Source organism: Macrotis lagotis, chromosome 2 (assembly GCF_037893015.1).
Source record: "Macrotis lagotis isolate mMagLag1 chromosome 2, bilby.v1.9.chrom.fasta, whole genome shotgun sequence".
NCBI classification, from domain to species: Eukaryota; Metazoa; Chordata; class Mammalia; order Peramelemorphia; family Peramelidae; genus Macrotis; species Macrotis lagotis.
In genome coordinates this window covers 255581614-255653702 of record NC_133659.1, presented here as the reverse complement: position 1 = coordinate 255653702, position 72089 = coordinate 255581614, and the positions used below count along the sequence as shown (strand labels likewise).

The following is a 72089-nucleotide window of genomic DNA, read 5'->3' as shown; positions in this document are numbered from 1 at the left end:
TACTTTCCCCCTTTATAGATGAATAAACTGAGGCTCAGGCCCTTTCCCATGGGTTCATATCCAGCAAATGTCTAAAACTGGATTGGATCCCAGGCTTTCCAGGACCTAAGTCTAGCATACCATCCATGAGGCTAATGGATTAATTCAGTTTCTATTCTGTGGGTATAAACTAGTGGTGGGTGATGAGGGAAGACATGAGGGAAGACACAGGTAACTCTGTCTGATTGGGAAGATAAAATACACACCCAGGACACGGACAATCACTAAGACACAGATGAGAGAGAGAGAGAGAGAGAGAGAGAGAGAGAGAGAGAGAGAGAGAGAGAGAGAGAGAGAGAAGCTGAGCTAGTGGGAACAATGTCTCTAAATGCTGAAGCAGCATGAATGGGTGGGGTGGATCAGGTAAAGGTGCTGGAGATGCTGAGTTCCCAAAAGGAATCTAAAAGCAGGACAGGACAGATATTATGCAGGGGGAAAAGGGCAGGGATTTTGAGGTTTTTTTTTTTTTTGAGGGGACAGAGAGAAAGGAAGTCTGTGATTTCATCAGTGTAGGATTCTTCCATGGCAGAAATTACTACCTCCACTGATGCAGATGGGCAGTCATTCTGCCTTGAACAAGCAGAAATGAAGTGAGTTGCCCAAGTGTTTAGTTAGTTAATATATGTCTGAGGCAGGATTTTAGCCCAGGCCTTGTATGAGCAATTCTTACTCTATGCAGGTAAGACTAGTTTTTCCATAAAAGACATTGAAACCATACTTGAAATTTAGGTGGACAGGGGACAAAAGACAATAATTGGGTTGCTTTCCTGCTGACTAAAAGCTTTCTGGGGGTGTCAATAACTCCTGCCTCAGGTTTGTTTGACTCAAGCTCCTGATCTGGGCCATTATGACCAATATGGAGAGAAGGAAACCACCCCCAATTTGGGGCAATGCCCAGGCCTTGCTTAGGGTCCTTTTCATGCTAAGGGAAATTGAGATTCCTTTTGTTAACTGTTGGATGGTCTCCAAGGTTCTAGGGTCAAATGTGAGTTATGTGATCAACCTGGTCTGGAATTCCAGGCCATGTCATTGAGTATCCCCTCCATGTTGGATATTCTCCAGGAAGTAACATGTCTGACTATCTGCCTGAGATGATGAACCTTGGGGAAGGAATAGACAATATCTGCATCATTTTGTGGTTGCAGTTTTCTAGTGATATAGAACCAGCTAGGTGGCATAACTGTCTCCCAGTAACCTCTTAGACTTGGAGTTGGGAAGACCAGAGTTTGAAAACTGCCTCAGACTAGCTATGTGACTCTAGGCAATTCACTTAACTTAGCCTCAGTTTCCTCACCTATAAATGGAAATAATAATATCACTTACTTATAGGGTTGTTGTGAGGATCAAATGAGAGAACACATAAAATGCTTTACAAACATTAAAGCTAGTGATTATTACTAGGTATTATGGGAAGTGTCTGGCTTGGACCAGTCAAACATACAACCAATGAAAGTTTAGGGAAGACAGATTTGAAGGTGAATTCCTGGTAACTTATTCACCCTCTCCCCTTACAGACCTTCACCCACTTTCTCTGACTCTTGACTATGTTGGGAAAGGGAATAAGCATTTATATAGTTACTATAATACTATCTAGTACCTAGATATCATGCTAAGTAAGTGCTGTCAAAATATCGTCTTATTTGTTCCTTACAATAATCCTGAGAAGTAGGTGCTATAATAATATCCTGATCTTGCAGTTGATGAAAACTGAAGCAAGTAGAAGTTAAAGGACTTGCTCAGGGTGACAAAGCTAGTTAGTATCCAAAGCTGCACTTGAACTTTCCTGACTCCAGACTCTCTATTCAATGCTACTTAAACTGGCTTATAGAGGACAAAGAATGTTGGGAGCAAGCAGTTAAGAGTAGGACTCAGAAGAAAGAGAAAGAGAAAAGAAAGGCTAATGTCAGCTAATGACATTATTCCTTTCATTCACCCTTTCATTTAAAAAAATTATTGCAGGGGTGGCTAGGTGGCGCAGTGGATAGAGCACTGGCCCTGGAGTCAGGAGTACCTGAGTTCAAAAAAATTATTGCAGTATTTAGTTCTCTGACAGATAAAGGGTTAGGTTGGGAGGTTAGGTTAACTCAAATGAGAGGATTGGAGTCTTTGACCTCTAAAATCCCCTGCTAACTGTATGAATGAGTCTTTTTTTTTTTTTTTTTTTTTTTTTTTTTTAGGTTTTTGCAAGGCAAATGGGGTTAAGTGGCCACACAGTTAGGTAATTATTAAGTGTTTGAGATTAGATTTGAACCCAGGTACTCCTGACTCTAAGGCTGGTGCTTTATCCACTACGCCACCTAGCTGCGCCCCATGAAAATGAGTCTTTGAGATTTTGTATCTATGAATATCTTACTATGCATGTGCCTATATGAATGCTGATTTATGTGTATTTCTGTGTAACTAAAGACTTTATTCAATAAACATTGAGTACTTACAACATACTATGTCCTAGGAATAGTGTGACAAAACTTAACATCCTTGACCTCAAGTACAAAGAGAAATAAATAAAATGGCTAAAAAGTGATACAAAGTGTCTATAAAATGATACAAAGTAACTTTAAAAGCCCCCCCCCCCCCATGCTGATAACTGAGTAGGGGAAGGGGAGGGAGGACAGGAAAGCCAAAGTAGAGTAAAGGTGGCACCAACTTATATTTAGAAGGAAGTTAGGGATTTTTCAATGAACAAGATGACAAGAAATACTCTTCCTAGAAAGTATTATTTTTTGAGTTCATTTGGAGTATAGGATAAAGAATATATCCAGTTCCTGCCATCAAGAGGCTCTATTTTTTTTTTTTTTTTTGCAAGGCAGTGGGGTTAAGTGGCTTGCCCAAGGCCACACAGCTAGGTAATTATCAGGTGTCTGAAGCTGGCTTTGAACTCAAGTACTCCTGACTCCAAGTGCTCTATCCATTGTGCCACCTAGCCACCACTTAAGTTATATTCTAAGACAGGTAGACATGAAATTAGTTGAAGTACTTTTGCAATAATATAGAAGTGATTGGGGTGCAGTGATGGACAATACAGGGTCATGTGTGTTTCTGTAGATGAGGTGGGGGCTTGCTAGGACTGGTCCTGGAATGAGAAATGATATCTCACTGGATGAGGTATCTCTCTTTAGGATGTTAAGTAAAAGATGGGCAGTGGGGGAGGCTTTTCCTATAAAGGGAAGAGAGATTCAAATGAGGTAAGATTAAAAGGAGATTAGAAAATTGAGGGGAATGGGGGTGGGGATGAAATGAGGACAGACCAGATTGGGAGGTTGAGAGAGCAATACTTCAAAGTGCCAAGTGCCAAAGAGGTGAGGGATCTATTAGTTTGACAGGGCTTTGAGGAAGGTGTGATCTTCACGGCTAAAGGCCAAGTGTGTGTATATTGGAGATTAATATGGCACTGGGTTGAGAGTGGGCAAGAATCTAAAGAAAAAGAAATGATCATAAATTTAGTCATATCTTATCCAAACTCCTAGATTTTACAGATAAAAAACCAAACCCAAAACAAAACTGCTGAAGTTTAGAAAGTTAAAGGTACTTCTAAAGGTAGTAAGCATCAGAAATAAGATTTAGGGGCAGCTAAGTGGCACAGTGGATAGAGCACCAGTCCTAGAGTCAGGAATACCTGAGTTCAAATTCGACCTCAGACACTTAATAATTACCTAGCTGTGTGGCCTTGGGCAAGCCACTTAACTCCATTTGCCTTGCAAAAAACCTAAAAAACAAACAAACAAAAAAAGAAATAAGATTTAAATCTCTGACTCCAGGGCCAATGGTCTTTCCAGGACACCATATTGGCAGTTAGGCCAAATTGGAGTAGTGTTAGACCAGTTTGAATTCTGCCTCAGATAAGTTGTATGACCCTGGGTAAGTCACTTAACCATTGTCAGCCTCAGTTTTCTCATCTCTGAAATGGGGTCAATACTGACACCTATTTCACAAAGTTATTGTAAAAAAGCAAATAAAATGGCTTTGCAAAACTTAATGCATAGATGTTCTGAGCGTAAGAATGGTGACTTTTGTTATTCTATAGTGATTGACTGGACAATAATTGGTCACTTAATGCAAACTAATTAATTGACTTCTTTGGTTGAGGGAGGGAGGGGATGACTCAGAAAAAGTAAGCAAAGGAAATCCACAGATTGTCCAAGGTTTTATTTCTGGAGTCTGAGCAGATGGGACTACAATGGTCACTCCCAACCACTAGAGGGAGATGGACACCAGCTTTTGGACTGCTCCCTAAGGCTGTGGAGGGTGGGGGCAGGGAGGGTTGCCCAAAGAATGCTGCCTTGTTTCAGAAGTAATTGCATCCCGCCCTACCCTGAATCCCCAAAGCTAAGAACAGCTCTCTTGCCCAGGCATGTCCTTTGTCCCTTGGGCACAGGACACCAGATATTTGTGTTTGCAGAAGTAGAAGCTTCCACAAGGGGTGGGGCTTGGGCATTTTTGAGCCCTGTCCCATTGGGACCCAATCCTTGTTCCATGGTACAGATGATGGTGTGCCCATGCGGCCTACACAGCCATCAAGGATTTAGAACCATGGTCCTGTAGCCACACAGACCATACACTTAGCTGAATTCTACATAGGAGGGGCTACTGGATGATTTCAGGTGTCTCGGGTTCAGATCTTGGGAGTGAGCTAACTTCCTTTCCCTCTTTTAGCTCCTCTTGTTATCGACTATTAAAGATTTAGAGATTGAAGACAGAAGATTTAAGGCCACTGAAAAGGTGAAGGAATTCATAGCTCTCTGCTGTGTTAAAACTTGACAAAGTACAGGTCAAAATTAGTAAGAAAGCAGTAAGCACCTTGAGGAACAAGCCAGGTGAAATCTGAGAGAGAGAAGAGAGAGAGAGAGAGGAGAGAGAGAGAGAGAGAGAGAGAGAGAAAGAGAGAGAGAGAGAGCGAGAGAGAGAGAGAGCGAGAGAGAGAGAGAGAAGGGCAGGCAGCCATGAGGCTTGGCTTAACCAGGCCGCATGGTGAGAGGTCCACAGTGCTCCATGTGGGTTAGGGAAGAGCATGAGAAAGCCCCATCCTTCTGGATGGGAGTCTGGAAGAAAGAAGAGACCCTGAAGGGGTGGTGCTTCCTATTATGGCAGTTTGGACAAAGGGTAGCACTTGGGGGGTGGTCTTATACCTTGGGCCAGGTATCTTCCAATGGCAAGCTACATTCTGGTCCTTCCTGTCCCAAGGTGCTCAATCCCCAAGTTAAACATGTCATTTCCTGTCATGCCAGCATCTAGGCCAAGGTTAAGTGAAAGGAAAAATGGGGGACAAGATACAAACAACAGTATCAAGGGGAGCAGGATAGTTAATGGGTCAGTTTACATCTCAAGAGAAGGGAATCTCCACCCATTTAACAAGATTTAATAGCATTTAAGATTAGTTTTCGTTTCTACCACATTCATAATTCTCTATATTATTTCCCTGTATCACTGTGACTTCATCATCATCACCAAAATCACCACTGGCAGTACATTCATCTTCCCTTCAATGTGTTCAGAGGGCAGAAGCTCTGTTTTCCTGCTCTTTGTTTAGTCTTTAGATTACTTTCATTGAGTCCCTATGTCCCTGTTTCAGATTGGAAGTTTAAGGAGGGTAGATTCCTTGTCCTCCCAGCTCATAGGACAAAGGAGTACCCAGACTCCAGTTTCAGCCTTCCTCATTTATTAGCTGCTTGTCAGACCTGGATAATACAGGGCAGGCCAACTCACCCAGGAAGGTGCCAGGGAATACTTTTTAAAAAAAATCTGTTCATGTGTATTCTGCTGAACACATCAAGATAACTGGGCAAAGAAAATAAACTTTTTCTTTTTTCAGAAAAAAAGGTAAGTTACATTGACATCCTATATGTAGCTGTGTGACCCAGGAAATCCCTGAACCTCTCTATGACTCAGTTATCTATAAAATGAGAGAGACTCTAATGCCTCTACTGTGTTCTCCTCCCCCCTCCCCATTCAGTTTTATGATCCTATGCTCTGATTGGAGTGTGGCCTAGGAGAGGGAGGGCAGACTATGGTATTCATTAGATTAAGAAAAAAACACAATTTTCTTTTTTTCAATCAACACAAATCTGATTTCTCTTCTTCCTTTTTCCTCTTCTTTCAATTGTAATTTCCTTGAGGTTAGGGACTACTTTTCTTGATCATCTTCACAATTAGAGAGGCAGTGAACTGCTCATCTTTGGAGGTCCTTACAAAGGGAGTCATAGAGGAGATTTCTTTTCAGATGATCTTGGAAGTACTATTCAACTCGGAAGTTCTGAAGTTGAACACATGTATGAATTGCTTAACATTTGTGAATTTACATGCTTTCTCCCCTGGTGAATTTGAAGAGATGCACTAGGTTTTGATGTATAGAAAAGAAGGTGAAGAAAATGTGAGATCTGTTGTAGGAGACCCTTGGGGGGGGGCGGGGTAACAGTAGCAGGGAGAGGCCAGATGATCAGTGATATCTGAAACCTATGCTGGCTCAGGCGCTGGGGGCTCCAGACTTGAGACAATTCAGAGATGAGTGAGATTGAGTTTTCAGTGAGAAGCATACTAGTAGTAGTACTAGAAGCAGCAGCAACAACAACAGCAATAGTAGTAGTAGTAGTAGTGGTAGTAATGGGTGAATGACTTGTTGAGGGTCCCTTGAACACCAAGTGTAAGGCATAGAATTTGAACTTCGGCCTTTCTGACTGCAAATCCTGTGCACTGCTACCAATTCACCCTTCCTCTTGGAAGTGTGATATGAGAAGAGAATTGGATTTAGAGACAGTAGACTTTGAGGAATGGGGACCGATCCTAAATCCTGCCAGAGGGCCAAGGATGTTTTTTCTGGAATGCTTTTAAAAATTTGAGATTGTTTCCCAATTCTTATAAAAAATAATCAGAATGGGGGCAACTAGATGGTGCAGTGGATAGAGCACTGGTCCTGGAGTCAGGAGGACCTCAGTTCAAGTCTGGCCTCAGATGATGCTTATTACTTACTTAGCTGTGTGACTTTGGGCAAGTCACTTAACCTCATTGCCTTTCAAAAAAAATAATCAAAATGATATCTGTTATTTTTACATTGCCTAAATTGCTTCTTGTATTCTTCCCCTCCTTCAATTACTTTTAAACAGTATCTATACCTGATGAGTTATAGACTTTGCTAGCAAGTTATTTGACTTTGTTTTATTTGAAAGATGAGAAGATTGGATTAACTGATCCAGATAGTCTCAAGTCCCATTTCTTTTTTTCCCCCTTTTTTCTTTCTTTGTTTCTTTCTTTCTTTCTTTGTTTCTTTCTTTCTGTCTGTCTGTCTGTCTTTCTGTCTTTCTTTCTGGAAATTGGGGTTATATGACTTGCCTAGGCTCCCACAGCTACTAAGTGTCTGCATTCAGATCCTCCTCTGCTTCAATATTCTGTGTCTCCCTCCCATCCATGGGGGAGGTTTGGGGGTGGTAGGGGTAGTGGGGGAGTGTCAGGATCAGAAATAAAGGAAGATGGAAATAATTGGTAAAGAGTTTTTGCCAATTATCAAGCCACATATTAGATCTGAAAGGGTCCTTGAAGGGACCTTAATCCAACTTGCTCATTTTTTCAGATGAGGACACTCAGGTCCAGAAATGAATAGAAATGTAGGGATGGGACTGTGGCTTCTTTTCTAACCTCCCTTTCAGGGCTCAAAAGTGGAGAACAAAGCAGGAAAAAGGGAGAATGGGGTGTGAATGTAACCCTGGTTCAGTTTCTAGTGACTCAATTCACTCTCCCCCAGTGCATTGAGGAAATATGTGTGAGTTCACTTTCAAATAGGCTAAGAGGTGGGGGCACATTCCTGGCAGATCAAGGGAGAAGCTCAATGGGGTCCTATAGGGCCAGGCTCAATACAGTAATGACTCTTCCAAAGCAGGGACCCTATTTCTTACCTCTTCCTTCATTCTCTCCTCTTTTTGGTTTCTCTCACTCCCAACTCTGGGATCTTCCCTCCCCATTTCCAGGACAAAAATCACCAAGTTGGAAAGAATTTGACAGTTCATCCTATCTGGTCCTCCCATTTTATAGATAAGGAAATTCATTAGTAACAGAAGTGTTAGGACTAATACAAGTCTCTTGAGTTGTCCCACACCCCAGGGCTAAGTGTGAAAATTATTTGACAAGAGGGATCAGAATGAATTCTGGCTTTCCCTCCCCAAACTCCTTCCAAAGCTCCTCTCTTAGTATGGTCTAGTCCTTGAGTTATCCTGACCTTGTCAAAAGAATGGTATTTATAATTTTGTGACACATCAACCCATAATGTTCAGCAAAGGAAAACAAGAGGGGGTGATTTCTTCTTCCAAAGTTTGACTCTGTTTGAGGGGTTACCTTCTTTCTTCAAAGAGAGGAATGTTTAGATTTGTGTCATAAGGACTGAGTATTCCTGGAAAAGTGAACTTCATCTGTATACCCAGAACTTTGATCTCTCTGGGCCTTGGATTCCTCATTTTATTTTATTTTTTTTAGGTTTTTGCAAGGCAAATGGGGTTAAGTGATTTGCCCAAGGCCACACATCTAGGTAATTATTAAGTGTCTGAGACTGGATTTGAACCCAGGTACTCCTGACTCCAGGGTGGGTGCTTTATCCACTGTGCCACCTAGCCACCCCTAGAATCCTCATTTTAAAAAAGAGAGGTGATAGAATTGGATTAGATGCTCTCCAGACCCTTATAATTCTATGAAGTGGAGATAGGTCAGGATTAGTTTCATGATCCATATCCATAGTACTGGAATAAAGAAGTAGGTGAGTGACCATGTAGGGGAGGACAGGATAATAATAATAAAAACTAGTATCTATGTGATTATTAATAATTAATATTCAATGACAAGTAATTGTAAATCAAGGGGATTTCCATTAATTGGAGAATGATAAACAAATTGGGGTATATGGGACATTATTATGGAACACTATTGTTCTATTAGAAACCAGGAGGGAAGGGATTTCAGAGAAGTCTGGAAAGAATTTCATGAATTGATGCTGAGTGAGATGAGCAGAATCAGAAGAACATTGTACACCCTAACAGCAACATAGAGATGATGATCAACCTTAATGGACTTGCTCACTCCAGTGCAACAATCAGGCACAATTTTAGGGTATCTGTGATGGAGAATACCATCTGTATGCAGAGAAAAAACTGTGGAATTTAAGCAAAGACCAAAGATTATTACCTTCAATTTTTAAAAAAGTTCTCTTATGTACCACATAACTTTACTTTCTTTAATATTTTATTTCTTCCTCAAGGATATGTTTTTTTCTCTCAACACATTCAATTTTGATCAATGCATAGCATGAAACAATGTAAAGATTATCAAACTACCTTCTGTTGGAAAGGGAGGGGAGGGGGAAAATTGTAAAGTTCAAAACCTTGTAAAAAAGATAGGTAGAAAATAATATTCAATATCTACACCATTAACATTAATTATATGAATGTAATAATAGAGTTAAATTAATCAATAATATTATCATGGTAATATTAATAATAAATATGATTATTAATAGCTTTAAGGTTTATAAACTATTTTACAAGTATAAAGTCATTTGATAAAATAATGCTGCAAAAGAGTTATTATTCTCTCCTACAGATAAGGAAGTTCAGGAAGATAAAGGTATTTGCTCAGAAACACAAAGCTTTTAACTATCTGAGGCAGAATTTGAACTTGGATCTGACTTTTGATCCAACAATTTCTCTCTTATTTACTTCCTGACTTCTCCGACTCTAGTGAGAATAACTGAAGTAAGAAGAAGCCTCTTGGGAGAAGACTCCAGATACCCTGGTATAGTTATAGACTTGGGATTTAGAGTCAGGAGATTTGGGTTCAAATTCCAGTTTTATCGTTTGTCTTTGTGATATTGGGTAAACCACAGCACCTCACTGAATCTAAGTTTCCTCATCTTTAAGCTAATATCTTGATGATTATTAGTACCCTTACTATCTGTTTCATGCAACAAATATAAAACTGTATAGGTAATGTAGGCAACTTGTAGTGGTAGAGAGTTGTCTTAAACTTCAAGAGATTTTTGACTTACCCAGGGTCACAGGGCCAGGATATATGTCAGTGACAAGGACTTGAACCATGTCTTCCTGGACTCCAAGTTCCAGAAAGGTATCTACTATATCACAACTAGGGGGAATGGAACATGCATTTGTTGTCTACTATGTGCTTTTTGGTTGTATTTTGTTTTTGTTTTTGCAAGGCAGTGGAGTTAAGTAACTTGCCCAAAGTCACACAGGTATGCAATTATTAAGTGTCTGAGGTCACATTTGAACTCAGGTCCTCCTGACTCCAGGGCTGGTACTCTATCCACTGTGCCACCTAGCTGACCCTCTACTGTGTGCTTTTACAAATATCATCTCATTTGGTTCAAGTGACTAGCTAAAAGAAAAAGGAACAAGGGTTTATAGGAGTATGTGAGCTCATGATCATAGTTGAGAAACCAAGTCAATGAAGGAGAAAATTGGAAATGAGCACCCTTATTATTCTGTTACCCATTTTTCCCCTTTGGGAACCCTGAGTGAGTCTGCTTCTTGGCAGAGCCTGCTGATGGTTCTGGGGTCTGGGGAGTGCTAAATTCTTGACACTTGAAGGAGTGGCACTTGGGGCAAAGTAGATTAGACTGGGAAGGGAAGAAAGGAAGATAAGGTGAAGGGAGAACAAGTCTGGGCCTTTTTTCCTTCCTTCCTTCCTTCTTTCCTTCCCTCCTTCCTTCTTTCCCTCCCTCCTTCTTTCCCTTTCTCCTCCCTCCCTCCCTCCCTCCCTCCCTCCCTCCCTTCCTTCCTTCCTTCCTTCTTTTCCACTTAGTGCCCCAACTACTAAACCATTTGGTATAATTTGAAAAAGCTTATTTCCAGTGAACTAATATCTATTTTTGTAAATCTCCTGCCCCTGAATTTGGGGAGGGAATAGGTGAATTTGGGAACAAATTTCCTGCTATCTTCCATTTGCTTAGTGTCCCTAAGTGGGCACTCTCCATCTCCTGAATTTAAAATCCCTTTCAGGAAAAAAGAGGGAAGAAATGAGAACAGAAAGTAGTTTAACTTTAAAAAGGGCATTCCCACATTTTACCTGGATGCCTCATCCCTTTTTTTCACCTTAGGACTAGGGAGAGATCTAAGAACAAAAAGACTCTTGGTTTGAGTCCTTGAATCAGGCCTAAAAAAAAGGAAACAGAATCACAAGGCCAACCAACCCCCCCTCACCAAATTCTGGGTCATATGGATTTCCTACTTAATCCTAGCCATGGCTGGAGGCTTCCAGACTTCCCTCTGAGCTTTTAGTCCATCAACTTTGTAGTCCAGGGTGTGCGAGAGTGTGGAGCAGTATCACCAGTAGGGAGTGCTCTCTTCTCAAGAATGGCTCTGATCTGGTGCTCAAGAGAAGTGGCTGCTGGAAAAGGAATGGGTCTAAAGGAGAGGAGGTATATAGATTAAATATTCCTTCCCTTCTCACTCTTTGGAACTTAGATACATATACCCAAAAAGTAGGGGATTTTTTTCCCTTGAGGTTCAAGGAACCTGGGGATAGATTTCAAGGTCTGTAACTTGACTGGGGAAAAATGCATCTTTATTTTACTGCTTCTTTCCCGAAATATGTTATTTCTTTCAGTCATTTAAAAACATTTTGAAAAACATAAGTTTCATCAAAAGGGGTCCATAAAACAGAAAACCAGGTAAGACCCCTCTGCCTTAGGGGGAGAAGAGTTGGAGGCTAGAGAAAGACTGATGCTGAATCATTGACCTGAGAGCTTCTGGTCCCAGAGACATCACAGGGCCCTTGAACTGTCATGAGTGAAGGCTCTTGGAGCATCCTTTAAAGCCCAGTTACCCTGCATAGAAGTCAGGAAGATTCATCTTCATGAGTTTAAATCTGACCTTAGACATTAGCTGTGTGATACTAGGCAAGTCACTTAACCCTATTTGTCTCAGATTCCTGATCTGAAAAATGAGTTGGAGAAGGAAATGATAGAGCTGTCAATGGCCTTTAAAGACCTTAGAAAACTGAAGGAGAGGGCAGGGACATGGGTCATGGATGCCAATGAATTTACTATAATGCAGAAACTTTTTTTTTATGTTTTTGCAAGGCAAATGGGGTTAAGTGTCTTGCCCAAGGCCACACAGGTAATTATTAAGTATCTGAGACTGGATTTAAACCCAGGTACTCCTGACTCCAAGGCTGGTGCTTTATCCACTATGCCACTTAGTCACCCCAATGCAGAAACTTTTACAACATTTTACCTTGGAAAGAAATACTAAATACTAGCTGCAAAATTCTTTGGTTCCCAATTTTCTCATCTGTAAAATTAAATTGTTGGACAAAGGAGGGATTCTTAAGGGTGTGTGTGTGTGTGTGTGTGTGTGTGTGTGTGTGTGTGTGTGAGAGAGAGAGAGAGAGAGAGAGAGAGAGAGAGAGAGAGAGAGAGAGAGATGACTTTGGCAGTTGGGTGAAACCTTTGGATGGATTCTTCAGAATAATGCTTTGTCTCCTATCATACATAACTGAAGGAAAATGCCAAGATTTAATTAAAGGTTAGTGAAAATAAAGATGTTTGTTTTATTATTTTTTGTGCTCATCCAAGATCAAAGACCCTCTAAAATCTTTCCATATCCCCTTACCTGAGATGAAGAATCCTTGGATTAGAGTCTCTTATTTGGTTTTCTTCCAACATTAAAACCTGTTAGCCTGCGTTATGACCTGGAGTTATATACTAGAGCCAGCTCAAACCTGCTTGAGGACTGATTGTTAAATTTTCAATGTGAGCATATACACGTTGATGAATGCTATAAATCAGGATTTGATTTATTGTTTTGTTAATTGTTAGAGACTGGAAAAGGTGATGCAGAATATGTTTAATAATGCATTTTAGGGTTAAAAGCATATCATACTTCCTTTGTTTTCTTTTTCTTTCATTAGACATTTACCAGAATACCACTAATCCTAACTTTTATCTTCTGCAAAGTGAGGGAACTGATCTAAGTGATTCCTAAATTTCCTTTCATCTTTAAATGTTTACTCCTATAATCCTACCTGTATGCCGATAGGTTCTTTGGTTTTGCAGTGAGAAGACTTGGGTGTGAATTCCTCATTCTGTTCCTTATTACTTCCTGTCTCAATTTGGGAATGTCTTTTATTTTCTTTGGGTCTTTCATCTTTTTCCTCTTTAAAACAAGGTATATGTCAAATCTTTCCCAGCTACAAATCCTCTGAAATTATGATAAGGTTGACTCCCCCCACCTCTCTTTTTCTTCATGCTGTCCTTTTCCATCAATCTAAACTCCCATCCTGGTAAAAGCCAGTGCTTTTCAGAGATCCTAGTGATGCAACTGGTATTGCAGTCTGAAGAAAGTGTGAGAGGCAGTAGGGCAGAGAGGCAGGTAGAGTCACAGGGAGCCTGGCTGCTCAATCTCTGGCAGAGAATGACCTTCTCCCAATGGAATGTGAGCCTGTTGGTCTGCCTGGGGCAGAAGGGAGAAGGCTGGAGCTCTCCTTGCCTAGTCTCTCCTGTTTTGTCTTGACAATCTTTGCTCCTTACCACTCCTCAAATCCTACAAGCCCAGAAGTTTGGGAGAGGTGAGCACATAGAGTTGAGGAACATATAGGTATCCAACCTGATACCTCTTGTCTTTGTTGTTCCCTTCAGAGAGCTACTGTGGGATTGAAGTTAGGGAAGTTAGGTAGATTGAAGTTAGTTCACTATGAGGAGGACTACTATGTAATTCTATCTTCCTGAGATTCTAGAGGTAGTTGCTAGAGAACTGACCTCAGAGTTAGGAAGACCCGAGAGTCAGATAGGTGGTGCAGGGGACAGAGCACTGAGTCTAGCTGGGGTCTGGAAGACCTGAGTTCAAATTCAGCATTATGTACTTAGTGACTGTGTGACCCTAGGCAAGTCACTTAACCGTATTTGTCCCCATTCCCTATTTGTAAAATGAGTTGGAGAAAGAAATGTCAAATCACTCCAGTATCTTTGCTGATAAAATCTGCAAATGTAGTCACAAAGAGTTGGATTTGATTGAACAATAACAAAAAGGGGTGGATGCCATGGTGATGTATGTTTGTGATTCCTGATACTTACTAAGGAAAATTGAGGAGGCTGCTGAATCATTTGAATTTGGGAATTTTGAGCTACAGTGGGCTGTTAAGTACCAATACAATGAAGTCATCAGAGTGAAACAGGGTGGAAAGGGAGGCCACCCAGGCTGCTCCAGAAATGTAGTGGATCAAAGCTGACCAATAGCTGAAGTCAGGGTTGTGAATGATTGCTGCATTTCCAGTTAGAGTTAGATAGGATAACTTAGTTTCAAAATGGATGGGGGGGGAGGAAAGGAGAGGAGAGGGAGAGGAGGGAGGAGGAGGGAGAAGAGGAAGGGGAGGGAGAAGGGGAGGGGGGAGACTGAGACAGACACAGAGAGAAGGAGAGGGAGAGGGAGGGAGGGAGGGAGAGAGAGAGAGAGAGAGAGAGAGAGAGAGAGAGAGAGAGAGAGAGAGAGAGAGCTGAGTTCAAGTCTTTCTCTGACACATCCTGGTTGTGTGACGCTGAGCAAGTGACCTTGTCTTTACTTCTTCAGTACTCTAGTTAAATTTCTAAGACCATAAGTTGCAGAGAAGATACTGACATACTCCATTGGTAGAGGGAGTTTTCTTACTTGGTGTTCTCTGAAATCAGAGGTTTAGACTCTTTCCCCATCTGAAAGTAATAAGTATGTACTTTATCAATAAATCAAAAAGTATTTCAAAACCTATGATATACCCAGGGCAATATTCTGGGGATGCAAATACAGTATGTGAAAATCACCCTTATCTTTCTCCATTTTAAAGAGTGATTCTCCTATCACTGAATGTATGCAAGCAGAGGCTAAATGACCACTGGTTGGGGACATTGTAAAGCATCTTCCTTGTGCTATGGTGAAAAGGAGGAGAGGAGAGGAGAGGGGGAAAAAGGCTGATGATAGGACAGGGGGTGAGGAGGCGGGGGGGGGGGGCTGTGATTTAAAGACAGGAGAGGATCCTTACCTTCTTTGTGCTGGATTGCCAGTTCCTTCAGGGCTGGTACTCCTATTGCATTCCTTCCACAGTGCTTACTTACTTAGCACAGTAGATAATACTTGCAGGGGGGTCCATGAACTCTTGGGCAAAAATGTTTTTGGGTTTTTTTTTAGACATTATTTTGTTTCCTTTGTAATCCTGTGTGTTCTATTTTATATGTATAAAAAGAATTATGAGATGGGGTCCATAGGCTTTTTCAGACTGACAAAGTGGGCCATGAAACAAGGGGAAAGGCAATCATTAAGTATCTACTATGTGGCAAGCACTCTGCTTAACTCTTTGCACATATTACATTTGGTCCTTGCACCAACCAGGTTGATGCTATTGTGAACCTCATTTTACAGTTGAGGAAACTGAGGCAGACTGAAGTTAAGTGTCTTGCCAGGTTCACACAGCCTTTTCTTCTTCAGCAGTAAGAAGCTACTTTTTTTTTCATCATTTGCTGCTTCTCTCCTTTCTCTTCCCATCCCCTACTTTTTCAGAGGTGTTAGTTACCTCTTCTATTATTTTCACACTCTTAAGTCTGGACTTCAAAAACCCTAATTCATAATTATCTGAAATATGGATCCCTTCTATTGAACAACATAATGCTCACCAGCAATATTGGTTTTTTTTTTTTAGGTTTTTGCAAAGCAAATGGGGTTAGGTGGCTTGCCCAAGGCCACACAGCTAGGTCATTATTAAGTGTCTGAGACCAGATTTGAACCCAGGTACTCCTGACTTCAGGGCTAGTGCTTTATCCACTATGCTACCTAGCCGCCCCCCACCCCCCAGCAATATTGGTTTGCCAAAGATGATTGTTAAATTTTTCAGTATGAACATTTTTATACCTTGAGAATGGGCAAATCCTATAAATCATGGCTTAATTTATTGTTTAGTCAATTATCTGGATTTAAGAAAATGATAGAGAAAAGTGTTAATAATGCAAATGAAATGCAAAAAAGTTGTCATTCAACCTCCACTTAAAGATATCCAGAGATAGGTTACTTTCTATGTGCCAGTACATAGTACTCCAATCAAAACTATGGACAGATTTGTGAGCCAGGGAGGATGTTTAGGTTAATTGACAGCTACTGCAAACAAATGACACTTGGACATTTTCTGAGTCCTGAAATTTTGGCCAGCTATTTGAGGGCTTTTTGTATAAGATAGGAATCCTCAGCCAGGTGCCACTGTAGATGTAGCATTGGATCTGGCATCAGGAATACCTGAGTTCAAAGTCAGCTTCAAAGAATTATTAGTTGTGTGACCCTGGGTAAGCCACTTAACATCTTCTCTACAATAAGGATAATAATAGCACTGAACTCCCAGGGTTGTTGTGAGGATAAAATGAGATAATAAACTCTAATAAACTTATCTCAGAACCTGGCAAATAATAAATACTAGATTGTTGTTGTTGTTATTAATGTGAGGCACAGTGGATAGAATGAGCCTGGAGTCAGGAAGACCTGAGTTCAAATGTGACCTCAGACATTTACTAACTATGTGAGCCCAGGCAAATGACTTAATCCCTTTTGCCTTAGTTTCCTCAACTGTAAAATGAGGGTCATATTAGCATCTACCTCCCAGGGTTGTTGTGAAGAGCAAATGTAATCTGTGCAAAGCACTTGGTACATGATAGACACTTAATAAATACCTTTTGCTTTGTGTCAGAGTCCCCTTTGAAGCCTATGGACCCTTTCTCATAATTATTTTTCAATCTATAAAACACATAGGATTACAAAGGAAGTCAAAAATTAGTGAAGATAAGGATGTAAATTTTTACCCAAGAGTTCACAGACCCCTACCATCTAGCCATAGACCCCCTTTCATTCCAGGTTAAGAACTCTTTGTGAAGGGTTATGTGAGTGGCTCCCTCCTTGTGGCCTGATGAAGTATGAGATGGGCAATTCTAAAGGAAATGTCTTCTGATTTCTAAGTTTCCAAGAGAATTACTCTGGGGTTCAGTACTTTGCACAGTGTAAAAATAAGAGATGCACAAATTTAGAGAATTCATCCCAAATGTTCACACAGACTATTTATTAGGTAATTAGGAAATAATTATTAAATATCTATTATGGGCCAAACATTGTGTTGTATTCTGGGGATCCAAAGTTAAACAAAAAGATAGTCCTTGTTTTCTAGGAGCTCAGACTGCAATGGGAGAGATAACACACAAGCTATTCTGGACAAACAAGTTAGAGAGTCTCAAAGGGACAGTGCTAAAATTAAGGGGTATGGGGTAAGGCTTCTCATAGAAAATGGGACTCTAGCTGGAATGAAGAGAGAGAAGACAGGAGAAAGAGATGAGGAGGCAAGGAATTCCAACTGTGTCTGGAATAATACCAATGGAAATACCTGGGGTTGAGGCAGGAAATGGGAGGGTCTTGTTTGAGCACTAGCAAGGAGGCCAATGTCACTGGACAGCAGAATATTGAGAAAGGTATAGGAGGGAACCAGGTTATGAAAGGCATTGAAAGACAAACACAGGATTTTATTATTGAATCTTGGAGGTGATAGGGAATGTCTGTAATTTATTGAGTAGACATGGTCAGACTTAAGCACAACATTGGGGAGAGACTCAAGCCAAAGGAGACCAAGCAGCAAATGAGGAAAAGGAGTAACACTGGGGTTATGTGAGACACTGTAGGTCCCACAGACAGAAGCTTGTTTTGAACCCAGCTATTTCTGACTTCAGACCTATCACCTTTCTAATTGTTCTATGTACTATACTTCTCTCAGCTGTGTTTTTTAGTCTCTGAGGATGCACCAGAGCTTACCCTCCACTGGCATAGACCCTCCATAGGTCACCTCCATACCAGGACAGGAGGTTATTAGACTAGGAAGAGCATTATCCTTCTCATTTTGTCTAGAAAACTCAGGCTCAGAGATCTTGCTCAGGGACACAAAGTTGCATTGCAGTGCATTGCAGTGAAATCTATTACTCAAAGCTCATAAAACTCAGGCTCAGTGATTCTTCAGCTTCACAAAGTTGCAATGCAGTGCATTGCCAGTGAAATCTAGTAATCTTTTCATTAAACCTCACTGTTCAAAAATGTCTTTGTATGAATGAATGAATGAAAATTTGTAGAACAGGAGTCAGCAACCTTTCTGAAAATCTTTATTCATTCACAAGGAATGGGCCTACAGAAGGAGGATCTTTTTCTCAAGTGAAGGTACTTTGCATAGGTCTTCTGCTAAAATTCAAAAGTTCCTGGGGAGGCTTTAGTGTTAGGCTGCTAGAATGGAAAACAAAACAAAACAAACAAAACACTGATTGAAGTCAAGAGATGAGATTCCAATACTTAATAGCTATGGGATAATAGTCACTTAGATTCCCTGAGCCTCAATCAATATTAATATACTCACAGATATCTGGGGAAAGCAATTTATAAAATTTAAAATGCTTTAGGAATTGGAGCTATTATTATTGTTTTAAATTAATTAACTAATTAGCATTCACTTTTAAAAAACTGAGTTCCAGTTTCTTTCCCTCTCTTCAGTCTTCCCCCTACTCATTGAGGTTAGTAATGATACCAATTATACTTGAGAAGTCATACAAAATATATTTCCATATTAGCTATGCTGAAGAAAAAAGGCAAATAAGCAAATATAGACAATGAAAAAATATCCTTCAATATGTATACAGAGCTCATTAATTTTTTCTCTGGAATTGAGCATTTTTTATCATAAGTTTGGAATTGACTTGGATTATTATATTGATCAGAGTAGCCAAATTTTTCATAGTTGGTCATTGCTAAAATATTGCTGTTATTGTGTACAATATTCTGGTTCTGTTCATTTCACTTTGCATCAATTACTCTGAAACCCTCCCCGTCATCATTTCTTTATTCCATTCCCATAATTTTTTTTTTTTTTTTTTAGTTTTTGCAAGGCAATGGGGTTAAGTGGCTTGCCCAAGGCCACATGGCTCAGTAATTATTTAAGTATCTGAGGCCGGATTTGAACTCAGGTACTCCTGACTCCAAGGCCAGTGCTCTATCCACTGCGCCACCTAGCTGCCCCCATTCCCATAATTTCTTAGAGCACAACAGGACTCCAAAATCATATGTCACTACTTGTTTCACAATTCCCCAATAATAGGCATCCTCAGTTATGGGCATACAATTCTTTGCCACCACAAAAAAGAGCTGCTATAAACATTTTTGTACATATAGGTCCTTTTCCTTTTCCTTTTATCTCTTTGAGATACAGACCTCATAATGGTATTGCTTGGGCAAAGGGTATGAACAATTTTATAGTCCTTTGGGCATAGTTCCAAATTGTTCTCCAGAAGAGTTGAACCAGTTCACAACTCCACCAGTGGAGTTATTATTATTATTATTATTATTATTATTATTATTATTTAATCCTTTGGTTATCCCTTAGAAGCCAACATCATCAGGATCAGTATTATTAACAGAGTAAATAGGGTGATGGACTTTGGCCCCTTTCCCTAAACTGAAGGTGGGAGCCAGTGGACAGAAACAATAAGAGTATCTGGGAATCCATTATTAGTACTGAAGAAGGAATTATACCAATGATTAGTTTCTTTATCAGTCCATCTGACTTTCTTACTCTGGACTGATACATTCTTTTTTTTTTTTTTAGGTTTTTTTTTGCAAGGCAAATGAGGTTAAGTGGCTTGCCCAAGGCCACACAGCTAGGTAATTATTAAGTGTCTGAGTTTGGATTTGAACCCAGGTACTCCTGACTCCAAGGCTGGTGCTTTATCCACTACGCCACCTAGCTGCCCCTGGACTGATACATTCTTAAGTGCTTCTGTGTGCTTTGTTTGTGCTCTTTTAAATTTTTTTATTTAATTTTTCTTTTCAATTACATACAAAGGTTTTCAACATCCACCCATTTGCAGGTTTATGAGTTCCACATTTTTCTACCACTCCCCCTTTCCTCTCCACCTCCTCATAGCAGCAGACAATTGTAAAAGCTGTACAGTTGTGTTAAATACATTTCTATATTATTCATGTTGTGAAAGAGGAAATAGAACTAAGGGAGGGAAAAAACTATGATAAAGAAAGAAAAAACATAAAAGAAATCTTAAAAAGTGAACACAGCGTGATCTGCTCTGCATTCAGACTCCATTTTTTTTTTTTCTGAATATGGATGTCAGTTTCTATAAATTGGTCCCTCGGGTTATTTTTGGTCATTGGGCTGTGGAAAGTAGCTGGGTCCGTCATAGTCAATCCATGTCACAATATTGCTGTTGATGTGTACAATGTTTCCCTGGTTCTGTGTGTGTGTGTGTGTGTGTGTGTGTGTGTGTGTTGGAGTGGGAGATGGAGGGGAGCTTGATTGGGGCTGCTCATAGCCTGTCTGAAGTCCTAGGCTGAGCTGGCCAGCTCCTGTGCTGGGTCATATCTGGGTTTGAGATGAGAGACTCAGGGTGACTGTGTTAATAAATTGCACACATCCTATGGTTTTCATATACCATAAATTTTACTTAGATACATTTTCTGAGCCTGAAAAGCATCTCTCCCTTGAATCCTCAAATCATAGAGGAAGAAAGGCATAGAGGGCTGCATTTGGAATTGATAATATCAGTATTGAAATTTCTCCTAAGACACTTATTTTGCTTGTGTGACCCTGAAAAAATAATTTTGCTTCTTTAATCCTCAGTTTCCTCATCTGTAAAATGGGCATAAGAATGGCCCCTATCTCATCAGGCTATTGTGAGAATTAAGTGAGATAATGACTTGGAGCTTTGCATGTCATAAAGCACAATAAAAATGTCAACTCTTATTAATCTAAAACTGAACCATAATCCAGGGATTGACTCAGGGCAGGCGCCAGGGAGGGAGAGCCAAAGACAAATCTCCATGATGTCATAGTTTCTCTTAAGGCTTATTGCTAACATATCTGCCTGTCACTGTGGAATGCATACCACAACTATCCACCCCTGCAGTGGAGGAAATGGGAAACCTTCTGTCTTCAAAGGAAGGAGAAGGGGAAAGAGTCCAAGGGCAGTTGTTTGGGGTATCAACAGAGGATTAGAAAATCATGAAAGTTTTTATTTTTTTTCTCTCTCTTTTTTTTTTTTAAAGAGGCAGGGTAGGAAGAGTCAGAGACTCAGGAACAAATGACCTAAGTGAATCTTTGATATTTATTTACTCTGTGACCATGGGGAAATTACTTAGCCTCTTTGGGTTAGATGGTGCCATAGTGGATAGAGCACTGACCTCATAGTCAGGAGGACCTGAGTACCAGCCTCAGATACTTGACATAATTGTGTAACATTGAGCAAGTCATTTAACCCTGATTCCCTCACATCCAGGGCCATCTCCAGTTGTCCTGATCCATATCTGGCTAATGGACTCAGTTGGCTCTGGAGGAGAAAGTGAGGCTGGTAACTAAGCACAGCACCCCTTCACTCAAATCCAGTTCATGTGTCTATCATGACATCGCTTCCCCAATGACATGAAGCTAAGTTCAAATCTGGCCTCAGACACTTTAGTAAGATGTTTGATCTCAGACAAATCACTTAACCTCTATCTGCCTCAGTTTCCTCATATGTAAAATAAGCTGGAGTAGAAAATGGCGACCACTCTAGTATCTTTGCCAAGAAAACTTCACTTGAGTCTGGAAGAGTTGGACATGACTGAAATGAATGAACAACAATAACTGGGTATCAATTTTCTCCTCCATTGTTGAAAGAGGTGAGCAGCACCAGGAGGATGATTTGTATGATGACAACAACATTATAAAGAAAAACAACTTTGAAAGACTTGAGAACTTAGATGAATACAATAAGTTCAGAACACTAAAGAGGTACTTTGTTATCTATCTCTTGCCAGAGAGGAGAACAACTTAAAATATAGAAAGAGGCTCTACCTGCACTCACAGAGGTGGGGCAGAGGACGTACATTTTTGGACATTGGTTAATATGGAATATGTTTTTTTAGGTGAGGCATATTTGTTATGAGAGTTTCTTTTTCTTTTTTTTTTTTGTTCATTTGTAGGATGGGCAGTGGGAAGGAGAAAGATTTGTACAAATCAATCAGATAATTAATTTTTATTCTCACTTATATAATGAGAATATTATTGTACTCCCTGACTCACAGGGATTCTGTAATCCAAGTACTTTGTGAACTTTCGATTGCTTTAGAAAGTTGTGTTATTTTTATTAATCAGAGGGGATTTAGGAAGACAATCTTCAGAAAGCTAGGGCCTGGGCAGGAACTGTACCAGAGAGTGCTAGGCTGAAAGAGTGTGTTGTTGATGTTCAGTAATTTTTCAGTCATGTTCAACTCTCTGTAACCCCATTTGGGATTTTCTTGGTAAAGTGGTTTGCTGTTTCCTTCTCCAAATCATTTTACAGAGGAGGAAACTGAAGCAAACAGGATTAAGTGACTTGCCTAGGATCATACAGTTAGTAAGTGTCTGAGGCTAGATTTGAACTCAGGAAGATGAGTCTTCCTGATTCCAAGTCAGGTACTTTATCCATTGTGTCATTTGGCTGCCCTGTAAAGGAAAGGGGTCAAAGATGAAAATTGCACTTTGAATCTAGGATAGATTCAGTAGATAGAGGACTTCAGGCCCTCAAATCAAAATATATGTGAGCCCAAATCCAGGACAAATAGTAGGGAGAACCAGGATGAGCCAGACGAGTCTGGGAAGGCCAGTCTCCTTGATGAAAGATAACAAGAAACCTCAGGGGATGGATGTAGGTGTCTCCCAGTTTTAGCAGGAAGTCCACCCAGAAATGTAGCCAGTGTAAGATGAATAATAGTTTGGGGATTTGTAACCTCTCATGTGGCAAGTCATTCTATAATGACAAATGATGCTGGTAATTGATAAGGATTATTGAAAAATAGACTTGGAAAAAGCAGTTGAGTAAGACTTTGTCAGTGTTTTTTATTCCATTACTTTCCCAGAGAGAGGAGGCTCCAATTATAAGCCACTAGTTTTAATTCTTTCTCTCCCTGGGGTGGACAAGGCAAATCATTGGACTACAAATCATTGGTGGAAATATTCTTTGGTAACACTGTGTTCTCTTTGTTTTTATTATTGATCATTAAGCTAATTTTTCATTTGTAATTTTGTTTTCAAATGGACCTTCTCACTTGAGGCAGGGTTCAAAGCAGAGGTCTGAGACTAGTGCTGGACTCCTTTCTCAAATTCAAGACTACATTTTCTCTTTACCCTAAGCTTGAAGCTGCCATTTTGGAGGCTAAAGAGATTGGGAGAACTGTCTTCAAGTTAACAGGGTGAAGCAGAAGAAAATTACTGTTATAGGCAGTTGGGTGATTCAGTGGAGAGAGCACTGGGCTTGAAGTCAGGAAGTTCTGAATTCAAATATTGCCTCAGATACTTACTAGCAGGGCAACACTTGGTAAGTCATTTAACTTTCCAGTCTCAGTTTCCCCATCTGCAAAATGTGTACATAACAGCACTTATCTCCCAGGGTGGTTGTGAGGATTAAATGAAATAATATAAATCAATGCTTAACAAATTAGGAAGTGTTATGAATGCAAACTTTTCTTATTATCGATAATAATTAGAAGCCATCCTGAAGAAAGTCAGTGAAGGTGTAGAATGTTGATACCGGGAGCTGCCACTTATGGGCTGCTGGGAGAGTATGAGAGCATATATAGGTATGCGGCCTGAGAAGGAGAGGTTGGTTAGGAAAGAATTGACTTCTGGCATGGCTTTTAGACCTATTGGAATCAATTAATTCATTAGAAGCAGCTAGTTGGTACAGTGGATAGAACCCTGGCCTGGAGTCAGGAAGACCTGAATTCAAATTTGATCTCAGATCCTTACTAGTTGTGTGACACTGGTGAAGGAAATGACAAACTACTCAGTATTGTCAAGAAAAACCCATGGACATTATTGCCATCCTATGGTCCATGGAGTCATGAAGAGTTGGACACAATTAGTCCTATACAGGATAGATATGCTTCAGTGATGGGGAGTTGGCTACCACAAAAGACAGACTTGTCTATTGTTGAATACCTTTTGAATTAGGTCTTAAAAGATTGACAAAGAAGAGGTGCTTACTATGTGGCCATTGAATGAATGAATGAATGAATGAATGTAGGAAGAACAGCAGGAGCAAAGAATTCAGCAGAAATCATATGGTAGTTAATACATATAGAGTTCTAAGGTTTACAGTATACTTTATATACATTATCTCATTTAATCTCAAAGACAAGCTTGTGAGATAGGTAGGTAGTATGAGCATTATCTGTTTTACAGATGAGGTAGCAGGTACATAGAGGAAGAGACTTGACTAAGGTTACCCAATCAGGATTTCAAGCCTGACTTCCTTACTCCACATTCCCTGGGCTTTCTTCCTTAGTGCATTGCTCCCTTAGACATCCCTGTACTCTAGCACTGATAGTCTGGCTGGGAGATGAGACTTCAGTCTAATAAAATTTGTGCAAACAATACAAAATTGGACCAGCGTAGGGGTCATGTGAACTCTAAGAGGTTGAGGGAGTAGGTCAAATACATGGGAATATCATCTGGAGGTGGTGAGCAGAGCTCTTTACAAAAAAGTTTGATGGTTATTTAGGAGCAAGTTTGAGGAGGGGAGGAGGAGAATCTTGTTCAGTTTTGCATTGGATTGGGTGCCTTTGAGGAATTTTCCAATTCTGAGATCCTGTGACAGTTTTGAACCAGAGAATGATAATAAGCACTGACCCTATCTCTTTTGTTTGAATACATCACTCATTTTTGCCCTTGGCTACACATGCAAAGCTTGGAGATATTGTGAATTCAGTTCCAGATCATTGCAATAAAGTGAATCACATGATTTTCTTGGTACACATAAAGTTATATTTATATTATACTGTAGTTTTAATAAGTTTGAATAATATTATGCCTTAAAATGTACATACCTTAATTAAAAATACTTTATAGTTAAAAATGCTGACCATCACCTGAACTTTCAGTGAGTTGTAATCTTCTAGCTGAAGAAAGGTTTTGCCCCCACGTTGATGACTATTGACTGATCAGGGTACTCTTTGCTGAAGGATGAGGTGGTTATGATAATTTCTTAAAATAAAAAAAAAACAATGAATTCTGACAAATTGCTAGACCCTTCCTTTCACTTGAAACCTTAGAGATCATTGTGAGGTGCCTAATTTCAATATTACTGTGTCTCAGGGAAGGGAAGATCCAAGAAGAGGGAGAATGGATGGTTGATAGAGCAACCAGAATATATATAACATTTATCAATTAAGTTCATATATAGGTATGGTTTGTGGTACTCCAAAACAATTACAATAGTAACATCAAAGACCACTGATGACAGATCACCATAACATTTCTAATAAGAATGAAAGTTTGAAACATTTCAAGAATTATCAAAGTTTGCCTCATGCTGTTGGAAAAATGGTGCCAGTAGACTTGTTCAATGCAGGGTTACCACAAGCCTTTAATTTGTAAAAAAAAAAAATGCAACATCTGCAAAGTACAATACAATGAAGCTTAATAAAATGAGTTGTGCCTGTATTTTGCTTTGCTTTGCTTTGTTTTCTAATTATCCTATATACATAGGATAGGTAGCACTAGGCTCAGAGCCAGACCTAGGTTCAAATCCTACTCTTTAAATTTAGTTTTGAGACCATGGGGAGCAATTTCCCAATTTCCTCATCTGTAAAATGGGAAGATTAGTACCTGAAGTACCTACAGAACAGGGTCATTGTGAAGCACAAATGAAATAATATTTGAAAATTATAAAATACATTGTGAGTGAGTTATTATTAGTCTCCAACAATATCCTTTTGCACTAGGAACATAGAAATGCATCCTGACTGCATTCTGAGTGAGAATATTTGGAAAATAAAGATGCAGTGATAAATTAGGGCACTTTTTAATGGACTTTTACATGGCAAATCACATAGAAATCTTAGAAATAATGGCAAAAGACAAGTTAGTAGATTGTCATTTTAGGACATTCAATGGCACAAATGGAACCAGAATAGTACAGAAGGCATGATATACTCATGTAGAATTATCAGATTGAAAAAATTTGAACCAGTCCCCATGACTTCCCTGGCCCCTAGCTGGTAAAACTGACCATTGGTAAAAAACAAAGGATTCTGAAATGGGAAGTTGTGTCTCAGTAGGGCTTCTTATTTTTTTTTTAAATGATGGGAGCCATCCTTATTTGTGTGTGTGTGTGTGTGTGTGTGTGTGTGTGTATTTCATAGGACTGTTAGAATAGGAAAGCGGATTCATATCTTTCTAATCCTTCAGTTTTCTAGAGGAATCTGAGGACCAGCAAGGTAAGATGAACCGAGATCTTCTGACTTCAGATGAAATATTCTTCCTGCTATACCATATTGCATTTTAAAGGTCGATGCTGTTTCATCAGTGGTGGGGGATGAATGATGGAAGAAAAGACAAGTGACACCACAGGAATATGGTTATTCCCAACCCTCATTTCCATCATGAGACTTTGTGATTCAACTACAATGAACTCAGTGATACTAGAACCAATGATCTTGATCCCAAATAGGCAAATTCAAAATCAGCATGGAGTTTTTCTGGCTAGAAAAATTTTCTGTGGCTATATGGCAGCCAGGTGTTCCTAGCCTAAAGAGAACTGTGAACCCATCTGAACCAAATCCATTCTGGGGCAAAATGGTTTTCCTTAATCTCTACTTTGTGTTTATCTGACCCTAGGAAAGTGAATTTGAATATTTTTGTTTCCTTTGTCCTTTTCTTTCCTCAAAGACAGAAATTATTTGCAATTCAACAATGTGGGAATGCCCATCACCAAGCAGATAGCATCCTATTTTGACTATGCTAGTATATGGGGATTAGGAGTTCTCTTTGCCCTGAGTGGAAGAATTTTCTTTTCTTTTTTTTTTTTTTAAAGGTTTTTGCAAGGCAAATGGGGTTAAGTGGCTTGCCCAAGGCCATACAGCTAGGTAATTATTAAGTGTCTGAGGCTGGATTTGAGCCCAGGTACTCCTGACTCCAAGGCCAGTGCTTTATCCACTAGCCGCCTAGCTGCCCCACCCTGAGTGGAAGAATTTAAAAGCATCAGAGGATGCAGATTAAACCCAGGTCTGCATGATTTCAAATCCAACACTATTCACTGTACCACATTGCCTCTTGTCCCTTCTCAATAAATCCTAGATTGTATGGATACAAGAGCAATAAAAGGAAAGAAGGAATAAACCCTAGAATCATGCATCTAATTATGATGGCAGTGATGGAACAAGGGAGATATACCATTTGGGTTTGTCTTTGCAGGTATCCAAACTCAGGGAACTAAACAGACTTAGGGACTCAGTATGTAACTCTTTTGGTTCTTCTTTGAGTGTCTTGAGTTGGGGACTTGAGCATCAAAAATTTTTAGAAAACGGAAAATTATTAGTGCAGGGGTCAGAAGTAAATTTTCTTGGACTATTCTCACTGGAAATTGGTATCCGGCTTATATCAGAGAAATCTAATTACAGTTCTGGTCCCTCATTGTCTCTCTATTCCGTTGGCCAATACAAGAGGGAACATAGAAACTGACACATTTCCATCATTAGATGATGCTTAGCACACTTTATTCACCCCACCAGGAAGAGGAGGGAGTATTATCCTAGGAGGATTCAGTCCATTGAGGTACAGTGGCTATGGCAGGTGCTGTCCACAAAGACAGAAAGAGGAAGGGAGGTAATAAGTTAAGATCCATATAACTTATGAAAAAATAATATATATCCATATATCTCATATCCCATTGATGTGTTGCACCCTTAGAAACCAATAAATAGCAAGAAAAACAGCAGTTAGAGGGTATCTCCCCACACAAAGAAGTGTGTGAGCCTGTGTCCCCTTGATTTCTCATCTGACACTCAGGTAGTGGTTAGCATTATACTTTACTAAACAGCTTGGTGTATTAAGGCTATTAAGAAGAAAGAAAGAGACTCTAGATACTTGGTGCCTTGAGAAGTGGAACTTGGGTTTGAGTGAGAAGTTAGGGCTGGGGAGGTAAGGTTCCCCAAGGGAGAAAAGGGGGCAGAGTAAGGGAAAAGATAGGCTCCAAGGTGTTGATAAGAGAATTCAGACTGAAAAAAGACCAGTAGGGGGCTGTTTGGCATTTGTCAGGAAAAGAGGAGAGGGGCTAATAGGGTCACAGACCCAAATATCTATACATATTGAATTTTTTCTCTTGTGTCTTTTTAAGACATTCATTTTGAGGCTGATAGGATATACTCTTTAGCACAGCTATAGAGGATAGCAGCTAAGAAGACTGGTTACCTACCTTCACCCTCAGGACTCCAAAGGACATTAAGCCTTCTTCATAACCCAGTGGCAAGGAAGACAGGAAGGAATAGGGGCAAGAGATAAGATGTTAGTTTTGGAAGAAGATAAAGGGCAGCAAATCCAGCCATAGTGGATCATGAATTGGAGGTTCAAAGCTTTCCTGGTTCTATCTTTGGGGGGACAAGGAACGGACAGTCTTGGCAATGTGGCTTTATTGGAGATATGAGAACTTTGTCTTTTGGGGTAAAGTACATAGCTAGAGAAGTGGAATTCTGAGTGTGAGGCTACAGGGACTCTAGGACAAGGGGCCTTGGCTAGGCCCTGTAGTAGCTGCACTTGAATAAAGTGAGATAAGATTCTGTTAGCTCCTCTTCAGCAGTGTATGGCAAGGTTTAAGTATTAGCAACATTCTTGAGAATTTAGAATTACCTGAAGAAGGGTTCTTCTAACCCTATCCTCCAATTAAATGGCAAAAATATAATGTTTCCCTGACAAGGAGATGGGAAGTTGGCTCAGGATTAGACTAATAGACTATTCCTTTCCTTCCCTGGGAATGATTCAATTTGAGCAAAAGCCCTGAGAGTGGGGACCCATATAAGGCAGAAAGGAAAGGGAGGAATTATGAGGCATCTAAGTTGGGTCATCAAGGCTCAGGAACCTCCAGGTTAATTCTCTGTTCCCACCCAGAAGAAAATTTTAATTTCTCCCCCAGAAATCCCCACACCCTGCCTTCTTTTAATACTGTCAGTTGTTTAGGGAGCAAGTAAAGGTTGGTGGCAAAGGAAGGTAGTAGGCTTTCATCCTCCCTGCTAATCTGGCTGATTAGTGGCACCCAAACTTCCTTTTCTCTTCCCATGCCCTGGAGGTACCAGAGGAGGTACAAGCAACATGAAGGTGACCAGACCAGGGAACAATGGGAGGCTTGCTCACTACATTCTGCCCTGAGAAAGGGACTTAAGAAGCTTGTCCAGGGAGGGGATCATGATAGATAGACCAGTTGTTCACATCCCCAAATGAGTTGTTCAGATCCCCAAAACAAAAATGAAAATGGGGTGTGGGGGGGAGGTATAAGAGGAGGTCCTAGAAGTGACAAGGAATAGAAGCAGGATTGATCCTGAAGTCCATTTAGCAAGTCCAGGAAGTGAGGCCCTGGTCACTGGATGGAAATTCCAGAAATGAGTGATGCTGTTGGAAGGTTGAGGAGTGGAATGGAATTATCATTAACCCTCTCTGGACCCACAGGTAAGCTGGGACTTCCCTCTATCTTCCATGAGTCACTCCTGCTAATGGGGGAGTGGCTAGCTGGACCAGGGAGCCAGCGGCCTTACTGAGTAGCCTCAGATTCCTGAGATATGAGCTTCTCCGACATCTCTGTGATTTTGATCACCGGACCCTTGTTCTTCTTCCTTTGGAAGAGGGTCTTTGAGGAGCCTAATTTGGAGGCAACTGCAAGGGAAATAAATAGGGGATGTGAATGGTGGTATCTCATACTTAGGTCCCAATTCATTCTCCCTTTCCAATCTACCCTTTGCATAGCTGCCAAATGAATATTTTAAAATCACTCATCTAATTATGTCCTTGCTTCCTCAAAAATCTTCCTTGGCTCCCTATTGTCTCTAGGATACAACATAAAATCTTTAGCTTGGCATTTAAGCCCCTCCTACAAATCTCACTCCTACCTATCTATTCAGTCTTATTTTTTATTACTCTTCTTTACTTTCTATTCTAGACAAGTTGACATATTAGCTATTATTTATTTATTTTTTTAGGTTTTTTCGTAAGGCAAATGGGGTTTAGTGGCTTGCCCAAGGCCACACAGCTAGGTAATTATTAAGTGTCTGAGACCGGATTTGAACCCAGGTACTCCTGGCTCCAGGGCTGGTGCTTTATCCACTATGCCACCTAGCTGCCCCCCCATATTAGCTATTATTTATGATACCCAAGATACCATTTCAGTCTGGCCATGTATGGAATGCATTCCCTCCTCACCTCCACCTCACTCAGTTGCTATCTCCTGACTGCTCCCTATTTCCATTTGTTATAGTTGTGTATTTTTAACTTCTAGAAGATACCTTGAATATACTTGGTATTTACTTCTCCTCTCTGTTTTTTTTTTTTTTTTTTTTTTTACTTCTACAAGTTACTTTGAATATGCTTGGCATTTACTTCTCTTCTCCTTTTGTTAGTTTTCTTTTTGGCTTCTAGAAGTTACTTTGAATGTACTTGTATTTACTTCTCTCCGGTTGTTAGTTTTTGTTTTTTTACTTCTAGAGTTACTTTGAATATGCTCAATATTTACTTTTCCATGGACAAATTATGGGCCCTCCAACAGAATATAAATTTTCTTAGGGAAGAGGCTATTTCCTTTTAATCTTGGTTCTCCCATTTTTGGGGGGTGTTTGTAAGGCAAAGGGGTTAAGTGACTTGTTCAAGGTCACACAGCTAGATAATTATTAAGTGTCAGGTGCTCCTGACTCCAGGCTGGTGCTCTATCCACTGCTGCCCCTATTCTCCCATGCTTAACCCAGTCTCTTGCATATCATAGGCACTTCATATATGTTTGTTAAATTGAGTTGAGTTACTTTTAGAGTTCCTTAAAAAAAGAGAATCAGTGTCCCTATCCCAGGGATCCCAACCTTTGTCCACTTCCCCCAAACACACACAAGATAAGATGAATAAACTCACCAGGTCTGGATCGGGATTGGATAGCACTGAAAACCGTGGAGGAAGGAGAGTCCATTCTGGGGAGAGAGAAGTAGGGGGTCAGGTGGAGAAGGGAGCTCCTTTAGTGACTTCAGACAGAAGGAAGGTCAAGGATGGGGATAGAACCCATGGGGAATCCTGTTGTTTCTATGCTGTATTAACCTTGGCAAGTGACATATCCCTTTTGTGTTTCATTTTTCCTTTCAAGGAAGCTTCCTGATTTCTATTGGTCTGTTTGGATTCCTGGACTCAGGGAAGATGTTTTTCCCATTTTTTCATTCTATAACATATGCTAGAAGTATTTTTGGTGCTTAAAAAATGAAATACAGTGTGGTGGGGTATGTTAGAGCACTCAGAAGCAGAGAATCCTGATTTCTAGGTCCAGATTAACCATTAACTGAATAATCTTTGCCAAATTGCATAATAACAGTAATTGTTTTATTAATAGAATATTGTTTTGCTTGCAAGGAGATTTTTCATATATGATCTTTTTGAGTCTGTGAAGGAGAAAGTACAAATATTATTTTTACTTTACAGATGAGGAAATTGAAGCTCACAAAGGTCACATTATTTGCCAAGAGTAGTATAGAGCAAAGGCAAAAAGGTCTTCTGATTTCAAGGTGTGTTTTTTCTATTAAAGTATGTGACCTCTCCTGTACCTTAGTTTTTTTATCTGTAAAATGGGGAGGGGGTTAGACCAGATGACCTAGATTTAAATACTATAATTCTCACACCCTCCTTCCCATCTTATCTGGGCATGCCTCAGTTTCGCCCTATCACCTGCACTCTTCTCCTTCCACCAGCTTCCTGTAAGTAGCAATCTCAATGTCCAGGGCCAACTTGATGTTCAGCAGCTCCTGATAATCTCGTAGCTGGATGGCCATGTCCTTTTTGGCTTTCTGTAAAGCTTCTTCAAGCTGGGTCAGCTTGTCCCGGGCATCCCGGAAGGCCAATTCTCCCTGTTCCTCTGCTGCCTTGATGTTCTCTTCCAAATGCAGACACTATAACCAGTAAGAAGATTGTCAGATAGGGAGGTACCAGAGCCCAGCCTGGGCATTCTTGGGTAGAGGGACAATAGGAAGTCACATAACTCTCATTCTTCAGGTGTGGAGAGAGTGTTCAGTTAGAGATAGTGAGGAACTTAAATGTGACAATATAGGGCTATACAATTTTTAAAATAAAGAGTTCAATCAGTGAAAGGAAATGTGGTGTAATGACTAGAGGCCTGGCTTCCAAACCAGGAAGACCTGAGTTCAAGTCCCATCTCTGACACATTCTAACTGTGTGATCCTAGGCAACCTCTAGATTATAAGTTACAAAGAAGATTCTGGTCCTTATTGGCAGAAAGTTTCCATAATAGGAATTCTCTGCTGAAATCAAAGTTACAAGTCTCTAATCACCTTATCACCATTTGAGACTTATAACAATCCTGTGAGCTAAACAGGAAGCAGCTAAGTGGCAAAATAAGATAGAATCCTAGACCTAAAGTAAGGAAGATTTGAGTTCAGATTTGACCTCAGACTCAACTGTAAAATGAGAATAATAAGAGCCCCTCCCTCACATGGTTGTTGTGAAGATCAAATGAGAATATTTGTAAAGTGCTTAGCACTTCTTAATAAATGCTTATTTACTTTTTTGTTTGTTTCTTTACTGATGAGGAAGTTGAAAATCAAAGACTGTCACTTGTTTTATGCAACAACTAATAAGAGGAGGAGGAAATATGCTGCAAAGACCTTTAAGGGCCAACAGTCTTTTTTTGTTGCCCAAGGTTGGACAAGTTGGCCTCTATCATCCTTTCCAGATCTAAATTTCATGATTTGAATGGGAGTTGAACCCAAGCCTAGCTTTCATTAAGGAATATTTATGCTTGTCCAGAAACCTGTGACATGTCTGTCCTAGGAATATTTTAAAACCAGTTTTTTTCTTGGGTAGTTTGGCCCTTCAGTGGATGAACCCCATTGTCTGAGAAACCTGGAAAGAAAGTTCCTCCTGTCCCATGGATTGATCTCTTTAAGTCCACTCACATGACTCTTGAGAGAGAGGATTTGGGACCTTAGCTTCTGAATTTGGATGTTCAAGTCAGCAATCTCACTTCGGCTGTTTTGAAGGCTGTTCCCAAACTCAGCAGACCGAGCTGCCCTCTCCTCCAGCTGAGAATTAAACAAGAGTAAATGGGAGACATGTTTCAACATGGAAAGACTTCTCTGCTAGCTGTTTCTTCTTTTTTCCTCATCCTATTCTTCTCTCTTCTCTCTTTATTGACTCTCCTCTCTCCTCTTTTCCTTAGAGTCTTCCACAGCTTCCTTACCTAGTCTCTGTTTTCCTTTTTTCTTTTTTTCTCCTATTTTCATTTCTTTTTATTTTTATTTCTCCCCAGAGGTCTCCCCATCCTATCCCCAGTCTTTAATCTCTTCTTCTTCTATCCTTCACTTTCCTATTCTCATTTTAGATCTAGGAGTCTTTCCATTGTTTGAAGCTGCTTCACTCATCTTCCTATTCTCTTGTCTTCTTCCCAAGTTTTCTATTCTTTCCCTTCTTTCTTTTTCTCTACTCTCTAGACTCCCTTCTCCCTCTCTCTTCTCTCCCCCTTCTATTTGCTCTCCTCCATTCTCTCCTACTCTCTGTTGTCTAGTCTGTCTACCTTTTCTATTCTCCCCATGTATTCTCTTTCCCCTAACATCTAGCTTCCTCTCTTCCCCAACTTCTCTGTTCTCCCTCTCTCCCTCACTTTCTAGTCTCCTTGCTTTCCACCTTTATCCTTCTTTATGTTTCATTCTCTCCCTCACCTTCTATTTCTGTCCTCAGTCTATCAGGGCTGGAAGGAACTCAGATCTCATCTAGTTCAATTTTGTACAAGAAACTGGAACCCAGAGTAAAAAGTTAATGGCAATGCCAATTGGATTCTGCTCTACTGTTGTCTCTTCTGGATTAGACTACCTCTTTCTCTCCAGAACTTCTTTTCTTTTATTTCTCCACCACTTCCCAAACTTCCCTCACATATGGTTCAGATTTTTCATGAAAATTCGAGATTGGTTATATTCCTGAGCTCACCCTTTCCCATACCCAATGCTTACCTTTCCATTCTAGTCTGAGGCAGCTTCCTGGAGTCAGCCCCCAGCTTCTCCCTCCTACCCTTGTGGACATCCCTGGTCAGTGATGTTTCCCTGGCATAGTCTCCCCATTCCTCTTCCCTTACTACCATCCTATTTGCCCTTATACTAGCCCTTACTCTACTTCTGGAATATGCTTCGGCCTCCTCCAGACTTCTAGCAGCAATGGCATCATATTGGGCCTTCACTTCCTCCACAATGCCACTGAGGTCAATATGGCAACGACTATCCATTCCTACGGTCACTGATATGTCCTTTACTTGGGCCATCAGGTCCTGGAGTTCCTGGGAAGAAGGAAGGAGGGAAAAAATAGGATTGAACAGAGAGGAAGGATGCAGGGTTTCACTTAGGTTGCCCATTTCCTATATTATGTCAGCTTCTCCATTTTTACAGTAAAGAAGATAGTATCCCAGTATGTTCACCCCCCCTTAAAAGAGAAGGAGGGTATTTGGGATATTGTGAAAAAATAATTCAAATAGCAGAATGAGAACAGGTGACCTAAATTCAATGCTTAGCTCTGTTTGGCCTTGGGAAAGTCACTTCCCTTTTCTGGGGCTCTGTTTCCTTCTCTACAAAATGAAGGAGTGATGTTTTAATTAGAAATCTTTCTAGCTAGGAATCCATTGACTTTGGTCACTCAGCTTTCTCACTTATGTGCTCCTTTCTTGGTACATCTTCTTTTCTCATCCCCCTGCCCCTAAACCTTCTACCTTGGATTCCAAGCCCAATTTATACTTTTCCTGCTCTAGTGGACTTCTCTGATGAATTTCTCCTGATTCCATTTTTGCTACTTTCTCTCCCTGGTAAATACTTCATATCTTTCTCATAAGACTGATAGTTCCATGAGGGTAGACACTGTGTCTCCTCCTTCCTCAGAGGTCAATTAAGGATGAATCCTTAGATGAGTTAAGGGTGAGGAAAGGAGGGGTGGCTAGGTGGCGCGATGCATAGAGCACTGGCCCTGGAGTCAGGAGTACCTGAGTTCAAATCCGGCCTCAGACACTTAATAATTACCTAGCTGTGTGGCTTTGGCCAAGCCACTTAATCCCATTGACTTGCAAAAACTAAAAAAAAAAAAAGATGAGGAAAGGATGACTTTATTTAGGACTTACAGTGCATAAAGTTATGAAGCAGGTTATGGGAAGGGATATGAAATTTATGCAAGTCAAGTTCTCTCAGCTAATGGAAATGACATTTCATTAGAGGTATATGACACATTTTTGTTGTTCAGTTATGTCTAATTTTTTGTTACCCCATGTTACACCAATAATACCATTACAATAAAGAAGCACAAATAAAAAGTTGAGTGAGGTCTGAGGTGGGGGGGAGGGTCATAATGGCTTATCTGGGGGGGGATCAGGGAAGATTTTATGGAGGAAGAGGTATTTGAGTTGGACTTGGAAAGGTGAATGGGAATTCATCAGGCAGAATGGCAGGTGTAGGTAGATTACATTTCAGACATAGAGAATAACACGGGCAAAAACATAGACATTGGAAAACATGGCAGGTGGGGAGTGAGGAGTCCAACTGAATCAAAGAATAATTTGTGCAAATGGGAATAATATAAATAAAGACTGGGAAGGAACTAGACATGGAGAGCCTGGAAGAGACTGCTCCAAAATTAACAGGCAACATTCAGAACTAAGTAGAGTTTCAGTATCTGGGGTTGCCTCCCTCCGGGGCAGGATGATGGTAGTGGTGGCTAAAGGAGCTAATAGGCTCAGGCTCAGAGGCAAGTTCTCCATTTTTCTTTCAGGGTATATTCAAGATAACTTCCTCTAATTTCTTCATTGACTACATTAGACTTGGTATCAGTGTAGAACTCTCTCCAATTTTGCTCTGAGGCTCAACATATTTTTTTTAATCAGACCTATGATATGATTTCTTCCTACTCTGATACCTGTTACCTCAATGGTTATGAGCAAATCATTTCTCTCTGAACTTATACATGGAGATTGAACAGGATGGTCTTTTAGGTCCTTCCAGTTCCCAGTTCTATAATTTGGTGATCTTGGAGCTCATGAACTTATACTAATGATTGGAGTGACCTATCCAGGTTATGGATAATTAGCTCTTTTAAACATTTCAATTGACTGTAAACCCTCTGAGGGAAGCAGTTGTTAATTTTTGTTTTTCCCAAATCCTAGCATAGTGTCTTATAGGAAAGAACCTGGATCTGTATTTTTATTTGTATGGAAAACTTCAGGCTAAGAAAACTTTATCATCTGAAGCAGGTCGACATCTCTGCAACTCAGGGTTGCCCAGAGAGTGCCAGATAGATTATGAAACATACCTGAGATTGCACAGTCAATAAGATTCAAATAAGTCAAATAAGAGACTTGAACTCCATTCTTCAGAGTTTTGAGTCTGGCTCTCTGACAGCAGGCCTGCAGTCAAGAAGACTTAATCTTACTGAATTTAAAGTCTTCCTCAGATATTTATTAGCTGTGTGTTCCTGGTTAAGTGTGATCACTTAAGCATACCCTTTGACCCAGCAATACCACTACTGGGTCTATATCCTGAAGAGATGATCAAAAAGGGTAAAAACATTACTTGTACAAAAATATTTATAGCAGCCCTGTTTGTGGTGGCAAAGAATTGGAAATCAAGTAAATGTCCTTCAATTGGGGAATGGCTTAGCAAACTGTGGTATATGTATGTCATAGAACACTATTGTTCTATTAGAAGGGATGGGATTTCAGGGAAGCCTGGAGGGATTTGCATGAACTGATGCTGAGTGAGATGAGCAGAACCAGAAAAACACTGTATACCCTAACAGCAACATGGGAGTGATGTTCAACCTTGAAGGACTTGTTCATTCCATCAGTGCAACAATTGGGAGCAGTTTTGGGCTGTCTGCAAAGGAGAATACCATCTGTATCTAGATAAGGAGCTGTGGAGTTTGAACAAAGTTCAAGGACTATCCCATGCAATTTAGAAAAACACAGATATGTTATTGTCTGATCTCTAAGGATATGATTTCTCTTTCATCACACCCAATTTGGATCAAGGTACAACATGGAAACAAAGTAAAGACTGACAGATTGCTCTCCGTGGGGGAGGGAAGTAAGATTGGGGGGAAAATTGTAAAACTCAAATAATATCTTTAATAAAAATTAATTTAAAAAAGTGTGATCACTTAACCCTCTTTGTATCAGTTTCCTCATCTGTAAGTTGAGTGAGGTCTGAGGGGGGGGGGAGGGTCATAATGATAAGTTATGATAGTTATGATAACTTTATCACCATAAAGATAAGCCTATCTGGGGGGGATCAGGGAAGATTTTATGGAGGAAGAGGTATTTGAGTTGGACTTGGAAAGGTGAATGGGAATTCATCAGGCAGAATGGCAGGTGTAGGTAGATTACATTTCAGACATAGAGAATAACACGGGCAAAAACATAGACATTGGAAAACATGGCAGGTGGGGAGTGAACTGGAGAAGAAAATGGCAAACTTCTCTAGAGGCTTTGCCAAGAAAACCCCAAATCGGATCATGAAGAGTTGTATACAAATCTAAAACAATTGAATAGTAACAATTTTATTCACTATTTCATTGCTTCTTGTTTGCCTTAAACATAGCAAGCTTTTAATAAATCCTCCTTGAATTGAATGGAATTGATCTTGGCCCTGACTGATTCTCCATTCCCTAAGAACATTTTTTATAGAAACCTAAGGAGTCAGAAGCTGAAGAGAGGGGAAGAAGTGAAGGCATAAGAAAGATGTAAACAGACTCACTGTGCCAACACTGTGTAAGTACGGGGTGATTCAGTCACCCTGGGACAGATGGGGGAAGTGCTGTTAAAATCTGTGGGAAATGGCAATAGGGCATGGATAGGAGGGTGACAGCCCTAAAATGTTATCTCATCTGTGTGTTGGAAGGGGGGGGGTATGAAATCCAAGGTTTTAAGGGAGTAGACTAGGTAATCCTGAGATCCTAGTCCAGATTAGGTAGCTGTTTTCTTTACAATTATGGCTTAGTCTTAGAGAGTTTGGCTTGAATGGAACTATGGGATCTCCAGCAGTCAATCCACAATAGCCTATCCCCACATTATATCTTTTATCCTGAGCTCTCCACTTTCTTAGTTCTTCAAAGGTACCACTCTTTCAAAGAGCCATTTCATGGCCTAGGAACTTCCAAAGGTCAAGGAATCGCCATACTCACTTAGACCCTATTATTCTTAGCATCCTCTCGGTCTCTCTTCTATACCCTGCCCTTCCTTCACTTATCTTCCTCGTGAAAACTAGAAAAAAGAATTCCAGACTCAGAACATTACAGCTGGAAGGGATCTAAGAGATGCTTTTAAAAAATCTGCTCATTTTACAGAGGAGGAAACTGAGACCCAGAGATGTTTTCAGCCTGTTTAAAGTCACCTAGAAGCAGATTTTATAAGAAGCTCTGGAAAGAAACCTTGGGACTCATTTAGCATTGTCCCTTAATTTTATAGATGATGCATAGGAAGTTGTAAGTGGATGGGATTCACACCAATGTCTTCTGACCCAGACATTATTTCCATCATATTATCCTGATGAGTTGATCTGTTCTGGGGAGAAGAGGGATAGTTTGTTTGTTTTAAGTAGGATAATGGTTTCCTTCTTTCCATGTTCCTGGGGCATCCAGAAAGCCCTGTTTCTCTTACCTGTTCATACACAGATTTCATCAACTCCACGAAACTCTGGAGTCCTTGTAATTTGGCTTCTAGTTCTGTCCTTCGAAGACACTCAGCATCCAGATCCTTTGGGGAGAGAATGATCAGTGAGGAAGAGGCTATAGGAGGGGGTACTTTGAGACTGAGCTGAGCTGAGGAAGGAGGGGTATTAGGGCAAGGGTGGGGCAGATATTGAGGCTGCACTTCAACTCTAGGGAGTAAAAGTATCTGCCTAGGAAGAAGAAATTCTAGGAAATTAATGGAAGGGTCAAGAGAAGGATCCATGAAAAAATGCTAAAAGGAGTCTGGGAAAAAGGAGCAGGACAATAACAGTGCCTATTTTATATATTTCTCTTTTTTTAAGTTTTTTTCCAAGGCAATGGGGTTAAGTGACTTGCCCAAGGCCACACAGATGGGTAATTATTAAGTGTCTGAGGCTGGATTTGAACTCAAGTACTCCTGACTCCAGGGCTAGTGCTGTATCCACTGCACCATCTAGCCGCCCCTATATTTCTCTTTCTTACCTACTCATATATTTGTCTATTTGTTTCTCTATTCTGGGATAAACAGTGGTGCATTTGCAAAAGATCTTTTTTTTAAAAAGTGCCAGGTGAACTCACTGGACATAAAGCAGGGTTCTTTTTTCAAAGTATTGATCACACAAGTGTTTGAACTGGATTTGAACTCAGGTCCTCCTGACTTCAGGTCTAGTGCTCTATCCATTGCCCCGAAAGCAGAGTTAAGAAAAGTCAAGTCATATGCCTAAGGGAGGAATTTTAATCTGGATTCCATAGACTCCTTAGATTTCATAGGTAAATGAATATAGACTGGAAAAAAAATGATGTCTTTGTTTTAACTGACATCTATTTTAAAATTTGTATTTCCTCCAGCTATGAAAATAGGCAATGCTGTTTATTCTGAGAAGGGATTCACAGACTTCACCAGATTGACACAGAGTCTATAGAACACAAAAAGTTAAAAACCACTGGCATAAGAGAGGGTTCTGTCCTGGGGCCAGGCAGGCTGGGAGGTAGTGAAGGGGTGGGGAGTACCTTCTTCAACTGGACAAAGGTGAACTCCATGTCTGTCCGCTTGGCAATCTCATCTTCATATCTGAGGGGGACAGAAGCAAAAAGAGACTCAACTTCCCTATTCTAGGTATAACTGTGGGGTTCAGAAACCCTTTTCCCAAAGGCTCATTGGAGATAAAATGTTTAATTTTGACTACATGAAATTGAAACTTTTTTTTTGACACAAAGTCAGTGCAGTGAAAGTTAGAAAGAAAACAGTTAATGGGGGAAAATATTTGCTGCAAACTTCTCTGATAAAGGTTTCATAACTAAGTTTTGTGGGGGACTTATTCACCTATATAAGCACAAGAGTCATTCCCTAAGAGATAAATTTTTTATTTTAAGATTTTTTTTTTTGCAAGGCAAATTGGGTTAAATGGCTTGCCCAAGGCCACACAGCTAGGTAATTATTAAGTGTCTGAGGTCGGATTTGAACTCAGGTACTCCTGACTCCAGGACCGGTGCTCTATCCACTGCACCACCTAGCCACCCCCTCCCCAAAAAGATAAATTGTTAAAGAATAGGAACAGTTTGCTCTGGAACTGCATGTTACTATTCTTTAACTCTTCTTAATATCTGAAAGGGACAAAAACAAAAAGAGGTTCAGTTCCTCTACTCCAGCTAAAAGTATGGGACTCAGAAACTCCCCAAAGGATCACTGGAGATAAATTAGAAAATTTTGATTATATTTTATTTTTGAGGAAATTGAGGCAGAGAGAGATTAAATGATTTGCCTAGGGTCACACAGCTTCTGAAGTTAGATTTAAATTCAGGTCTTCCTGATCTGATCCTCTGCCTTCAAATCCAGGGCACTGGCTAATGCCAACTTCCCAGTTAGCTGAGGGTGATCTTGCTGTTGTTGAATAAGTCAATAAGATTGAACTGGAGAGTCCAGAGTGGGCAAATCCCATATCATTGACTAGACTTTTTTGGGGGTAGAAGATATCATTCTACTTTAGGAACCAAGAAGGATAAATTGGCTAGTGATGGAAGCTTTTACCCGTAATTTTTAATTGCTTGCAACACTATACTTTTAAATATGTTTTATTAAAGCCTTTTGTCTTTATACAGTCATTTCTAGATATTACCTTTCTTGTCACTCATCCAGAACTGAATTCCTCCCATATGAAAAATGCTTAAGCACAGTACATTTTTATAGTGACCTCACCTGAGATGGAATGTAATGTTCTGCCTCTCCATCAAGGAAGAGGAAGATGTATTTCATTCTTTGTTTCCCAGGGTCATTTTTGCTTTTTTTTCCATTCACTCAGAATTTAGTTTCTATAGTACAAACTAATCTTGTTATTTCTTAGTTCTATCCTTCTTTTGTATTTGGAGTGTGTGTATGTGTGGTAGGTAGGGTGTGGGTAGTCTGGTTGAATATATGTGTAGGAGAAGATGGAAGAGTAATAACAAGAACTGAGAGTCTAGCAATTTCAAGGACAAAGAGGGATGAGGATAATCCAGCCAGGGATTACAGGTCCTTTAGGGGTCAGAGACCAATAAGCAAGACCAGAACTGAGCCCTATACTTCAGAACTTCCCAAATGGGTGAGAGAAGGGGCAGAGGGAGAGTCCACTGTTTGAAAAACTGTCCCAAGTTCAGAGCTTGGGAGATAGAAGGGGAAGTAATAGGACCACCTGTTTCCCATTCCCAGGTCTACTATCACATCCCCAAGGGAATCCCTCAATACCCTTATTCTCAACTCTCCTTCCTATATATCTTCCCCATTGCCCAGGTTCACTTAGGTTCCCCATTTGTGAAATGGAAAAGATAGAATCATATTCTGTATTTCCACAGTGAGGTCATGAAAGAGTTAATGACCCTAGCAATCAGAGTCACTTTCTTGTCCCAATGTGATGGTCAGCTTCAAGTTTGGAGGACAACTTATTATTGTTTATCATTATTATTATTATTATTATTATTATTATTATTATTATTATTATTATTACCCCCACGCCATGACTCCCGAGCTTGGATTCTCTGGAAAGCTGGTGAACCACTCCAGTCATCCAAATTCTCTGTCATCATTAAACGTCATCAGACTTTTCTCTCCCTAGATTCCCTGATCCTCCTCTTCTGCAGCTCTGCTTCCTCTGGGAAACCTTTCCTGAATTGTAACTTCAGCCTGATTTTCATTCTCCTTTCATTGTCTGTCTTTTAGCCATCCTTCTCTGGGAGCCCTGCTGTCTCACCCCCTCTTTCTCTTCCAAGACTCTGGCTTCACTCTGCTGTAGCCAGGCTACCCTACTCCTGGTTCCCTGTTTATACCTTAGTCTTTCTTCCCACAGGCTCTTCATATTCTCTTCCCTATTTCCAATGGGTACTCTCTCAGCTCTCTTCCTCCTCCTCATTTTACACCAACCCTTTCCTTATCCTTCCCCCTTTCCCAATCCTGTACATATTGCATAATAACAATATTTCTTTAAGATAACAACTTTGTGAAATCAATAGTACAGGTGGGGAACTCAAACTTAATAGAAGTGAGGGGGGCAGCTAGGTGGCACAGTGAATAGAGCACCAACCCTGGAGTCAGGAGGGCCTGAGTTCAAATCTGGTCTCAGATATTTAATAATTACCTAGCCTCAACCCCATTGACTTGCAAAAAACACAAAAAAAGAAAAAAATTAAGAAAAAAAAGAAGTGAGGGATTTGCTCAAGTTCACTCTCTTGGAAGAAATAGTCTGGAAGTGAATTCATGTCCCAAGACTCAAAACTGAGAGTTCTCTGAAGCCTTCCCTGATTGATTTCCTGATGACCCTTTCTCCATCTTTCCAGTCCTGATGTTTTCACTTTACCTTCATATTTGTGACTTAGTTTATATATTCCACTAGAGTGGGAATTCCTGGAGGGCAGAGGTAGGGTCTCCTCTAGGAGGATAGAATTATAGTCTTTCAATTTCTAACTGTTTAGCAGTTAAGAGACCAATCTTTGTCTTAGACTCTGCTGTTCAGTCATTTTTAGTCATGTCAGATTCTTCATGACCCCATTTGTGGTTTTATTGGCAAATATACTAGAGTGGTTTGCCATTTCCTTCTCCAGCTCATTTTACAGATGAGGAAACTGAGGTAAGCAGGGCTGAGTGATTTGCCCAGGATCACAACTGTCTGAGGTTACATTTGAACTCAGGAAGCTGAGTCTTCCTGATTCTAAGTCCATACTCTATCCACTGTGCCACCTAACTTCCTATTTTGTTTCTAGACTTCATGGCTTCTGGAAGAACTCAGGGCTAGACAGCAGGAGAGATGTCCTGATAGACCAGAAACAGAAATGGGGGTGGGGATCTCTGCTTTTTCCCTGGGATTTTGAGCTGCAGAGTCACCTGAGAGATGAGTCTCTCCTCTTTTTCTAGGTTTTTCTCCCTGGAGTTCCTGAATCACCTTCTAAAGGTAATTATAGCTGCCCTTCCTTGCCATGAACCAGTTACTGCCCTGGCCCCATGTTACCAGTTGGCATGGTTCCTCGGGCCCCATGGGGATCCTGAGTGGGAGTACCTACACATTGTCTTGACCTCTACCATCTGACAGTTCTTCAGAAGCAAGCCAGAGAAAGAGAGAGAGAGAGAGAGAGAGAGAGAGAGAGAGAGAGAGAGAGAGAGAGAGAGAGAGAGAGAGAGAGAAAGAGTGAAAGAGAATACTGGAAATCTGACTGCTAGTCAGAGAGAAAACAAATCTCACTGGCAACTGTTTTTGTATCCTGGGCTTCCAAAGGAGATGCTATAGGACACAAAACTCTGAGCTAAGATTCAGGAGACATGGGTTCTATTCTCAATTCTCCTAGTAGCTTCAGGAGTTGTGGTGCCCATTCAGCGACTGTCTCTCACATCTGGAATACTTTCCTTCTTCAACTCAAACTTTTGGCTATGTAGTTTTTTTTAATAGTTTTTTTTTCAAAATTCAAATCCTATTTACTTCAAGAGACTTTTCTTGGTTTCTACCCTCTTTCCCCCTTCTACCCCCTTCTCCCCTTCCTTCTAAGATTACCTTCCATTTACATCATAGATATCATGTATAGGTGGGGAGCCCAGTGAATAGAGCGTCAAGCCTAGAGTCAGAAAAACCAGAGTTCAAATCTAGCTTCAAATACTTACTAGCTGTGTGATCTTAGACATGTCACTTAACCTCTGTTTACAGTTTTCTCCTCTCTCAAATGAATAAGAGAAGGAAATGGCAAAACATTCCTGTATCTTTTGCTAAGCAAACACCAAAGGTGGTCACACATGACTGAAAACTGACTGAATACCATCTAGGACACTCTCCCCCAAGCTACCCATTTTACAGATGAGGAAACTGAGATGTGGTGCTCTTCTTGCCTAATTTCTAGTAGATTTACCACAATTTCCATTGGGTTTCCTTCCCAATTTAGTATTAGGGGCACATTATTCTGAGAGCAATATGTCCTTTTCAATCCCCAGTTCCAATAGGAGGAGACCTCAGGCTTAGTAAAAGGTCACTGGGGAGGGATCCAATGATTTAGAAATGAAAGGGACTTTTATTTTTGTTGTTGTTGATTCATTTTAGTTCTGTCTGATTCTTTGTGACCCCATTTTCTTGGCAAAAATGTTGGAGGGGTTGACCATTTCCTTCTCCAACTCATTTTACAGATGGGGAAACTGAGACAAATATGTTAAATGATTTGATCAGGGTTACATAGGTTAGAACAATCTGGAACTGGATTTGAATTCAAGTTTTCCTGGTCCCAGGGAAGATACTCTATGTACTGTGTTACCTAGTTGTCAGAAGAAACCATCATGATCATTTAGTTAACCCTTTCATTATCTAGAGGAGGAAAATGAGGCTTAGGGTGATGAGATTTACCTGAGGTCATATAGGAGCTCTCCCTCTTCTTTCCCTCTGTTCTTCTCCTTCTTCCCTTAACCTCTCTCTAACCATCCTTAGTCTGGTTTCTTCTCTGGAAGTCTAGATATTTATATTAAAGCTGAGCTTTCAAGTAGCAAAAGATTGACTTGGAGAACCTATCCAGGTCCCTGCTAATCCCAGGCATCCTAGATTCCAATCAGTTTTTTAAAATTTATTTAAGGCAATGGGGTTAAGTGATTTGGCCAAGGTCCCACAGCTAAGCAGTTATTAAATGTCTTAGGCTGGAATTGAACTCAGGTCCTCCTGACTCCAGGACTAGTGCTCTATCCACTGTACCATCTAGCTGAGCCCTGCCCCCCTCCCCCAATCAGTTTTTTGAATGGGATAAAGGTAATTTTCTTTTTTTTTCCTCGTGGAGGGAGGGGCATAGTAAGGAAGGAAAAAATGAATGCTTGATAATTAAAAATAAAATTTAACTTAAAAACTGACAGGCAGTAGAATCCAGGCAGGGGTGGACCTGGGAGAAATTAGGCAGAGATATTTGCAGGTTAGTTCTCATGGAGATATAATATCTCTATTATCTTTACTCTTATTCCTTATTGTGAGTTTCCCTCAGAACTATGTCTGAGACAAGGGGAAATAGAGTATAGAGTCAAGGTTGTTGAGCTCTTTAGGGAAGAGTAGGGGAGAAGGTCATGAAAATGATTGAAACTTGACCAGGGGAATCATTGAAGGAGGGCTTGGTTATCACCTGGAAGGGTGTGCCCCTTGTGCCTGGGGTCTCTGACCTAGCCCAAGTCACCCAGCTGGCTGTCCATTAGACCATAGACTGAGTTGGCTTAGCCCTACATGGAGATGGCCCAGATGGTGATGGGACCTGGAAATGTTGGGAGGCAGGTCTGTCTTTTGACTCCTTCTCCAGGTGAAAGGGAAGCAACTGTGTCAAATCCTAACCTCTTTAGGGTGGCCCCAGTAGCTGTGGAAAGAGTTCATGACTGGGAACCAGGAATCCCAGCTTGACCTCCTGTTCCATATATAAATAGCTTAATAAAATTGCTTCCCCTCTTTGGGCCTCATCTGGAAAATGAGGATGTTAACCTAAATGGTCCCTTCCAGTTCTGATAGTCTATAATTCTATGTTCCATGGAGGCTGCCCCTTCCTGGTTTGAAACCCCAACTTGGATGAACCTCTTTCCTTACTCTTCCTTCCCCCCCCCATCTCTGTCCAGTTCCACAAAATATCTTTAATTCAATTTGCTGCCTTCCTCTTTCCACTTCCTCTCCCTTCTCAATTTGTTTGCTTGTCAAGAACAAGGGCTGATCTCATCAGATTTGTGTAGACAAGGATTGGCCCCTCCCTGTTCTCTCTGCCTTGGGACTTAGCCCAAGTCACCCAGGCACCCCTCCACTATGCATAACAACCTGGGGGGTCAGGGAGATACAAAACACTCTTTATGCTTACCTCCCTCAACCTGAGCTGTTCTCTCTGGGAGCCCTGGCATTTCTTTCAGTCTATCAAACATTCACCTCTTTCCAATTATTCTCTTTCTTTTGGCTGCTAATGAAGCCCAGTTTGGAAGAAACTGTCTTGAATATTCTGTTTTTGATAAAACTAGGCAAAAAAAATCCCCATGCCTAGGACTGAGTAGAGTTTGGTAGTGAATTTAATGGAAATCATGTGCCAGACCAAATAGAATTCACTCACCTAAATTTTTTAGATTGAGAAGGGACCTTACGGATTTAATCTGATAGAAAACCTAATGGAAATTAAGCAGCAGCTTATGAGAAATCGGGTAGAAAACTGAATGAAAATCAGGGAGAGGCCAAATGAGAAATCAGACAACTGAACAGAAACTAGGCAAGAGGCCTAATAGAATTCAGATAAAGGCCTCATGGAATGAGGTGGAGACTTAAAGAGAAATCCCACAATCATATGTGGAATTAAGTGACAGGCCTAGGAGAAATGGAATCTCCCTGGGTTTTCCACTGGGACCTCTCTATGTTGGTTGACTTCCTTTCAATCCTGTCTGGGGGGGGGGGGTTGGTGGGAACTCTGAAGGTGGTGAGATCAGATGTTGGGGAAAGATGGGATGTTAGAGCTAGTGAGTCAGGAAGGCTATAGAGTGAGAGTGTTGACAATGCTGGGCTGACTGGGTGGGATTATAGAGTCTTAGGTCATCAAATACTAGGATTTGATAACATGAGTGGAGTATCTTTCTGGGAAAACAGTCAAAGAAAGCCACTTAGATTAGTTCTGAACTGTTCTGTCACTGAGATATCTTCTTTTTCACTTCTTGCTTTTTCTGTCAGCAATAGGCTCTTACTATAAGGATTAGTTTATGAAGAAACTTGGACTATCTTTGTTACTATTAAAAAAAAGTGACAGACAGCATCAGAATGGGGAGAGAAGTTGGTGCCCTTGGAAAGGTTATGAGCAATTGCTGCCGCCATTTTGTTCTACATATTAATTGCCTTGCTTTCCTTATCATGGGAATAAAAAGAGTTTCTGAGGAAAGTTGGGGTCCAGGGTAGGATGTCTGGGGGTCCTGAATGGAAGTAGAATATGAAGGTACTTAGGCTACTCCAACCTCCAGAGGAGATGGGGGAAAAAACTCATGTCTCTCTTAGGTTTCTCTGTCCTCAGGGAGAGTCGCCCTCACTGAGGTAAGAGGAAAGAGACTTACTTGAGCTTGTATTCTTCCACTTTCTCCAGCATCTGCATCAGGTTGACTTCAAGCTGATTCCGCTCCTGGCTCACCGTCTTCAGCTCTTGCTGCAGGCGGTTCAGGTACTCCTCATACATGTGACTGAAGTCAACAGAATTGGATTCTTGCTCCTTCAAGAAGCTCCAGCGGGTTTGTAGCAGCTGGTTCCGTTGCTCCAGGGATTGCACCTAGGAGAGATTGGGAATGGATGCTGAGAAGACAGGAATCTTGGGGATGGGCTGCTTGGTGGGGTTTTGGGAGCTCTGGGTCCAAGATGAAAAGAAAAGAGGTCTAAATTCAGAGGACTGGAGACATGCCTCAGATCATACATTCACTAAGAGATCTAAGAGATTTTAACTCGGGTCCCCTGACTCCAAATCCAGGTATCTTGGTATTGTACCATCCTATGTCCTTAATTCAAGTTAAAATCATCTGTGGAACTAAGTGACAGGCCTAGGAGAAATGGAATCTCCCTGGGTTTTCCACTGGGACCTCAAGTTCAACTTGACAAGCACATTGGGACGGTAGAGGTTCTGTGGTCTCACTCTTACCGGGGTAGCTGCCTGCTGTGCAGTATTTCTAACAAAGGCTATTTACTTGTTCCCAGGGATAAAAACTCCCTTGAGGCAGCCTGAACTTTTTTGACCAGCTTGTAGGAAGTTTCCCCCTAAAACCTGCTGAAATCTGCTGTATCAGCTTCTACTGGAGTTTGCTCTATGGGGACAAGCAGAATTTATTCCACATGATGGCCTTTCAGATATTTGAGGATAGCAATTGTGTTTCCCTCAAATCTTTTCTTCACTTTCAACATCCCTTATTTCCTTAATCAATGCTTCTATGCTATAGGACCTATAGGATGGTCTCCTTGTCTCTCTCAACCACCCCTCCTTACCACCCCACATCTTTTCTTCACTCCATTGATTTTCTTTTGTTGTACATTAGCTAAAATGAGGTATCCAGATAAATCTGAACCTAATGCTTCAAGCATGGCTTAATCAGGACAGAAGACATGAAGTGGGATTGTCAATGCTTTTCCCAACAGAAGCTCCTGGCCTAAGCTTGGACATCCCTTTCTTTGCTCTTGAGATAGAGGTATGGTTTTCAAGAGAAAAATTGTGCTAGTAGTGAAAGCAAAAGAGGATAAAATACAATGGTTTTACAGAATTTATGAGTTATAGATTATCCCAAGGTATTCCTATTTTAAGTTCCATTAGACTATATTCCATCTAACTCATCTCTCCTCCTAGGGAACTAGAATCCTGGCATCTAGAAGACCTGAGTTCAGATTTGACCTCAGACAATTACTGGTTGTGTATTCCTGGGCAAGTCACTTAATCTCTGTTTCATTTTCCTTAGCTGTAAAATGGGAATGATAATAGTACCAACCTCCATATGATTTCTCTCTCATCACATTCAACTTAAGTCAATGTATACCATGGAAACAATGTAAGGATGTAAGGACTGGCAGACTGCCTTCTGTGGGGGGTGGGAGGAGGGAAGTGAGATTGGGGGGGAAAAATTGTAAAATTCAAAACAAATAAATAAATAAACAAACAAACAAACAAATAAATAAATAAAAAGGAAAAAAGTTCTAATCTCCCAGGATTGTTGTGAGGATCAAATGAGATGCTATTTGCAAAGAGTCTGGCCCATAGTAGGCCCTTAATATATGTTTATTCTCTTCCTTTCCTTTCTTCCTCCCCTCTGGCTTCAAACTTCCCTTCCTCTGAAGCATATCTGGCCTCTTGGATTGTATTATCAATACTTAGCACAGTTGCCGACAAATGATAAGTAGTATTTAATGAATATTTGTTGATTTCTTGGTAAATCTTAGAGTTCTAAGAAAATGTGATTCACCATCACTTCTAGTCTCAGTGGTTGAAAGTCAAGTCCTTGCCCCATTATTCTGTAATTTACACAGGGTTCCACACCCCCTGCTCCCCTACAACAGTTTTGGACAAGTCCCTTTTTTCACACCCTCAGAAGAAATTGCCTTTCCCTTATGACTGGGGACAGAAATTGAATGTTCCTTTTGCCTTAATACTAGAAATATATAACTAGAAAATACATTTGTATTATGCACATTTTGCCAACTTGCATTCCTCTCCCCATTGTGTGACAATGTGTGATGACCAATTGTTTCTGTGTGAAGGGGTTGAAACTCTAAACTGTTGAAGGTTCCTGGGGAAATCAGGGATCAGAGATCTAGAGCTCAGAGGGACTTTGGAGACCATCTAGTTCAATCCCTTCATTTTACTAAGAAGTAAAGTGAAATTCAGAAAGACAAAATTCATTTGTCTAAGGGCAAAAAATAGTAAGCATCAGAGAGGAGATTAGAAACCATGCTCCATGCTGTCTCCTCTAGTTCTTTCCCTAGATGTTAACAGTTAAAATGAAAGACATGACAAGAATTTCTGGAAATATGACAAGAGTTGGGGGGTGGCAGGAATAAATTAGACTGGCTGATTCTCAATTCAAGATCCCTGTCATTCTCCATGGACCTATGGCCTGAAACCGGGCATGAGAGAAAGGTTGATTGTGACCATCCAAGCATATGTCTGTATAGACAGAAATGCCTACACAAGAGGCACAATGATGGTCAATGGCCAGCATGCTGTCATTATTGCAAGAGAAGCTCATCTTAGGCACAGAAGCTTCAAGATACCATCTCATCTCCCCAGGTCTGTTGTTACTCTTGATAGTGGGTTTCTATCTGATTTGATGCTGACCTCCTTGGCCTTGGACTATTAATGCAAACTCCTTTTTCTGCCTCTGACAAAGTCCCTTGGATTCCAATTCTTACATATGATTAGCTGTATGATCATGGGCAAGAGAGGGACAGATTTCAGTAAGGAGGCACCATTGCTGGGGGCTTCTGTGGAGTAGTGACAAATGGATTTGCCATGGTGTGGGTGGTAATATGGGGTTAGAATGGTAGTAGAATAGAGGTAGTTGGTTCTCAGACTTGTGAGAGATAAGTTTCATTTCCTTTTCCTCTTTCTTTCTCCTTCCCCTCTTCCTTCCCTTTCCTTGCATACTGTCTCTTCCTTCCCTTCCCTTGTTTTCTCTAGAAAGGATCTCCCTCTCTTGCCCAGACTGGAAGTACAGTGGCTAGTGACAAACTTGAACCTAGTACTGATTGGTATGGAAATTTTCATCCCAGTAGGCTCACTCCTCTGTAGGTAGTCTGGCAACCTTTGCTGATAAGGGATCATCATATTAGTGCAAGGCTTAATGTGAACCCCCAGTTGACTTTAGCCCAGCTGTAGCTCACAACTCCCAAACTAAAGAGGTCCACCAAACATTAGCCTCCCCAGGAGCAAAGATTACCCACAATCAGTAGACTAGGGATAATCTCTTCTGTACTGGGCCCTCAATTTCCTCATTTTTAAAATGGGATGAATAATACCCATACTATCTACCTATGTTCATATCTTAGAGATAATAGAATCTTTTAAGGAGCCTCAGTGAGGAGAAATAGCTTGTTGAAAATCAAAAGGCCGATAAGTTTCAGGATCAAGTCTCAAATTTAGGTTTAACATCAAATTTAGTTCCATTACTGCTCTCCTATGTTGCTCCAAAAGCATTTTGTAATAAATACTAAAGGTTAAATGAAAGGCAAGGTAGCACAAGGGATAGAGAGCCATCTTGGGAGTCAAGAAGATCTGGATTCAAGCCCTACCTCTGACAATCCTGGGCTGTGTGACCCTGGTCAAATTAACCTCTCTGTGCCCTAGATGACTCTGGTCATCAGAAAAAGTGCTGACCTGCATTAGTAGGGGGAGTTCATCCCTTGGAGCTCTCTACATCAATGATATCACAAGACTGGCATAAAAAAAAGATCATATAAATGTGGACTATTATTATTCGGTTGCTGTTGAACTCTCTCTTGACCTGGTTAGTATCCTGTTTACTATCTTGGAGGTGGACCACACCCTTTCCCTAGGAGGGTTTCTTCTCTTGGCGCCTGCTGATGGCTCCTCCTATTCAGTGATGCCAGCTCCATGTCCTCCTTTGGAGTTGGATATTAGGCAGCATGTACCAGTCTGCAAGACTGGTTAATGCTAGGTCTTAGGAAAAGATTCTTTGGGCCAGAAGCCAGCACTTGGTATTTCTGGGACTGTCTGCAACCTTTTTCTTTTATTTACCTCCTTTTTAATATAGGGTAAACTCACCTATGCCCCATTTTTGGTTGTTATCTGTAAATGGAAAAGGAAGTATTTAAAGAGACAGAGAGAAGTCTAGAAGGGAAGGGATGCCATGCCCTGAGAGACAGGTGCTGGCTGGCATTTTTGAGGTTCCAGAGAAGGGACAAGAGTTTCTAGGAGGGATTCAATATTCGACTTGTCTTTCTTTCCTGACTGAAGACAGCTACTAGTGTTTCCACACATATGTCTATTTGCTTTACACTGTGTTATATGTTTATACACTGATATCTTAACGAGTACAGATCAGGATGAAAATGAGGCACAATGAAAAGAGCTCAGGGTTTAGGATCAGTAGATCTGGGTTTGACTCTCAGTTTGGTCACTGCCTACTTCCATGAACTTGGATGATTCAGATAATTCAGATAATTTCTCTTGGTCACGTTCCTCATTGCAAAATGAGGAGCTTCAGTTAGACATTGGTCCCTTCCAGCTCCAAATTTGTGATCCTAAGTTCTCATAGAGACAGAGGAAATGTAGAGAGAAGAATTAATAAGAGAATTAGAGGTCTCAGTCGGGGAAGCATGTGGTAAGAGAGCAGAGAAAAGAACTTAAGAAAGAAGAGGAGGGCAGACCAGCTCAGCCACAGATGGGTATGTTTGGATTGCCCATCATATCAAATGAGGTGAGAGATGAATCAGGGTTGGGGGAAGGTTGAGTTGGGGAATCATGGTGGATTCCTATATGTGGAGATCTTTTGCTGGAGGGGAATCATTTTGTAAGACTATTCAAGTTTGGCTCTGTTCTGGGCTCTTCCAGAGAAGTGGGGGAAGATTGTAGTCCTTAGAGACTGATTGATGATAGCTATTTGGGCTTGGGTACCTGCTGCAATGCAACTAAGACTATGAGCTTGATGCTGTTGGCAGAGGTGGGGGGGGAGCTAATGGGGATGGGGTTTCACTGAGGATTTAAGGGCTCTTCTCTGTTTTAGGCAAGGGTTATTTCTGTACTTTCCACATCTGGGGTATTTGTATCTCCTTGGGTCTCTTCAATATGAACCTGTCATTTTCTATCTTGTATGGAAGTTTTTTGTGTTTATATTTAATCTTCCCTTCTAGATAGAGTGAATTAACAGACTATATTACTTTGAGACCATGTACAAGGCACTTATTTTCTATGAGCCTCAGTTTCCTCATCTGTAAAATGGGAATAATGATAATTGTGGGATCAGCTCAGAGGGTCATTATAAGACTCAAATGGATAACATATGCAGAGGGCTTTGCAACCTCTTAAATAGACCCCCTTCTCTTCTGTAACACTGCCACCACTCTATGCCTATCCTCATCACCTCACACCTGGATTATTGCAATAGCCTGCTGGTAGGTCTGCCAGCCATAAGTCTCTTCTCACACCATCTTCTGTTTAGTCACCAAAGTGGTTTTTCCTAAAACTCAAGTCTGACCATTTCATCTCCTTACTCAATAAACTTCAGTGACTACCTATCACCCCTGGTACCAATATGAAGTCCCCTGTTTGACATTCAAAGCCCTTCATAACCTAAGTTCCCTCTATCTTTCTAGTCTTTTCCACCTTACCATGTAGGCTTCAGTCCAGTGACACTCTTCTTGCTTCAGTTTCATGATCATGATGCTCTATTTCTTGACTTTGGGCATTTTCTCTGGCTATTTCCCATATTTAGACTGCTCTTCCTCCTCAACTCTACCTATTTATAAGTTTTCCTGGCTTCCATTGTTATTGTTCATGTCCTTGATTTTTTAAGAGAACCTATAATATTATAAAATCTCATCTTTACAGGAAGCATTTTCCAACCCCTCTTAGTTTCTAACACCAACTCTCTCAATTATTTCCCACAATTGACTTGTTGGTACATATTTCTTATTGTCTTCCTATTTAGACTGTGAACTGTAATAGGAAAAGGACTGTCTTTTTCCTCCTTTTTAAGCTCAGTGCCTGGTGAAGCTAGGTGACCCAGCAGATAGAGCACTAGGCTTGTAGTCAGGGAAACTCAACCAACCTCAGATACTTCCTATCTGTGTGATCCTTGGCAAGTCACTTCACCCTGTTTACCTCAGTTTCCTCATCTGTAAAATGAGTTGGAGAAGGAAGTGATAAACTATTCTTGTATCTTTGTCAAGAAAACCCCAAATGGGGTCACAAAGACTCATACATAACTGAAACAACATAATAATTACTTATGGACTGACTGTCTAAAATGCTATAAGATTGTCTTAACTCAGAGGTGAACTTCTTACAGTCCTAAACCAGTGGCTAAGTAACAAGACTTCATGAAGGCCAAGTTCATCCCATATGTTGGGGTTACCAACACATCAATTCAACAAATATTTCTTAAGCACATTTTGTGGGTAAGTATCACTGTATTGTGCTAAGTTCCTTGGATCCAAATAAAAATAAAATAAGGTCCCTGACTTTATCCTGTCTAGGAGGGGAGAGAAAACATGAACATAAACAACTATTATATGAAAAAGACAACAAGGGTAAGTGCTGAGATATCCTGAGCCCCCAAGGGTAGTTTTCTGTCCATAATTCCGGAATGCTGGTAGCATCAAGTTCTCCTTCCCACTCATCCTCCATTATCCTAATGAAAAACCTAATGGGGATAGGGACTGAGTGTTATGAAGAGAGCTGAGGAATAAACTGAAGCTTTGATGCGACCCATGCTGTCCTGTCAGTGAGAGGTGGCTTTCTCAATTCTCTTCCATGAGCAGGCCATCCCTAGGCCTGTCACCTAATGGCAACTGTCGACTGGTCTCTGGGATTATTCTATTTTATCTTTTGTTCACCTCTTCTGTTATTCTTCCTTGACTTACTGCTTGTCTCTTCTGAGGTATATTCAGTTCCTGGTGTGGAAGACTCTTGTCAGTGATGATCTTTCTCAAGTCTACTGCCTGTAGTGGTCATAGCTAGATTAGTTCATAGAGATCAGAATGTGTGTGTGTATGGTGTGTGTGATAGAAAGAGATGGGGGGGAGAGAGAGAGTGAATGAATTTGGGCAAGAGGGAAGGGGAATGCTTTTCCTACTGCTGTACTGATCTCCCACCTTCCTCACTGGGCAGGAGTCCCATGTTGATGCAGTGGGTGGGGAGGGAGGAGACGTGTTAGGTTCTTTCTCCTCCACCCATGATGTATAGACAAATCTTTCCTCCCAGAAGTTTTGCTTTCCACCTAACCTCAGGCTCTTATGTTGTAGACCCATTTAATTTTGTTCATGTAGAAGGTATGAATGAAGCCAAAAGTGAAGGGACCTCCAATCCTGAAATTGGGAGTCCATTTGCCCTCTTGAAGAGCCCCATGTTGTCATAGTGGGTGGGGAGGCAATCAGGATGTGAAAATCTGTCCCCCACCCAGGAACTCCCCAAAGAATCTTCTTTTCTGAAGGCCTCCTCCCTCGATGCCCGTGTTGGGAACAAAAGGGCTGGGAAGGGCAACTAATCCAGAGCTAGATGAGGTGCCAGTTTAGTTGTCTCCAATAGGCCAAAGGAATTCACTCCAAGCAGGGATGGGCCATCCCTCTGGGCCTCTTTCACTAGGGTACAATTCCCTGCTCCTCAGCCATAGGCTCAGTTTAGGTCCTGCCTGGGTGGTCCTTCTCTGGCCTTAGGAGGAGGTGGGAAATTGATCTTTTTAGAGTTCCTTAGATTTAAGTTCCTGAACACTTTGTCTATGATTGTATGTGTGTGTGTGTGTGTGTGTGTGTGCACGTGCACGTGCATGCACGTGCACACACACGGCACTCTGGGTGGGGAGGAAACAAGAACAAGGGGATTTAGGGTTCTTACCCACTTCCCTGCCCTTATCTAAATATGCTCTTCATTCTGTGACTTCTTGGCTTGGCAGCTTTCCTAGACTGAGATTCTCTTCCCCCCCTCTTCTTCCCCTCTCTGGTCACTCTCACCTGCCTGGAAAGCCTCTGGAGGATTTTGTTTTCTCTTTGCTTCTCTGTTCTGTCCAGGGAGGATGAGGATCCCTCTTTCTCATGGGCTGGCTCTTAGCCAACCTGCCTGTCAGCAGGGGGATGGCATCTTGGTATCAGAGCTCCCTCCTAACCCTGGAATTCCTTAGGGACTAGTGGAAATTATCTCAGCCATCTCTCTGCCTCCAGGCAGCCTAGATGAGAGGCAAGTGCCTCTCTTGGCTCCTATCGGAGTAGCAGTGGACATTTCACAATCTCCTTCCATCTCCTTTTCTCATCTCCTCTTTATCCTGATAGGCCTTTTTCCTGTCTTACCTCAGTACCTTTCCTTTTGTCTTGTCCTCAGGGAGTAATAAGCATCCATTCATGGACCATTCCTCGCCCCCCCCCCCCCCCCCCCCCCCGCCATGGTTCCTTTTTCACTGACTGACAGGTAGTGTGGGTGTAATGAAAAGGCTATGAGAGAATATGAGTTCAAACCATTGTCCTGCTGCTTCTTGCTTCTGTGACCAGGGGACAAGGCACTTAACCTTAAGAAGTCTCAGTTTCTTTATTTGTAAAATGAGAGCCTTGAATTAAATGATCTTTAATATTTCTTCTGGCTCTAAATGTTCTCAAAAGTTAGTCTTAATTTTCTAATCTGTAAAGTTGGAATAACACTACTTATATTTGAAGACCTTTGCAAACTATATGTTAGTGTGGTCATCATTTTTATGATCCTGTCCTCACCGTTCTTTTCTCTAGGAGAAGTAATTCTTGCTTTCATGAGTCTTCTTATAGCTACTATTCCCTAGGTATCTTATCATCCCTGAAGTACCCTCTCTCTCTTGCTCAAAGTTCCCATATCTCTTCTTTTTAAAAAAAAACTTTTTATTTATTTAAGGCAATGGGATTTAGTGATTTGCCCAAGGTCAAACAGCTAGGCAATTACTAAGTGTCCAAGGTCAAACTTGATCTCAGGTCCTCCTGACTCCAGAACTGGTGCTTTATCCACTTCACTACCTAGCTGCCCCTCTCATATCACTCCTAACTTAATTTTTTAACTTTTATTTCATCTTTTTTTTATTTTTGCAAGGCAATGGGGTTGAGTGACTTGCCCAAGGTCACACAGCTAAGTAAGCACTAAGTGTCTGAGGTCCAATTTGAACTCAGTTCCTCCTGACTCAGGGTTGGTAGAATTCATCTTGAAGTAGCCAAGTGGCACAGTGCTAGATTTACAGCAAGAAGTTACAAGAGCTCTAATCTAGTTTAAATTCTAATTTGGCTCTAGGAAGTTCTGAGTTTAAATTCAACTTTCTAACTGGGTCACCCTGGGCAAATCATTAACCTCTGTTTGCCACATTTTCCTCATCTTTTAAATGATGGTTCTTGAACACTCTTTCCCAGAGTTGTTGAAATAATCTAGGTGAAGGGCTTTGCAAATCTGAAATCACTATATAAATATTTTAACCATGGGGGAAGAAAAAGAGGGTGGAGATTAGTGCTGCAGTTCCCTAATATTTAAAAGATAGTAGGGAGCTGGAGTAGATGATTCCTAAATTTCTTCTAGCTTTATCACTGATAACTAGTTTTATCATCTGTGCTGACCCTTCATTCCCTTCATTTTGCATGAGTCTCCAGCAAGGACTCCCCTCTAGCCTGCAATAATGTACCCATCTCCTTTCCTTCTGAGCTTTCTTGCAGCTATTTTAGTATCTCCTTAGTGTTTCTCCAGACCTATCCCTTGTCTTCAAGAAGCCTTCCCTGATTCCTTCAGTAGCCCCCCCCCCCCCCCCAGTGATTTAGTATTTTGTCTAGTTGCTCTGGGTTCTGGTCATTTTCTATATTTAACTGTAAGCGCTGGGGGTTGGGACCTCTCTTTTCTGTAATCCAGAAGGAAGCAATACATTCAAAAGAGAAGGAAAAGGGAGAAGAAAAGTCAAGATAGAAGGTAGATAAGCAAATTGTTTTGCCAAAATTGTAGAGTTAATGGGGCCCTTTCTTGGCCAAAGGCCAACACTCATATCCCTGAAGGGAACCTTGAGACTGTGGGAGTTTAGGCCATAACTTCCTGGAAAAGCATTCCAAAGGCAGTGTCCTTACCCATACCTTCTGGAGTACAAGCTCCTTGTCTTTTGGGGGTCAAGCTGCCCTATAAATAAAATTCTAACTTCCTTTTTCTCTATGGCAACAGCTCAAAGTGATATCAGCCCTGGCATTCAAAGGGAGAAAAACTTCCAACCTGGCCAAATTACATGTTCGGTGAAGCAATACTTTTAAGGGATTAAGCTAGGATTGGAGAGGAGAACTCTGCAGGGACCTGCCTCCCATCCACAAATTGCTTGTTATTGGAGGGAAATTACAATTCTGGAGTTTATCAGTTGTTAGGGGTTGGCAGAAAGTTCTCAGCTAGCTAGACAATTGTTCTTCAGGGAGACAGCTGAGGTGGAGTAGTGGCTAAAGGACAGGGCTTCGATTCAAAATAGATCTGAGTTTGAAACATGTCTCAGATCAAACTAGTCATGATCCTGGACAAGTCACTAAACCTTTTGTCAGCCCCATCTATAAAATGGAGATAACAATAGCATCCACCTAACATTGTTGTTGAGAGGATATGAGATTTTATATATATATATATATATGTATATATACATACATATATATACATATATATATATATATACTTTAGCTCTTAATAGCTAGATAAATGCTAGCTATTATTATTGTTGGTCAGTCTTTTGTCTTCTGCCTCAAATATACATAGAAGAAACTCTGATGAGGGAAGATGTGCATCCAGGAAATACATTTTAGGAAATAGGTAGATAGTTCTGAATATCAGTGCTGAGAGGTTGGGGAGGCAGAGCTGGGGAATGAAGGGAGGTTAACCAGAGGCTTTTGGGGAGGTGGGAAAGTGTATGGGGGGAGGCAATGTTATATTTGGAGTAGGAAGGAGAAAAAATAGCTACTTAGAATGAGGGGTCATGGTCCTTACCCTAGGACCAGATCTGAAAGGGGAGCTAGAACACACAGACAGAGATTAATGCCAGGGAACTAAATGCAGATTATGGAAATGGGTATTGAAGATACCCAGAGCCAAAGAGGGACTGTGTTTCTGCTGTAATCTCACTAAAGATGGGGGCCTGGCTGGAGAACTGGAACTGGGAAGGCTGTTTCCTATATCCCAGCATCGCTACCAACATTCCTATCCCCTGACACGCCTTAGGCAGCATCCTCATCGGGTCCTGCATCCTCCTTCTGGCTCAGGTTTCCAGGGGCCACCTCAGCCCAGTCTCTCCATCTCAGCTCAGTTGGGCATCACACAGGGTGGCCAAAGAGGACCAAGAAGGATACTACACTTCCTCAAGATTATCAGAAAGGAATAGGGACACAATCAGGAGAGAGATTGAGGCTTGGGTTGTTTGTTCTCTGGCCTTTTTGACAGATCTCCACCTTTACTTTTACCCCATAGCACAGGGTCGGGACTTTAAGTCAGGAGGACCTGGGTTCAAATTCTACCTCAAATACTAATTGGGTATGTGAACCTGGAGAAGTTACTTAACTTCTCTGTTCCTTAGTTTTTTTCAATCTGCAAAGTAGGGAATTGAGCTTGGTGATCAATATGCAGTAGGGAATCTGACCCAGGGGTACACTTTGGAAAGCAACTCTAAGTGCTTTAAACACTCTCCCACTGCAACCACCATGTCCAGGTAGGATGACCACTTGATGGTTTTTCAACCTGTTTTCCCTCTTCCCTGACATCCTTCAGGGTCAGCTGTGCTTGGATGGAGCTGGGAAAGCCCCGCCCCTTCTCAGAGACTAACTCAGCCAAGTGTCCTGCCTTCCCATTGGCTAGTGAGGGATCCTAGGGGATGCTCAGAGCCGGGGCCATGGGGGGGGGGGGGAGGAGCAAGAGGCTCCTTAGTGACTGTTCCATGCATCTCTCTCTGCAAATCAGTCAGAGACCAGTGTCACTGTTTCAGATAAGGTTAGAAAAGCTAAAAGCTCTCCTCCTGTCTCCTCTTACCTTGCCAATCAAAGAGGCAAATTTATCGTTGAGTGTCTTCATTTCCTCTTTCTCCTGATTCTTCTGTTGTTGGATGGTGGGGTCCACCTTGATGTCCAATGGCACCAGGAGGCTGGAGTCCACGGTCACCTTCTGGAAAGTGCCTCTTGGTCCACAGCTGGTGAGACTTCGAGAGCTGAAACTGGGGTTGGGGCTGGGGCTGGGGACTCCACAGCCATTGTGTCCCAGGGAGCCTGGGCCAGTACTCCATCCTGGAGTTGCCCCACTGCTGCTGAAGCTGCTAAAGGTTACACAGGACTGGCAGGCCATCTTGCCCCCCCTGGGGGGCAGTGAGACTGGGCACCCAAGGGCACCCTGGGACAGAGGGATGTGGCAGCCGGGGCCTGGCAGTCTTCTCCTGTTTCCACCAGGCAGGAGAGAGAGCTGGGTAATGAGGAGCAAACACCTGTTGTACTGTGCTCATTACCTTCTTGGGGAGGGCGTGACGCCTCCCAGCCAGACCAACCTGTTAGATGATGTTGCTCCCTCCTCCCTCCTCCCTCCTCCTCCCTCCCCCCCTTCAGCTCCCTGAATCTTTCTCCTCCCCTCCTGAGGTAGTTTGCTTTGAGTGGGTTGTTAGACTCCCAAACAAAACCCAGGTCAGGCTACGAATGGGGGGGGGGGGAGGAGCCCTAAGGTGGGTGGGTGGGAGAGAGGAAGGACAGACACAACAAGGAAGGAGAAAGAGAGAAGCTCTCACCACAGACCTCAGTGGCATACCTGAGCAATGACGTTTTAATACTCACATACTTCTGGAAAAGCTGAGCCCTGGAAAAGGCTGTGCCCTGGCCCTGGGCTCTCAGGTGTGGATGGTGGCCCCTCAGGTGCCAGACTGAAGGGAAAAACAGCTTCTTAAATTATTAAGTTTTCACTGTCAAAAGTCTTTTCTTCCCTCCTTTTCTTCCTCCCATTCCCTTTCTTGTTGCTTACCACTCCCACAAACTTGAAAGTAAAACAGACAGAAAAAGAGATGTTTTCTGACCTCAAAGAGTTTACAAATCAGTGATCAAGTATCATCCCCATCCCCTTCTGGATGCTTTCTCTTCATTCTATTAGTTTGCAAAGTCCCCCACTTCCAGGAAGCTTTCCTGGAATGATAGTTTTCTTTAGCTTTGACCAAGTGGAGCAGAATGGGCATGGAATTCCACCATGGTGACTCAGTCTTATTTTACTCTCTACCTTGGTGATCCATTCTTCCCTACTTTGTCCTCACTGACCACTTCTGTTGAGGTTTCATCCACATGTTCATAGCGGACTTGGGTAAGCAGAGGCTGGACTCTGGGCAATCCATTCTGCCCATTCAGCATCCTTTTTGGGACAAAGGTACTCCTGAGGAGAAGAGATACTCAAGTGCATAAAAAAGAACATGTTTTAGATGAATTGGTAGAACATTGAATTATCTTCTGTCTAAGAGCTTCAGACTGCTACTTTTCAAAAACAGAAACTCTGCCTCCTCTCTACTGTCCCTCTGCCTATATAATGGGAGGATGAACAAGCATTTTTATTTATTAACACCTACTATGATCCAGGTGCTGTTCTAGTGCTTCACAGATATAATCTCTTATCTCCATATTACATTTGAGGAAACTGAGGTAGACAGGTTAAGTGACTTGTCCAAAGTCTCACAGATCATAAGTAACATCTGAGGCAGGATTTAAACTCATGTATTTCTGACTCCAGGTCCAGGATACTGTCCAATAGATAACCTAACTACCTACATCACAACTGCCCATCTTTTAGAACATTTAGTAGGGGCCTTAGATTTGGCATCCAACTGTTGTGTTCTTGATGTAGTAAAGTGGATGAAGTTTATAGAATCAGAAGACCCCCAGTGTCAGGGTCAATTAAACAATCATTTATTAAGTTTCCACTAGGCACTGATGAAGTTTCTGCCCTCAAGGAGCTTACAGTCTATTAGGGGAGACAATAAGTATATGCATAATAAAAGCAAAGCAAGATTTGTTGGAGAGGGCACAGGCATCTGGGTGACAAAGAAAGGCTTCATCTAGATATTGCTTGAGCTTTGATCAAAAAGAATTCTCTCAACCTTCCAGACCTAAATATGACAAGAAAGAGCCCAGAATGTTTCCTAGGATAAAAGAGATACTGTTCCAGTGACACACATTCATTATCATCTAAACTCTTTACTATTATGTGTGCTTAAGGCCTCAGATAACTTGCAGCAAAGTCTATAATACAAGATTTCCCCTCAAGAGATACACATAGAACAAGGGAATGTGAAGGCAACTTCAGAGTAGGAGAGAATGTGAATGATTCCTGAAATCAACTGTTCAGCAGGATTCCTTCTTTCCCTTATTATGGTATCATATACCACATTCCAGTACTCACTGGTATGACCACCTCACAGGAATAATCAACACTCATTTTCTTCATTGCAATTTAATATCATTCCATTCAACAGTTATTCAGGGATCACTCCATGCTAGTAATTATACTGGGGCTTTTAAAGAGAAACAATTCCTGCCCCCAAAGAACTTAAATTAAGTTCATACCATATGGGCAAAGCCAAACTAAGGAGACAGCTAGATGGCTCGGTGGATAGAATTCTGGGCCTGGAGTCAGGAAAACTTGAGTTCAAATCTGGTCTCAGATATTTACTGAGTGATCTTGGATAAGTTACTTGGCCCTGTTTGCCTCAGTTTTCTCAGCTATAAGGAAGGAAGTGACAAATCATTACAGTATTTTTGTTAAGAAAGTCCCTTATGGAGTCATGAGGAGTTGGACATGACAGCAACAATATGAAAAAAGAATCCTTCCCTCATTGCTGATGGACAGAACCCTGCTAACTTGGTTGATGGTTTCTGAAAGCATTGATTCTGGAAGTTTCAAGGAGAACCCAGACTTAGGGACTGCAACTTACTTAGAAGGGAAAGAAAGGTTGACCTCTAGGATTTAGAACTGTGAGCACTTTACAAATCATTCAGTTCAACAAATAAGGAAACTAAAGTCCAAATAAGGGAAATAATTTGTTCAAGGTCATATTGTTTATAGGGCTGGAACCAAAGTCCTGAGACTTCCTCTCATTCTGATCATCTACATGATGCCTTTGTTCCTGAATCTGGATTCTTCTCTGGTCTCTGCTCAGCTCAACAGTGAAGTAGCGTGGTATAGTAGGGAGAGCACTAGATTTACCATGCCTGGGCTGGATGGCCTTGGATTCCCTGCTGACAAATTATTGTATGGCTTCCCCAAGGCCCAGAGGTGACCCAGAGTTCCACAGACTGGCATCTGAGTTCGAGCCTTAGCAAGTCCTCCTATAGGTCTTAGTTTAGGTGAGCTCAGAGAGATTCAGCACCAACATAACAGTATACAGTTGGGAAGACCATTTGAGGGTAGAGATTATCTTTCTATTTTTCTTATTTTCATCCCTAGGTCTTAGCACAATGTCTGGCAATGGGAAGTACAGAATTGTTGAGTTATATGTTTCAGCCCTTACATAATATTTTTGGAATTAAATTTAATTGATTCTTCTAGAACAGGGGTACTGAATTTGGAGCATGTGGACTTAAAAATATTAATGGTAATTTCTTTTGTAATCCTATGCATTTTATTTTATATAATTAAAAACATGGTTCTTTGAAGGGATCATCACAGCCTTCACCAGTCTGCCAAAGAGGTCCAAGACACATGCAAAAAAACTATTCAGAACCTAAGTTATAGAGGACTTTAAATGGGGATGAGTGGAGAAAGTATTGTAATCAATGGAATCATAGGTCCTTGAACTTTTGAAGTGACTGATTCTGGGTAAGTCATTTGATGTTACTGGGTCTCAGTTTCTTTCTGTGTAGAATGAGGGATATATGGAATAAACTTTTATTAAATATCTATTATGTAACCAGGCACTTTGCTAAGCACTTTACAAGCATTATATAATTTGATCTAAATGGTCTCAAAGTTTCTTTCTGATCAAATAATGAAGTCCTATGTTTGCTATGTGGGATTGGGATCATTACATAGTTGCTGAAAGTGCTTTGATAATTCAATCTTTGTCTTCAGTGATTAAAAGAGATACTTAGAGCAACTATGTTGAACTGCCAACAGTGGCCATGAGAGACAATTCCTCTTCTCAGAAAATGGAAGTGAGCAGTGAGACAATGATGATTTTTTGTCCTTCATTCTTGAAGAAGACTATGACATCATGGAGGTGACGTCATGACAAGCGCACAAATTGAATTTTAATGAGGGGGTGCTGTGCTAAGTCACCAACCTCACTTTCTCCTCCAGAGCCATGAGGGTCCAGTGGCCAGATATGAATCAAGATGACTGGAAATAGTCTTGGATGTGAGGCAATCAGGGTTAAATGATTTACCCAAGGTCACACAGCTAGTGAGTAGTGTCTGAGGTCAAATTTGAACTCTCATCCTAGCTGCCCTGTGAGACAATATAGGGGCATCTAAAGGTAACATTTCTCTGCTCATGCTTTATCCTCTGTTTTTCTGTTCCATACAACTTGACAATTCTGTTATGTGGTTAAAATTTTTTTTTTAAATTTGTTATATTTCCTTTGTTGTTGAAGACTTTTTTGATTGCCTTCAGAGACTAAAAGAAACACATCATATATTGGGTTGTCACTTCTCCTTTGCTTCCCTTATAAAATCCTATTCATGGTCTGCACTGTGATTAGTTACTTGACCTCTCAATTCTCTCTCCCAGACTATCTCTTATAACCACTCTTCTCACTATCTTGATTCTTTGGTGAACCGATTCAATTCTGCACTGTCTTCTCCTTTGAATTCTTAGCCTCCTTATTACTTTGTGGATTATGTCCAGCCAAGTCTCAGACTTCTACCCTTTATCTCCTTTACTCCTGCATCTCCCATAGCTCACCATCTCTCTATTCTCTCAACTGAAAACTTTGCCTCATTCTTTACAGAAAAAAAAAATGAAGCTATTTGCCATGAAGTCCCTCTTCTCCCCTCTTCCTTGTTTCCCATATCACTTTGGTCCCTTTTGCCACTATCCTCTCCTTCACCCCTGTCTCACATAATGAAGTGGTCTTACTTCTTACCAAGGCTAACCTTTCTATTTGTTTAAGCAATCTCATTCCATCTAATCTTCAACAACTGGACCCTTCTGTCATCCCAATTCTGTCACTTGTTTTCAATCTCTCTCTCTCTACTGGTTCATTTCTTATTGTCTGCAAATGTGCCCATCTCTTATTCTGAAAAACTCTTCACTTGACCTTTCCATTACCTCTTACTATAATCCTATCTCTCTTCTGTCCTTTGTAGTTAAACTTTCCAAAAAGGCCATCTGTAAGTGCTTTCACTCTCTCTCTCCTCTCACTTTCTTGTCAACCCTTTATAATCTGAAGTCTGACCATGACATCAGACATCTCCTTCCGAGCCATGAGGGTCCAGAGGCCAGACATGAATCAACATGACTGGAGATAGACCTGGATGTGAGGCAGTCATGGTTAAATGATTTACCAGAACGGCTTTCCAAAGTTACCAATGATTTCTTAGTCACCAAATCCAATGGTATTTTCTTGTCCTCTTTGACCTCTCTTCAGCCTTTGACACTGTTGATCACCTTCTCCTCGTTGATGCTTTCTTCTCTCTGGGTTTTCTGAGGCTTTTTCCTGGTTCTCTTCTTATCTCTCTGATGGCCCCTTCTCTGTTATCTTTGCTGGATCCTCCTCCAGATCATACCCTCTAACTATAAGTGTCTCTCAGGGTTCTTGTCCTGGAAATCCCATTAGTTTTCATAGATTTAATTACTGCCTCTATGTTGATGATTCTCAAATCTTTCTTTTCTGCCTCAATCTCTCTGTTGATCTCTAATCTCTCATCCTCAACTGCCTTTCAGATATCATAAATTGGATATGCAACAGACATCTTAAACTCAATATTTCCATAACAAAACCCATATTTCTCTGTAAGTCCTCCCCACTTCCTACTTTCTCTATTACTGTTATGGGTAAAATCATCCTCCCAGTCCCTTAGACTCCAAACCCAAGAGCCATATTGGATTCCTCATTGTCTCTTCCTCCTACCCCACTTCCTGTCCCTTCATCTAAGCTATTGCCAAAGCCTACCAATTTCACATTTGCAACATCTCTCTAATATGTTCTCTTCTCTCCTCTATCACTGCTATCATTCTGGTACAGGCCTTCATCTTCTCATACCTTGATTACTACAATAGTCTGTTGATGGGTCTGCCTGCCTCAAGTCTCTCCCTATTCCATTCTATCTTCCATTCAGCCACTAAAGTAATTTCCCTAAAGCTTAGGTATAACCATATCACTCCCCTACTCAATAAATTTCAGTGGCTCCTCATAATATCTAGGATCAAATATAAAATGTTCTGTTTAGCATTCAAAGTCCTTCATAGCCACACTATTTTACAAATAAGATATTCCATCTCTTGGTTCTGGGAATTTTCTCTGACTGTTCCCTGTGCTTGGAATGTTCATGCTCATCTTATGCTCTGACTTGACCTTCTTGGCTTCCTTTATTTTATTTTATTTTTTTTTAGATTTTTCAAGGCAATGGGGTTAAGTGGCTTGCCCAAGGCCACACGGCTAGGTAATTATTAGGTGTCTGAGGTTGGATTTGAATCCAGGTACTCCTGACTCCAAGGCCGGTGCTCCATCCACTGTGCCACCCAGTCACCCCTATCTTGGCTTCCTTTAAATCCCAATTAAAATCTACCTCTTAAAAGTAGCCTTTCCCAATCCCTCTAATTCTAGTGACTTCCTCTGTTAATTATTTCCTATTTATCCTATATCTAGTTTTAATTATTTCACATATATATATATACATATATATATGTATATATATATATATATATATATACATATATATATATGATAGCTTGTTGTCTCCTCCTTTAGATGTAAGCTTTTTGAGGACATGGACTGTCTTTTGTTTTCTTTGTAATCGCATTACTTAGGAAAGCATCTGGCACATAGAAGATACTTGAAAAATGATCATTGCATTTGTACAAAAATATTCATAGCAGCCCTGTTTATGAGGGCAAAGAATTAGAAATTAAGTAAATGTCCTTCAATTGGGGAATGGCTTAACAAACTGTGGTATATGTATGCTATGGAACACTATTGTTCTATTAGAAACCAGGAGGGATGGGAATTCAGGGAAGCCTAGAGAGATTTGCACGAACTGATGCTGAGTGAGATGAGTAGAGCCAGAAAAACACTATACACCCTAACAGCAACATGGGGGTGATGTTCAACCTTGATGGACTTGCTCATTCCATCAGTGCAACAATCAGGGACAATTTTGGGGTATCTGCAATGGAGAATACTATCTGTATCCAGAGAAAGAACTGTGGAGTTTGAACAAAGACCAATGATTATTACCTTTAATTAAAAAAAACCCCAATATCTTATTATGTAATTTTGCTATCTCTTATACCTTATTTTTTTTTTCCCTTAAGGATATAATTTCTCTCTCACCGCATTCAACTTAGTTCAGTGTCTACAATGGAAACAATGTAAAGACCAACAGACTGCCTATCACCCCCATGTTGCTGTTAGGATGTACAATGTTTTTCTGGTTCTGCTCATCTCACTCAGCATCAGTTCATGCAAATCCTTCCAGGCTTCCCTGAATTCCCATCCCTCCAAGTTTCTCACAGAACAGGGTTCCATGACATACATATGCCACAATTTGTTAAGCCATTCTCCAATTGATGGAAATTGCCTTCAATTTACATTATTTTTTGCCACCACAAACAGAACTGCTAATGAACATTTTTGTAGAAGTGATATTTTTACCCTTTTTCATAATTTCTTCAGGGTATAGATCCAGTAATAGTAATACTGGATCAAAGGGGATGCACATTTTCGTTACCCTTTGGGCATAATTCCAAATTGCTGTCCAGAAATGTTGGATGAGTTTATAGCTCCACCAACAATGTATTAGCGTCCCAGATTTCCCACATCCCTTCCAACATCCATTCTGCTCACACTGGCCAGTCTGAGAGATGATAGGTGGTACTTCTGAGATGCTTTAATTTGCATTTCTCTAATAAGTAATGATTTAGAGCAATTTTTTCATGACTATGGATTGCTTTGATTTCCTCATCTGTAAATTGCCTTTGCATATCCTTTGACCATTTGTCAATTGGGGAATGGCTTGTTTTTTTGAAAATTTGACTCAGTTCTTTGTACATTTTAGATGTGGCATGACATAACATGATATGACACAGCATATTACAACACGATGTGGCATGATCTGGCATGTCATGGCATGATATGACATGCTACATCGTGCCATGCCATGATATAATGTGTCACGACATGATGTGACATGACATATCATGACACGGCATGATGTAACATGATATGAAAAGATGAAAACATGTTGTGGCATGATGTGACATGCAATGGCATGGTGCGACATGTCACGGTATGAGATGACATGTCATGGCATGATGTAGCATGTAGTGACATGACATAACATGTCATGGAACGACACAGCACGGCATGACATGATATATCATGTTACGGCATGACACGACATGTCATAACATGATGTGACACGTTGTGGCACGATATAACATGTCACAGCATGATGTAGCATGTGATGTCATGGTAGAGCATGTCATGATGTAGCACGTTGTTGCATGATAGAGCATGTCACGATGTAGCATGTTGTTGCATGGCATGACATGATGTGACATGTTGTGGCATGGCAGCAATGCTATGGCACGCCATGGCATGACATGGCATAAGGTGACACGTAATGACATGACATAGCATGTTATGGCATGACATAACATGGCATGGCACGATGTAAAGATGTTGGGGTATGACATAACATGTCACGACATGATATAACGTGTTATGGCCATGGCATGATGTGACATGTTATGGCATGATGTGACATGTCTTGGCATGATACAGTATGACATATCATGGCACATTGTGGCACGTTATAACATGATGTGGCATATGACATGACATAACATGTTGTGGCATGGTGTGGGGTGCCATAACATGTTATGGGTGATGTGGAATGATGTGACATGTTGTGTCATGATATGACATGTTATGGCATGATATAGCATTTTATGGCACGAGAAGCACGCAATGGCATGATATGGCATGGCATGTTATGCCATGTCATGATGCTACACATCACGTCATAACATGCTATGACATGGCGCTATGGCATGATGTGCATAGCACGCTATGGCATGAGATAATATGTCATGGAATGATATAGCATGACATAACGTGCCATGACATGGAGTGTCATGCATGATGCAGCATGCTATGACATGAAGCAACATGCTATGGCATGCCTCACCATGTAATGATATGACACAACATACCATGACCTGACAGCCAAGTCACTATATAGCATGTTGTGGCATGATGTAGCATGTTATAACATGGTGCCATATGTTATGCCATGGCATTTCATGTTATGGCATGATATGTCTCTTACAGCTTTATTTCTACACAGAAAATCACCAAGGTGATTCAAGAAGAAGATATAAAGATAAATTAAACAGTTCTTGACTTTAATTCCATTCAGCTTCAGTTTCCATGGTACTTTCCCCCTTCATAACACTGTGAAGTTAAGCTCAAGGAATCTCAAGAGTTGGAAGGAATCTCTCAGTTTGGCTAGTTCAACTCGTAATGAGACCCTCTTTACAATAGCGCTGATAAAGTAGAAATCCGGGCTTCCCCGGAAGACCTCATTAGTGATGGGAAACACACCATGACTTGTGACTTACTTATACCTATTAATTCTTTTTATATTTCCTGGGACCAAGCCATACTAGTCTAATCACTAAAGCTGAAGCTAGGGAGGCTACGTGGTTTAGTGGATAGAGCATTGGCCCTGGAGTCAGGAGTACCTGAGTTCAAATCCAGCCTCAGACACCTAATAATTACCTAGCTGTGTGGGCTTGGACTAGCCACTTAATCTCATTGCCTTGCAAAAACCTTAAAAAAAATCAACAGAAAAGGCATCGTCAAATTAACTTTTTAAAAACAAACTAAGGTGGAAGGTGGGAAAATGGGAAGTGAGACTTCAGGTCATAATTCTCAAATTGTCTCTGGACACCAGCCCTAGTAGGCAGAAGCTACCTAAAGTGGATGAGGTCATTCTCAGGAAGCAGAAAAGGGTATAGGTTGAGCATTTGATAGTTTTCTATTTTAAGGAAATATTCTTCCTAAACTCAGTTGTTTCTACCTGCTGAAAGAATATATGGAAACTAGGGGGTGGCTAGGTGGCACAGTGGATAAAACACCGGCCCTGGAGTCAGTAAAACCTGGCTTCAAATCCGGTCTCAGACACTTAATAATTACCTAGCTGTGTGGCCTTGGGCAAGCCACTTAACCCCATTTGCCTTGCAAAAAACCTAAAATAAAAGAATATATGGGGACCTTGGGGTTTTAAGTTCAGTTGTTCTACCTCACAACAACCCAGGAAGGTGCTATCATTATCCACCTTTTACAGTTGAGGGAAATGAGGTCGACAGAGTTTAAGTGACTTGCTCAAGGTCTCATAGCTACTAAGTGTCTGCAGCTAGATTTGAACTCTGGTCTTCCTGACTCCATATCCAGAATTTTACCACCAATACCACCAATTTTGACATTTAGTGAGCATTTAATTTAGCTCTTTCATTTATTCATGGGTCCACTATAAATCTGTCAAGGACTTATCTCTTTAAAATTCCATCTTATGTGAGCTCTTCCTGCTCTATCTAATTTCATTTCCATTAATTAGTCTGCCTGATTTCCATCATTCTCTCTCCCTGGTTGATTGCTGGCATGGTTCTGTTTCCAAGGCTGCACCTTTCTCAGGTCCCTATCCCTGGGTTTGTCACAAGATGCTCAGTGATGGAACCTAGAGCTATGACTCTGTACCTCATGGACTTGACACCAGGGTATGGTGCTTGTGGCTTTCTCTTCAGGCTTGGTGGAATCTTCCTTTGGTGCTGCTCAGAAAGTTGTTGCAATGGCCTATTCCAGCTGTCAAACAGGAACAAGCAAGGAGGAAAAGCCCAAAATAAACAAAAGTCTTGACCCCTCTCCTTTCCCTACAGAATCATATAGAACATTAGGGATGGAATTTCTGTCTAACCCAAATTATGTGCAAGTTTCTTTGGGAGGCATTGGGGATACAGAGTCAGGACTATATTTCTGATTTAATTGATATAGGGGAATTCCAGAGGAGGATCATCCACTATTTCAGGTAGGCATGTACTCAACAACTTGTGTTTTAGGGAGCTGCCCAGAGCACTGAGAGGTGAAACAATTTGCTCAGGGTCACACATAGCCAGGAAGAGATATCCTTCCAGTATAAGGCATACTGCTGGCTGTCATCACATCCTGTTCAGTGTGTAGGTGATTGGATTAGAAATTAGTTTATCAATCATCTAATCCAATTCTCTCATTTTACAGATGAGGTGAAGGTATATTTGTTAGGGGAAGAGCTGGGATTAGAACTCATGTCTTCTGATTCCTATTCTCCCTCTCTGTATGTTTCTTTGTTCCTCCACTTTATCTCCTCTCCTTATTCCCTTTTTCTCTTTTCTTTTTCTCTTTCCTTTTCCTTCCTCTTCTCCTTCCCCTTCCCCCTTTTCTCCTCCTTTTCTTCCTTTTGTCCACATGCCTCCACTTTCTACCTTTAAATCTCTGTCTCTAGGTTTCTCTCTCTCTCTCTCTCTCTCTCTCTCTCTCTCTCTCTCTCTCTCTCTCTCCTCCTTATTTCTCTTTCCATTCCCCTCCTCTTCTTTTTTCTCCTTCTCCCTCTCCTCCTTCCTTCTTTTCTCTTCCTTTTCTTCCTTTCTTCTATATGTCTCCTCTTTCTATCTTTTGGTCTCTATCACTAGGTTCTCTCTCTTTTTCTTTTTACTTCTCTCTCTCTTTCTCTCAGACATGGCCACTTGGATATGACAGACAGATGCCTCATAGCTTAACAGAATCTGGGGGTGGAGAAGGTGGCTCAGTTCAACCTGTCTAAGTTGAGGGGTGGTTGGGAAAGGCATTTCCTTATGTCATAGTTTCAGCTTCAATTCCTTCCCTTGCTTTCTCAGTTGGGTAGAGACCTAACTCATTAAAGCAAAATCAGTCTCTTGTACATAGTAGGTATTCAGTAAATATTTATGTGGTGAATGAGTACTACAAGGCTTAGGAGTAGTCTCCAAGGTGAGAAGGATCTGAAGTGTATGGAGACTATCAATTAAATGTGGGGAAAGAAAAGGAACCCATAGGATGAAATGAAGATTTTTTCTTTGATTCTTTAAAACAGGGCTTCTTAACTGGGGTGGGGGGTAATGATTAGATTTCAAAGGACCAGTGGGGAAATTGGGGAAAAATTGCATTTTTAAATTAACATTAAACTGAAACGAGCATTTTCTTCAATTATGAATTAAAAAACCAACATGATTCTGAAAAAAAATATCCCAAGCTTTCACCAGAGAGGTGAAGCACTCTTGCATTAGTTGATAGGGAAAGCCAGGTATGATCTGCAGGAAGCCTTTGCAAATTAATCTCACTCAATATTTTCCTTCTCCTCTGCCACCAAGCCCTAGCATGATATTTGATCATTTCTTTCATTGTTCATGTCTAAAATATTGTTATAATCACTGGAGTTAGCTCTCTGTGAGTC

At 41.0% G+C, this 72089-nt stretch overlaps 1 protein-coding gene across 1 annotated transcript; it reads right to left on the bottom strand.

The window, feature by feature from the left end:
* Positions 1-26186: 26186 nt before the first annotated feature.
* Positions 26187-59873, bottom strand: KRT80 (keratin 80). The gene is made up of 11 exons (XM_074225873.1): positions 59437-59873; positions 47315-47523; positions 39793-39853; positions 38732-38827; positions 34214-34378; positions 33009-33134; positions 31765-31985; positions 30967-31022; positions 29610-29727; positions 28280-28314; positions 26187-27660 (listed from the first exon to the last, which is right to left on the bottom strand). The coding sequence occupies exons 1-11, from the start codon at positions 59743-59745 to the stop codon at positions 27617-27619; spliced, it is 1440 nt and encodes a 479-aa protein (XP_074081974.1). The 5' UTR covers positions 59746-59873; the 3' UTR covers positions 26187-27616.
* Positions 59874-72089: the final 12216 nt, after the last annotated feature.

Coding starts and splice junctions, on each gene's coding strand:
- KRT80 (XM_074225873.1), bottom strand. CDS start 59,745: ATGGCCTGCCAGTCCTGTGTAACCTTTAGCAGCTTCAGCAGCAGTGGG. Junction 39,854..47,314: donor GTGGAAGAATACAAGCTCAA/GTAAGTCTCTTT, acceptor TGTCCCCCTCAG/ATATGAAGATGAGATTGCCA. Junction 28,315..29,609: donor CAGGAATCTGAGGCTACTCA/GTAAGGCCGCTG, acceptor TGGGTTATGAAG/AAGGCTTAATGTCCTTTGGA.